This window comes from Ascaphus truei, chromosome 5, assembly GCF_040206685.1.
Source record: "Ascaphus truei isolate aAscTru1 chromosome 5, aAscTru1.hap1, whole genome shotgun sequence".
Classification (NCBI taxonomy): Eukaryota; Metazoa; Chordata; class Amphibia; order Anura; family Ascaphidae; genus Ascaphus; species Ascaphus truei.
This window is the reverse complement of record NC_134487.1, coordinates 96,586,822-96,658,910: the sequence shown is the minus strand read 5'-3', so window position 1 is coordinate 96,658,910 and position 72,089 is coordinate 96,586,822. Positions and strand designations below refer to the sequence as shown.

Below are 72,089 nucleotides of genomic sequence, written 5' to 3'. Positions count from 1 at the left end.
ACTCCAGAATCCTGGGACAGTAGATGTTTAGTCCTCCCCCCCCCCCCCATCTTTTTTCCCTTCTGCAAAACCCCATGTTAAAACTCTGCAGTGTCTCTCACTTAAAAATGGGACACTGCATGCCCCTTGCATAAGGCCTTAGATTTCAGTTGCAATCCCATTCCCTCACAATCAAACCTACATTATTACTGGTCTGTCTTAGTGAGCGTTGGGGTTAAACTTCTGTAATATCTTGTTGTGGCACCAGAAGACGTTGAATTTAGTTTGAGTTAGATTATAATTGTTTTTTTTACATTCACGTGTAGTTGAACACATCAGGTAATTTATATGCTAAGGGAAAGAAACGAATGAGTATTAGATACTCATGCATACTATGCTTTAATTACAAACTTCACCTGGGAGAAGGAGTGGCTCAGTGAGTAACGACACTGACTGATACTGAGTTTGCAGCTGGGGAGCCTGGTTCAATTCCCGGTGTTGGCTCCTTGTGAACTTGAGCAAATCACCTTATCTCCCTGTGCCTCAGGCACCAAAAACATAAATTGTAAGCTCCACGGGGCAGGGACCTGTGCCTGCAAAATGTCTCTGTAAAGCGTTACATAAAACTAGCAGTGCTATACAAGAACATGTTATTATTATTATTATTATTATTATTATTATTATTATTATTATTATCTTGTAACATCAACATAAATAATATCAAGGTTTTATTGCTGTGCCAGAAATGAAAAGATTGATAACTTTAAAGAAAGCATGATTGGTAAAAATGTAAGATAAGGTAGCGTTAACAAAAATTCGCAATACAAGTGTCACGGTTGTGCTCGCCACAAACCTGGGTCGGACCGCGTGGCTGAGGTGGGGTTGTAAAATCACCGACCTTAGACCGCGCAGGCTGATCCGGATTGCGCAGTTCGTAGTCGTACGTAGCAGGGTCGGGACTGGAAAAGGCAGCATCATCAGTGGACAAGCCATGGTCAGGACTGGAGAGATCAGGGTAAACGTTATTCAAGCAGGAGTTCGGCAACAGGTAGTCAGGAGTTCCCCGCTTCAGCTTAGGAGCGTGAGCGCGGGTTCTGCGACCATGGCCCATGGTACTGGTCTCAGGAAGGGATAGGCAGACTGGAGTAGGCACACCGCCAGGCAGCACTGGTAAACCAGTGCTTCACCGCAAGAGTCCAGAGCGGGCCTGTTCAAGGAGAGAGAGACAGAGACAGACAGACATGTACAAAGCAGGTGCATTCTTCTCCCAGCTTCCCCTATTGAAAGTACACTGGTTGAGGCCCAGACCAGGAAGGAGAGAGAGAGAGACACACACACTCAGGACTCGTAGACTGGCCTCTGCTAAGGGTAGGGCAGCAGACCACAGGAAAACAGGGAGCTGAAGTATATTCTGGAGGTGCTCTGCTTCAGCACAGGAACCTGGACACGGCCTCTACAATAGAGAGAGAAAGCAGCAGGCCCCAGAAACCGGTAGACAGGCCACTGCTATTGAAGGACAGCAGGCCTCAGGAAACAGGGAGCTGAAGTACACACTGGAGTCCTCGGCTTCAGCACAGGAGTCAGGAACAGGCCTCTGCGTGAGACTAGCAGCAGGTCTCAGGAATAGTAGATATGCCTCTGCTATGAAAGCATAGCAGGCCTCAGGAAACAGGGAGCTGAAGTCAACATGGAGAGTACTCCGCTTCAGCACAGGAGACAGGAACAGACCTCTGCATGAACTAGGAAATAGAAATTTGAGAGATTAGTACACAACATTGCCAAGCCTTAGTGCTTGTGGCAGAACACTTGTGACAACCAGGAAGGGTTATGCTCGGCAGGGAAGCATTGTGGGGGGGAAGGCAGTACTTAAAGGTCAGTGAACCAATAGCAGAAGGGGCAACAATGTATGCAATGTTTTACAGAACAGACAGTACAGAGGATTGTAATACAATATGTGCAACAAACATAAAATCAAACAATAGGAAAGAAAATTCCTGCTTCGTAGAGGTTACAATCTAAGCGATATGTTAGGAGACTTACAGAGACACCAGGTGATGGAGAAAATGCAGTAGATGGCTGTGCTTGACAACAATGGTTGGTACACTGGCGACACACTTTATTCGAGCTTGGCTAGTACCACGAATTCGGGTATACCCGGGTGTATTGAGGTTTGTGACTGTTTTCTGCCCGAGTGCATTGAGTTATTTTCCAAGCAGGGATTGAAGCATTTTATTCCCGCTGGCTGCAATACTGCACAGTATATATATATATACTGCATTACAATTCATGAATTTATGCCATCTGGTAGACACGCGAAGCATTGCAGCCTATTAAATCCTAATCATTATCATTTAACAGATCAGCCGCCCATCAGCCAGGCATGAACCCAGGCTGGGAAGGCAAACGCAACGGGGCTTGTTAGAGGTGAGGAGTGGCGCATTCCAGGTATCTGCCAGGTACATACCGGGTATTTGCTCGAATAAAGTGTGTCGGTGCAGTAATTGCGACTTTGGGACAGTAGCCGTATGTCCAGGCTACTGAAATGCTTAATTCAGATGGTGTGTTTTTAGATTTGACTTAAAGGTCGGGAGAGAATGTGCTTGGTGTATGCTGAGTGTGAAGGAGTTCTACAGGCCTCCCTGCTGAGTCAGGATGCTTGTGTACTGCACTGGTGTAATATACTGTAAGGCTTTAGTAGTCCAGAAGAAGTTTAGATTCATTATATATACACTTCAAATATGCAGTTATTCATCATACAGCACATTTAATTGCAAATTTGCTTTAGAGACATCACAAGTGTCTTTTTAGATTGACGCAACTGAGTTGGTAAGTTGCCTTACCTCCTACCCCTTAATTCCTAAGTCTTCTTACTACATCTGACGCTTTTGTTCCTTCACACAACTCCCATTGGCCAAGCTTTCCTAAGCAATGTTAAATCAGGGGAAAATAGCCAAAACAGGAATGGGCAGTATTTTCCCTGCGGTAACTCCATGTTGTTCACTAAACTAACTGCATGCAGAAATAATATTATACAATAATTGAATTCATTTGAACATGGCTACTGGGAGTCATTTTTTCATAGTACAGTATGTGTGCTCCCATAGGGTCACATACATAAATTGACGGTACAGGTTATTGCACCAGTTTCGGCATTAACTTCCATTGACTTGAATGGGAGTTAACGCTGGAACGAGTGTGATAGCCCGTACGGCATTTGGTGCATGTGCCACATAGAATGTGTACATGTAAAAGTCATGTTAACTGAGAACTATTTCCGAAAGGGTAAAGGTTTATTATCCTCCTTTGTTACTGCCTACCCTTCAATTAAGCATATTTAAATTAGTTGAAATATGGGCGTTATTTCTGCATACAATTAGCTTAGAAAATATGGAGATAATTCTTGTTTTGGTTAACCTAGTGTTAATTGAACTAATTTAATCTTTGCAGACCTAAGGGAGAAAAGTGCAACATGTTTAATGCCTGCATCTATAACCACATACAGTACTACCAATGTCCTCCCCTGTCCCTAGTCTGCACTCTGCATCACAACATTCTTTTCCTCCAGATCCTTTAACTTTGATATCCAAAAAAAAACCTGCCACACAGGATATCACCTCTGATCATAAGATGATTGCTGTGCATGAACTGTACTGATTTTCTGAAAATTCTGAATGTTCTGTTTCAAATGTACTTAAAAACAGTGACATGTCGAATTATAGTCATGGTACAATGGCTGCATTTTTCCTTTAAATGGATTATTTTTATCACATGAGAATATTTTTGTTGGATGTATAAGTTACAAGCCAATCATATTCAGAAGCAAACAATAACACATCACTGATTAAATCCACAGTCAACATGTTTCATATTTTGAGTTCATTCCCAAACACACTCATGTACTTTTGATTGTGTTTAAAAACTGATGCCATGAACATATATTTAGGAGAGTCAAAAAATATTATTTGAAAATACTTATGTGCCAGAAATAATGAAAGCAAACTGAACGTGTCTCTTCACAACATACAGTATTTTGTAGCGGAAATATTATTATCTGTTTGTTATATCCATATATTTAAGGGATTGCCCAGGATCAGGAAACCCCAGTCCTGCCTAAAATTCTTAGTGGCCCATGCTAGTAGCCTTCATAACCCACTTATTGAGACTTTTTAGCTGCTATCGGCCAAAAATGCCTGCAGCGATTCAGAAAGTCTTGATAAGTGGGCGGCGAAAGCATTAATCGTCATTTTTTGCTCTCGTCCAAAACACATCGCCAAGTGAACCGCAATAAGCCACTTAGCGGCAGCTTTTGAAACTTGTGCAATTCTAGTAGCCTCAATTAGCTTATCGAGGCTAATCGCGGCTCTAGAATGGCGATTACCTCCCAAATTCTTCTCGTCAGAAAAAGTCACATCCTTTAATACTAATGGAACATATCACATGGTACAGGAACCAATGGGATTGTCTTCAAAACCATTTGTTGTAATACCATGTGATATGAGCCATGTGGTTTTAATGATGTGAGATACCTCCCTTGGAGATGACATCACATCCTTAAAAAAAAAAAAAAAAGCCGATATGCATATAAATGCATATATCATGTATTGTATATAGCAGGGAGGCAGACTCACTGCCTGTTGTTATATTTATCAAGCTAATGCCGTCTGCATAAATAGAACCAGGAGACTTAAGGCACTACATTAAAACAGCTCCAAGTAGGAGACTGACACAACTGCGCGTCCCTGCTATATACAATACATGATATATGCACAATCTGAGCCTTTCTGCTGGGTAACTCTATGTCAATGGTACTATGAGCACCAGATCAACTATACTGAGGGGTATTGTGGATTGATTGCGCCTGTGTCAGCGTCACCTCTCAATGCATTTAATACAACCATAGGTGTTCGCTGCTATATATATCATTGCAGGATTGCTGTGTCTTTGACCAGTTAAAGGCTCACTGAGTAGGATACGGTAACCTACAGTCTGCATACAAACTCCAGAGGGGTTAATACCCTGACTTTCAGCATCCACTGTCCTGTCAAACCCAAGAAATATTGCATTTGGGTTTGTACAATCAGACATTTATTGACAGGGTTGCACGTTATTGAATATTTAATTCATTTTTATAAACACATAGTACACTACGTTTGGTAATATATGTTTTAAGTAAATTTATTAAAAGTTAGATTTTACATTATGTAAGTGTGCAGTTAGTGAATTCTTTAGGGGACTCATTCATTTTGTGTTCCCCTTCCCCCTCTTTTTGCCATATTATATGGGTTTGATTTACCACTGTGCCAATTAATGTAGGGTGGGGGTACCTGTGCCACTGTGGGTGGTTAGGCCTCCTGGGTGGGTAGTGGGTGAGGATGGGTTAACCCCTTAATTACTATAGTTGTTATTAACAGCTACTGTGATTAAGGGGTTAGGGGCCATTAGATTGCATTATGTCTTGTACTATTGCTGCCAACGGAGGACATGGACCTGGAGAATGGTGATGAGGGTGCCCTTCATGATGGCAGGGGTAAGTAGAAGTTTTATTTACTTTATTTATGCTGGCTGGCTAATGTTTGATTTTGAGTGGACAAATGAGCTATTATCCATATCTGGATAACAGTAATTTTGTCCATTACTGTACTGTATGTGTTGGGGGGGTTGTTGGAGGTAGATGAGTTGGGTAGTAGGATTGTTGTGTTTATTTTTGTTTATTGGGGTAGAGGGATTGGGTGAAAGGGGTAGTAGCACCAAGGGTGGGTGTTTAGGCCTTCCAGGGGTTGTGGGACGGATACACCCCTTCATTAGCATAGCGGTTCCAACTGCTATGGTAGTGAAGGGGTTAACTCCTCCTGTAACTTCCCTGCAGGCCTTACCACACACCCTGGGCCACTGCCCCCTTCATTCACCCTGTGTTCCCACATAATTAAAAAAAAAAGTTCTGCCCAGGATTGATACCAGAGGCCGACAGGGGTATTAGGTTGTCCTCACGGGTGTCTGGGGGCCTCCAGGTGGTCGCCTCTGGTGTCCGGGGGCCCCACGGGGGTCCTCGGGTGGTCCCTGTGGGTGTCTGGAGACCTCGGATGGGTGTCTGGGTGTCCTCAGGTGGATTCTGTGGGTGTCCGGTGGCCCCATGGGGGTCCTAGGGTGGTCCCAACGGGTGTCTGGGGGTCCTTTGGTGGTCCCCAATTGTGTCCGGGGGCCTTCAGGTGGTCCCCTCCGGTGTCCAGGGGCCTCCAGGTGGTCCCAGTGGGTGTCTAGGAGTCCTTGGGTTGTTCCTGTGGGAGTCTGGGGGCCTCCTGGTGGTCTCTGCAGGGGTCTGGGGGGCTTGGGTGGTCCCTGCAGGTGTTCGGGGGTCCTCAGGTGGTTCCCGTGGGTGTCTGGGGGCCTCCAGGTGGTCCCCATGGGTGTCTGGGTGCCCCATGGGGGTTCTAGGGTGGTCCCCGTGGGTGTCTGGGGGTCCTCGGGTGGTTCCCGTGGGTGTCTGGAGGAATCCGGATGGCACATGGGTGTCTGGGGGGCTGCAGGTGGCCCCTGCGGGTGTTCAGGTGTCCTTGGGTGGTCCCCACAGGTGTCCGAGGATCCTCATTGACCTGCGGTTTCAATCCTGTACATAAAAAAAAATGAAGGAAGGAGAAACAGGTGCGCAAATCACATCAGGACATGGAAAGAAAGTGAAAACACAAAATAGTGCAATATTGTCAACCCCAACAGATGATTTCAGTGTTGAAAGTTCTATGAAATTTGCACTCACGTGTTTAATGTGAAATGAAAGTGTTGTGGTTATTAGAAGTTACCAACTTATGTCTCCAGATAGGTACTCCAGATCCATATAGAGGGGGGGAAATCCATATACAAAAAAAGGAAAGCAAAAATAGTATAGTACTGTTTTTAATATTAAAAACACAAAGTATTCCACTTACATAAGTGCCTTTGTTTGTGAGCATTCAGACCACCCTGGGTCATTTGGTCAGACAAGGATGTTCACAGCAACAGCATCTGCTCCACGGCCGTCACAGCAAGTACTGGGCTGATTAAAGTTGTCCTCCACTCTGGATTTCATCAACAAGGGCTTCTTAGTAATCACTGATTCACCCAACGCGCATTTCCACTGCAAAGTCTTCCTCAGGGGATAATCTCTAAAAAAAAAAATGCAATACATTTAAATAAATACACCCTCCCTTCCACCCCCCCTATACATACAGTACAGTAATGGGCAAAATTACTATTACCCAGATATGGAAAATAGTGCATTTGCACATTTTATATAAAACATAAATCAGCAGTGTAAAGTAAATTAAACTGGCACTTACCCCTGCCAGGGTGAAGGCTGTCCTCATCCTCATGACCTTGTCCTCCGTGGGCATCAACAGCAACAGCACAATAAAACATACAATCTAATGGCCCCTAACCCCTTCATCAATTTAGCGGTTAGTTACCACTACAGTAATTAAGGGGTTAACCCACCCTCCACTGCTGACAACCTACCCTACCCGGGGAGACCACCCCCACTACCCATTGATTGGCACAGTGTCAAAGCATGCCCATATAATATGGGCATGCTTTAACACTATATCAATATATGGGAAAGCTAAAAAAACAGGCAAAAATAAACCACAGTATTGCAAAGAAAATATAAACCCATTAAAAATGCAAAAAAAAACAAAACAAATTGATTGGCATGGTGGCACTCCCTGTGGGCATGATCTGTCACTATGCCAGCAACATGCACCCTGCTAATCTTAAAAACAAGCCTCTAATAAAAAACACATTCAGTTAAAATCTTAAAAATGCCCCAAAAACTATTGATTGGTATGATGGCTCTCCCATGCCCTGTGGGCATGAGCTGCCACCATGCCAGGCAACATGCATCCAATCTTAAAAACCATCCTCTAATAAAAAAACACATTCAATTTAAAACACAATAAAAACAAAAAAAACATTGATTGTCAAGGTGACACTCCCATGCCCTGTGGGCATGAGCTGCCCCCATGCCAGGCAATATACGATACAACCTGCCAATCACAAAAACAACCCTAACAAATATATATTCAATTTAAAACACAAAAAGGCTTTTATTGTGTTTCAGGAAATGTACTGTAATGTGGTTTTAATTTTATGCATGTTTGTAGGTAATTTCCTGCCATAGTGGCAGCTCATTCCCACAGGGCATGGGTGTGTCACCTTGCCAATCAATTTTTGGCCTTTTTATATTTTATGCAGTGCAATGTGATTTTTATTTTATGCATGTTTTTATTTTGTACAGGCTACCCATTGGCTGGCATAATAGCAGCTCATGGCATGGGAGTGCCACCATGCCAATACAATTGTTTTGGGGGGGCATTTGTAAGATTAAACTTGAATGTGTTTTTATTAGAGGCTTATTTTTAAGATTGGCAGGGTGCATGTTGCCTGGCATAGTGGCAATTTATTTTCTATATAATACTGTGTTTTATTTTGGGCCTGTTTTTTTAGCTTTCCTATTTATTGCTATAGTGTTAAAGCATGCCCATATTTTATGGGCATGCCTTAACACTGTGCCAATCAATGGGTAGTGGGGGTGGTCTCTACTCAACTCTATATAGTTGGTATGAAAACCGTTTTACCAAGGGGTGGAATGGGTCTCATTTAAATATAGTTTGCATAACCGTTAGCATATCTCCCAGCCAGGTACCTCAGGTGTGCTCCTTTTTTAGCACAGGCATGTCTCCCTAATTTATTTGGAGGGACATTTGAAGGAATATATACTGTATACAACAGCAAATTGAATGCCTCTCTCCGCTTTCTAGGGATTGTGGGAATGGTGTTGGAGTGTTGGAGTGTTGGAGTGTTGGAGTGTTGGAGTGTTGGAGTGTTGGAGTGTTGGAGTGTTGGGGTGTTGGGGTGTTGGAGTGTTGGAGTGTTTTTTTTTAAACTTTTTCTCTTGTTGGGTTTAGTTTATAACCTTTTTTATTTGGGTTAGTATTTTTTTTATAGTTTACTTTTTGTCAGCTTGTGGCCTTGGGCCACTATGGGGACCTCCCCCCCACCCCCCATTCATTTTGGCAATTTAATCTGTAGGCATGGGCTAAAGTGTACGTTAGATGGTTATCTCTCTGTGGGGAAAATTATAGGTTTTGAGAATATTAAATCCAGCTTCCCGAATGAATAAAGCTGTAGTCATTTTTCTTAGCAGTACGGCACTTGTACATTTGGTTATTGAACATGGTATGAAAAGCGTGAATAAAGAAACACATCTGAGGATTATTGCAGAATAACAAATGAGTTTATTTCGCATACATATGCACACATAGAAGGAAGTTTCAAAATAAAACTTCCCAACGACATATTGGCCTACAAGCCATATTTATACAGAAATACTAAGCCCACGCCCCTTCTATGAGGTTGCGTGCGCGTCATTACATAAGCGTATAAGATAAACAAAATATGAATATGAACATTGAGTTAATAACATAACTGTAAGATTCATACTATTATTCAAGCCAGTGACCTTTTCTCTATATACGGGATTTCTGGGAAAGGGTGTATATGACCATGGGAACCTCCCCCTGAATGCGAGACGTGCCTGTTATCTATATTTTATTTTCATAACAGTTCTCCCATCTCCAAGGTCTTGTGGTTAGCTGAAAGGCTTATTATCACTAAAAAGTAAGAAGCAAAAAAATGAGTCCCTTTCAAACTTCCATTCTCATTCCACTTTCATGCAGACAATAAACAAAATGGATGACAATATCAGGCACCTAAAATGAATGCTGACTTAAAATGGCAGCGCAGATCCCAGTGCTGTTTATGTCAGACCTCCCCCATAATGTACTTTTTTCTCAACTTTGTCAAAGGGTTACAGATTAAAAGCTGTTTAATGTTCTGCCTTTAGCCAGTCCATAAGTTAAAGTTACTCTGTCTAATATTCCACCATTTTTTAGTAGCGAGAGGTTAATGCAGAATTTGTCTTGCTATGGTAGAATTATTTATTCTATTAAAATGATTTCTCTGCGGTGTAAAAAAGCTGAAATTAGACATTCTACGTCTTTTCGGAGACAGGTGATTATGATTTTGAATAAATCGGTAAAAAGTTTCGACCTGGTTTTGAAACATAACCTTGATTATGTGATGTATGCGAGCACTGAGTCCATGAAATGCTTTGAGTGTGGGGAAATTAGTCACTTGAAACATGCTTGCCTAATTTTGAATTCTAGAAAAGGTCAGAGTGAGAATGGTTCTGGTGACAAAAAATAATAAAACATACAGGTGAGGAGAAAGCAGAGACTACTGCTTCGGGGCAGAGGGAGGAGGACATTGTGGAAGGTGAGAAAGCAAAGGATGCTGCTTTCGGGCAGATTGAAAAGGATATTGTGGAATGTTTTCAATGTTCTTCTATCTTTTAAACCAGAGACAGTACATGAAACACAGACAGAGCTCAGTGCACATCCAGTGAAACTTATACACGGTACAGTGCCTAAATATATATGTATATCTAGCCCATACTCCCCCCCCTAATCGCAGATCAGGTCCCCTAAGGTGTTCTGGGGTTTGGCTATATGTGTCTGTGTGGTGCATATCTGCTGGCAACAGGAGGGCCTGAGTCTCCCGCGATGACATGGGGGACAACAGGAACAGGTTACTGGGGTGGATGCCTTCGTCCTTGTTCAATGGTGCAGCGCCTCCATCTATAGTAAGCCCCAGGAATGCGGGGTGGAATTCTTACCACAGAGATTCCCCACAGGGATGAGAGATTCCAGTCTCACACAAGATTCTCTTTAAAACCAGCAGACTCTTTATTCTCTGGGCAGCGGCAGCAGACAGGTACAGTGATGCACAGTCCACTAACTGTTCTCCCTTGTGATGATCCCTGCTGCCACTCTGGACCATAGGGCATCCAGAGTGGGGCTAGCTCTTCCCTCACCCCCTAAGCAGGGTGAGAGGTATTTGGTCCACCTCACTAACTATAGCTATATCAGCTCTACTCAGGAGCTGATCACTCCTCTCCTCACTAACACACTATCACTGAACTGTCAGACTGACAGAGCACACCTAAATAGGAAATGCACTGCTCTTTTATGATCTCAGCAGGCACCGTCCCTGTGTCTCTTGCTTTGACACAGGGTCAGGTAACCTACCTCCACCACTCAGGGCAAGTGCTTGAAGTGGGGGAAACCCATGATAACTCCTGGCAACCTGCCCTTACCAGGGATTATACCAGGAGGAGGATAGAACTATAACCCAATTTCTTACCAGGGCTACATATAGATATCTTTTGAAAAAAATGGTCTTTTAGTTTAACATTTTGGCCAGAGTGTTGTAAGCCCTTGAGCCACTACACGGCAGACCACATCTCAAGGGTACCTAACACTAATATAAATTCTTAATAACTTGTGCATTACCAGGAAGAATGATTTAGAATAAATCTGTCAAAATTAGTTGCATAGTTCTAAGTCTGATTGAAGCTCTTATTAACCTGTACATTACCAGGAAAAGCACTCTGTATTAGATTTGTCACAATCAAACTGCAAGCAAGCAAGTTCCCTCTCAGAATGGGAGATGCAATGGAGTGAGCTTTTTACCATTTAAATGTGGGAGGGGGTGAGCTTTAAACTAGGTAGGATGAGCCACCCTCAATCAGCTAAGACCAACTGAACAAGATATATAAAACATACAGGACACCTACAAGCTCATATTGGATCCCCAAAATAACCACAACATATAACTAAGCATATAAGTGTCACAGAGGAGTGCTACTGAGCATGGCAAAATATATTTAAAACCAGAGACAGAACATGAAACACAGACAGAGCTCAGTGCACATCCAGTGAAACTTATTCACGGTACAGTGCCTAAATATATATATATAGATATCTTTTGAATAAAATGGTCTTTTAGTTTAACATTTTGGCCAAAGTGTTGTAAGCCCTTGAGCCACTACACGGCAGACCACATCTCAAGGGTACCTAACACTAATATAAATTCTTAATAACCTGTGCATTACCAGGAAGAATGATTTATAATAAATCTGTCAAAATTAGTTGCATAGTTCTAAGTCTGAGGTTCTTCAATAGTAGTTGAGCATTGGTAATCTGTCTGTTTATATTGGGGAATGTGTACAGATTGCTGTTATTAGGTGGAGTAAGGTGGATGCTGTAGAAGGTGAGACAGTGCAGACTGCTGTTACAGGGCAGCAAGGAGAAGACATTGTTCAAATGGAGTGTGAAAAGCACAGACTGGAGTAACAAGGCAGCATGCAGATGACTGTGGGGACATGGAGTGTGAAAAAACTAACAAGAAGAGAGATTTGGAACAGGAAGAGGATGAAATAATTCTCAAGGTTACTAAAAGTACTGTTCTGAACTCTGAAGTTGTTGAGGCCACTTTTTCAGTGTGGGCCAAATTGAGAAAAAAAATGGGTAAAACAGTGGATGTTTTAACTGATAATCTGCCTAAAAATGCTTTGAGAGAGGAGGAAAACTAGCTGTCAGTGGCAACTACTGGTTTTGCTCTGAAGCCATGCATTGGTGTGGAGGAAAGATCTGAGTTGGAAGCTACTGTACACCTCTGTTTCCACAGTCCATCCCTCCAGTAAATCTGTCTGCAGTATCCAATTAATCAAATGTTCAAAAATTGTTTTTGTGGGAGCAGAAAGTGACGTATCTGAGTCTTCTGATGATGAATAATGAGTATGCTACAGCTAACACACAGTTTTCTAACCTTACCTCTAGTCAGGTTTTTAACAGCTCTTAGTATAGTCTGACTGAGATTAAGCATTTCCTTAACCAGTTTAAGGGCAGGAGGGGTGTTGAGGTGCAATATTATTTGCAGGTATTTAAAAGCATGCTGATTCATTTTATAAAGATCTTTACAGCGCTGATCCTGGGGATGATGTTGAAATTTCTGACTGATTTACCATCTTTACAGCAAGCGGGACAAGAGGAACTGGATTTACCATTAACTCCTGATGAATTGTTTATTGCTGAGTCCGGTTTGTCCAATGGGAGGCCGCTTGGCATTGATGGACTGCTGTACCTATAGAGTTCTATAAACATTTTTGGACTTGGATTGGAAATTATTTTTAAAGTTAAACTTCTTAGTGGACGGTGGCTCATTGGGAATTCTCATAGGGTAAAATGGGTTGAGTTGTAACACACTTTGAAACGGAAGTATTAATTCGAATTTACATTAGAAAAGAGGCATCTAAGAGGGGATATGATAAATATATACAAATATATTCAAGGACAAAACAAGGAGCTTCCAAAAGAAATATTCATCCCAAGGGCAGAACAAACAACACAGGACTGCTGAACGTTAGTCAGTCCGCTTCCTTCTGCTCTCTCTGCGCAGCTCTTCCAGACTGGAGGTGGCCCGGGAGGATTAACGCAGCGGGAGTCCCATTCTGAAGCAGGGCCCTCCGCTGTGTTAATCCTTAGGGGAAATCTCCCCTGCGCTACACTTGGCTGTGATCAGGTCGCACTTGGGCCGTGGTCCAGCTGCTCCAAGTGCAGGGCAGCGAGGAACCATGTTCCATCTGTATAATAGAGCCATGATCGGTACTATCGCACCGAAACGCCCATTGAAGTCAATGCCCTGTCATAGTGCCCTGATCTGCCCTATCGCTGTTTAATAATAACCCCCTATGTGTACAGTATGTCTTTCATAATTTAAGATTTGGGTTGCCTCTATCAATGCTTTGGCCAATTGTTCCTTATAAAAGCAACAGCTTAGCGAAACTATTTGATGCACCATTACTTTTAAGTAGTAGTATCGGATACAGCAACCTTCAGTGGGGCCATAATGTCTTAACAGAATTTAAGCTACAGTCTCTGCCACTATACAAATGCAAAACCTTATGTTCATGATTATTATATGCTGTAGGAACCTGAGAACTTTGTAGGGCATAGTGCATCAAATATTTCTAAATGTTTTCTGATCAGTTATGTACTCCAGACTGGTATTTAATGGTTACGCCAATGATTACATGCAGTATTTAGAAATAATGCAGGTCTGCACAATTATTTAACAAGTAAAATGGGAATGACTTGGATAGGATCATAAAGCAGTGGAAATTACAATTGTATCATACATTTTAGCATCCACCCAAACAATACCTTATCCTTAAAGCAGATGGTGAAAACCTATTGCTATCATCTTGAACATGATATGCTGATGCAGTTAATGACTTCACACCCTAAAATTAGACTGTTCTTTCCCTTCTGACTGAGCACCACTTCCGGTTATTACAGAGTATGATGGAATGAGCAACACACCAACATGTAAGACAAGAAAGCTTCATAGAAGGACTTTTATTATTTGTGACAATGTAACATAATATACGTTTTATTTTCAGAATGATTTGCACATATTTCATCAGCTTAAAAACTTTCAATAAACTGGCTGTCAAGAAGCTTAAGTCAAACTGGTAATCATATTCAAATGAACAAAAGCAACTTTTAATTTACCGTTTGGACACACCTGTACAATGGTTGGACAACTTTCTTATACAGTACAACAATGTTGTGAGAATCTTTGGATAACGTGGAAACATATTTGTGTGGTTGCAATGGGCTCCTCTATTGCTCTTGTAAAAGGTGTATCTTCTTATTTCTTTATCTGGCAGTACAAAGTCATGGAAAAACCCAGACCAAAAAGCTGGAGGGAGACATAGGCAAAAACCAATAGTTAATTGCTATTGATATCGAAAATTGAGAGAGTAAATGTATTGTCAGATTATGGGTCATATTTATTAAGTGGTGCTATTTCATAAGACCCATTTCAGCCCTGCAGGACACCATATAGCCCATCCACGTGAATGGAAAACGGAATAACACTGCTTAGTAAATGTAGGCCAATGGGGTTTATTCATTCGATTGCAATAGTAACGAATGGAGCGCTATCACATGGAAACTCTCAATCAAGTCAATCCCTTTAATAAATACCTATAATGTTTTTAATTTAGTTGTTACTAGAGCGATCAGAATGTGTCCTCTCAGAAGTGAATGAATTAATAAATGGCAATGTTTACTAAATGGTGCTAAGCCATGACACCTTATGGACCATTGAAGGAAATTTGCCATAAAATAATTTATGGATTAACACTGCATAGTTTATGGGCTTAAATCTTTTTTAATTTAAGACTGGATGTATTTGTGGAGGAGCGATGCTTCATGGTAAAATGAACTGCATTAGGCAGTGAGGCATTTAAAGTGAGCTTTTAAGTGATAAATACAGTTAGACTACAGTTTGACTAGAGGTGACTGGGGACTGGATCTACTGCACACTCTTTTACTCAAGACAACAAACGGTAAGCTATTCAGATCACACTATGATCCCAAGCTTGCTAACCTGCCTATTTCAACCCCCCACCCCTTTACAATTTATTTACTGCAGCCTCTCCCAAAACTGACTGCACAATACACTGAAACCCTGAACTGACTCTAGCATTGCAATACAGCTAAACATTTGACAAGGAACAGGCACACACCTGCTGTTAGTCTGCTCACACTCACTCTGCTCACAACAGCTCCTTGAAGCACTGCCTACCTCTGGCATCATGAACCTGCTATGTATTTTAACTTTTTCTTTCACCTGGCCTCATGGAGATGTTACTCCCTCTATCCACTACAAACTCCTCCATCCTGGCCCACACCCAACATCACCATACACCCTGGACTACTCAAAAGCCTTGCACTATCTGCTGAATGTTGGTGGTGAACTCTAAAAACCAGCACACCAACCACTGCTCACTCTAATGGCAAACACCACAAATCTACAACTTGCAAACAACTAACCAAATTTCTACTCATTTACATTTACAACTGACCTTATAGCACTCTACCAATATCACTCTCTTTAGCCGGTGATATTGAACCTAACCCAGGTCCTCCCATTTCAGCTCTGTCCCATGCCCCTGAGAATTCCACCTTTAAATTCCAAAAAGGGCTATCTGTCGCCCATATAAACATCCGGAGCCTGCTGCCCAAACTGGATGAACTAAGGGCATGGTGCCTTATGCATAAACCTAAAGCCATCGTTCTTACAGAAACATGGCTATCCCCTAAAACACCTGATGCACATATTGCCATTCAGGGATACTCCATTTTTAGGAGAGATGGGTCAAAGAGAGGAGGAGGGGTGTTATTTTATATTGCAGACACCTTACAATTTACACTGTTAAATTGCCCACCAAGCCCACCCTCTTTTGAAATTCTAGTTGGCAAAACCTGCCTCCCCTTTTCTAAGCCCATCTTGCTCGCTGGCATCTACCGCCCCCCTAAAGCCCCTCTACAATCCCTGACTGATATCACCCAATTTCTTGGCTCCATTTCCTCTCTGAATGAGAAGAGTGAGCTGCTAGTTCTAGGGGATTTCAACTTCAATTGGCTTGACCCTAAAACCCACAAAATCCAGATACAACTCAAGTCACTTAACCTATCACAACTCATTTCCCAACCCACACGGATAAACCTGAAATCGCATAACCATTCCTTGCTAGACTGGATTCTCTACTCAAACCCCAGCAGAATCCAATCCTCTGGCATCCTTCCTGACATTTTCAGTGACCGTGCAATAGTGTATTGTGTAAGGAAAATTAAACCGCCCCAATCAAGCCCTAAAGTTCTCCTCACTAGAACATTTAAAAACTTTAACACACAACAGTTTCTGGCTGACCTTACCAACTGCCCATGGCACAGATTCGATTTAATTCCCGACCCCGATTCTGCGCTCGACTATTTCCAATCCGAGTTCTTAAAACTCTGCGATACCCATGCTCCACTACGCAAAATAAGGGTACGAGGGGCCCACCTTCCATGGGTTACAACTGACCTTATAGCACTCTACCAGTTCAGGGATGCCTTGTGGAAAAGCTACAAAGGAACTGGCACTACCAAGGATCTCAATCACTACAGAAGCATGCGGAACATGTGCACAAGGCAAACAAGGCATGTAAAAGCACAATATTACTCTGACAATCTCCACCAAAATTCATCAAACCCAGCTATCTTCTGGAAGGTTATCAACAATATATTCCAGCCTCCTAACCATCAACAACCAAGTAATATCACTAAGGGGGATATTACTCTGACAAACCCCGCTGACATTTCAAATGCATTCAATGATTACTTTGTGGGGTGTGCCACTAACTTATTAGCGAAACGCAGCACAAACCCCAAACATGAATCTCATCCTGGGAGTATCCCTACAGTCCCACCCCCTCCCAACACTGCCCACAATTTTCAATTTAGCCCAGTATCTGAAGAGGAGATTACACAAGCGCTACTCAAACTTAAACTAAGCAGCCAATGTGGACCCGACTTACTACAATCTAGGTTCCTACGACTTGGTGCCCCAGCCATTGCCAAACCAATTGCGTCCATAGTCAACTCTATCCTGTCTGCAGGCCATATCCCTAAGACCTGGAAAACTGCCAGAGTTGTCCCAATCTTCAAAAGTGGGGACAAAAACACTGTCTCAAACTACAGGCCAATCTCACTTCTCCCAATTCTATCCAAAGTTATGGAAAAATGTGTCCACTCCCAATTAAGCGATTTCTACACAATTTCTACAAATTCTACAAATTTCCCTAGACAATTCCAGTCTGGGTTTCGTCCCAAACACTCCACCGTAACTACCCTACTAAAAGTTTGCAATGAAATCCAGTGTGGAATGGAACGGGGACAACTCACTGGTGCAGTATTCCTAGATTTAGCAAAGACTTTTGACACAGTTGATCATGTTATCCTGCTTAACAAACTCCAGAGCTCTGGAATAGGGAAACATGCTTTAAACTGGTTTCAGTCCTACCTATCAGGAAGATCCCAACATGTGTCCATCTCAGGCTCTAACTCCAACCCCCTGGATATCACCTGTGGTGTCCCGCAAGGCTCTGTTCTGGGGCCCCTACTCTTCTCAGTGTTCATTAATGATCTTCCCACAGCTTGTAAGGAAGCCTTAATACACATGTATGCAGATGACACAATCCTATATGCACACAGCGATAGCCTCTCTGACCTTCAACACATACTTCAGTCTGACTTTTTGAGACTCGAAAACTGGATTTCCCAAAACAAACTGTTTTTAAACACTGACAAGACTGTAACAATGGTATTTGGGACCAAGTCTAAATTTGTAAAGCTTCCAGTGACTGAGCTCCTGATTAGAACCAACGCTAACACCACCCTAACACCTGTCACTAGTTTTAAATACCTGGGCTTATGGTTTGACTCCCACTTAACATTCGGGATGCACATTGATACCCTGACAACCAAGACCTATGTCAAACTAGGGGTACTTTACAGGAACAAATCCTCCATAAGTCTCCTGGTCAGAAAGCGTATTGCACAGCAGATGCTAATGACAATTATTGACTATGGAGACATAGTATATGGCTCGGCTCCTCAAACCCACCTTAGCAAACTTGACACCCTCTACAATTCAATTTGTCGTTTTGTTCTCCAATGCAACTACAACACACATCACTGCGAAATGCTCAAAGAACTAGATTGGTCATCACTAGAGTCTAGGCGCAAAGTTCACCTTTCCTGTCTCACCCTCAAATACTTTCTGGGCAAGCTATCCAGCTACCTGAACAAGCTCCTCACCCCTACCACATGCAGCACCTATCACCTGAGATCAGACTCCAAAAGACTATTCATGGTCCCAAGGCTCAACAAAGTATCCCGACGTTCCTCCTTCTCCTTCCGTGCACCCCAAAACTGGAACAACCTACCAGAGACTCTCATATCCACCACCAGCTTAAGTTCTTTCAAATCTAAGGCTGTCTCACACTTTAATCTGGTCTGTAACTGTTTCATACGCTCATAACATATATTTTCTTTAACTGTGCACGCAATGTCTTGTATATAATGTATACCTTGTTCATTTATGTAACTGTATTTGTAACCATGTATTATTTGTTTTACTCTGTGCCCAGGACATACTTGAAAACGAGAGGTAACTCTCAATGTATTACTTCCTGGTAAAATATTTTATAAATAAATAAATAATTTGATTTAAAATAATCATTAAAATACTGTATTGTACTTATTTAAACCTCCACTACTCTACAAGGATCACCCAGAAAATACATATGTGGTCAGATTTACTGTCCTTGGAGGAGTGGGATGAAAAGCAAAATGCTGCAACTGAGGACAGTAAACACAGCAGCAGCCTGTGGGCGTCCGTTCTTCCCAGTGGGACCCAGGCAGAGAGATTTCCTGCTGTGGAGTGATGCCGCAGTCAGGATTCAATGGCTTCCCACGGCAGCGGTAACATTAAGTCTGGCTACATCTGTAGCCAAAATTATATTTATGGTCAGAATGCCTTGTCTACCTCCATCAGTAGGGAACAGTCACTTAAATGAAGCAGATATTGCTCCATAACACTAGCCACACTGTTAAACATTAGGGCAACGGCTACCATTTTGTTTGTAAATAGCTGTTAGGAAAATATATTCATTTTACCACACCAGCTACTAGTTAGAACAGTGATTCCCAACCTTTTTTGTTTGGAGGAACCCTTGAAGTATTTAGAAAAATCTTGGGGAACCCCTATCTGGCTGACACATATTAGGTTCGACAGGGGTCAGTCACAACATTTCACACCTCAGGAGCCACCTCTATTTCCCACCCTTTACCCATGAATTTCTCTCCCCCCTCCCGCCTCGCATGCATGTATCCCTTGCGTCTCACTCTTACTCCCTCTTTTCCTCACTCACTCCCTCCTGCCCCCCTCTCTTCTCTCACTCGCCCCTACCATCCGTCAATTACCCCACTCTCTCTCAATCCACCCTACAAAATACATATAAAATAAACCCACCACCGGGGGGGTCCTGTGGTCCATAGGAGGAAACCCGGAGACTGCTTCAAGGAGCCCCAGGGTTCCACGGAACCCTGGTTGGGAATCACTGAGTTAGAAGGACTAATCTGTTTATAAAATATTTACAAATAGTTAAATACCTCCTCAAAGAACAGCACATTGGTATTATTTATCATCCTTTTTAACCAAGATTTAAAAGTATGCAGTTAGCACAACTGTTCATGGTGGTGGAGTAGAAATACTGGTATATTCAGCTCCTGGGAAATATACAGTAGAAGTTCGAAAACCTTCTTTTGCTAATATTTCCACTTATTATCCACAATGACAATGGGGGGGGTGGGGTTAAGGGCACGAAAGGCACAATGGGGTAATCATAATCATTTACCCAAACAGATATTTATGTTTGTTTGGCATCTTATAAAATGAACATTGGAAATCATACATTTGGGGATTATACCGTACCTCAACAAGTGCCAGTCCAAACGCAATTCCAATAATTATTATTAGGTGGTTTTTGAAGTAGTCAACAATAGAAGTTCCACATGCCTGTGTAAGGAAATGTATATAATAAATTAGTTTCAATGGGATCCACTGCACAGACAGGAAACTGGTTGGCAATAGGATTTATTTGCAAATATTTTGGTTAATTAAAACAGCAGGAATCAATGTGTAAATGTATATATTTATCTTGATACTAAAATATGATGCCATATTTTTTGTCTTAAAACATATGATACCATATGTTACCTCGACATATTTTTGATGAGCAATACTTTTCACGTTTTCCAATTCCCATGCTAGCCTCATTTTCTACTGACTAGCTCATATGAAGCTGTAGTCCCTCACATTTGCAATAGAAATGATAGGTGATCAAGAAACAAATATTTATAATAAGTAATTCCTTGGTCAGAATGTTATCCGTTGATAACAAGGGTTAAAACTGTTGCACTACATGGTTACACAGTAGATGAGGTTGAAAAAAGACATCAGGTTCATCCTATGCCAAATGTAGACGGCAGATACTTATCCTATATTTGTATTTACAGTATGTTTGTATTTACAGTATTTTGATTCCTTTAAATTGTGAAGTCTTATTTAAAGGGTCAACCGCACATAGGATCAAAGTGCACTATTGCAGGGACATTCTGATTTAAGGGCTCTCATCTGGAAATGTATGTCTTTTTTTTAACCAAAATCTGACTATATAGAACTTTGAAATCTTTTTTTCAGTGACTTTTTAAACATGGGGAGCTGAGACTTTGGAGAGTGTTATTTCCTCTGGCTACTCCCCTTTATATGATATCACTGTGCTCAACAAGTGTTTGCACAGCCAGTGCGCCCATCTCTCTACTCTTATCTCTTGGCTCTCTGATAAGGACAGATAGGCTGAGGGTAAAGAAAACATTTAATTGATAAATACTCCCTTATGCAGATGCTCCCTGAGAAATGCATATGTACTTCATTTCCAGAGAAACAAGAAGACACGTCTTTGCTTTTAGCATGGTTAGATTAGTTTAAGGAAGTCAATTGAATTGCTAAATTTGTGTTGTTTTTTTTGTGTCCAGCTACAGTATGTGGTAGGGCACCTGATTTCAGGTCCGGGGACGCCCTGCTTCCCGAGATACAGGCCCCCTTATGGAGTGCCGTTATCTCATATGCATTGAAATGTTCCGATCACGTGACGCGAGACATTTACATGAATAGGTGATACCGGCACCCCATAACGGAGCCTGTATCTCTGGAAGCAGGGAGTCCCCGGACTTAAAATCAATGTGGTTCAGCTTCGGAGACCCCTGCTATATTACTGTAATGTTTAAAACTAAATAAAAACCCCGCGATCGCCTGTGAGAGGCGCGCAGTCAGAGTGACTGATTCAGCCCTCTTACTGCACGTCTATTACAGAGAGGCAGACCCTGGTAGGACTCACACAGCAGGGACCCCTGCTGTGTTAATCCGATGGTCCATTATAGTCTGCAGCGGCAAAACTTGTGAATATATCGCAACCTACACGTGGCACAACGCAAAATGTACCCAGGTAAATGTTCGCATAATGGCTGTTGCATCTGTATGCTAAAATGGGGAAGTTTAAGTTATACAATAGTGAAGTAAATTAAATACACTAATCGTTGACAGTATAATGGAGAAGAAAATAAATGCACTGTGATTAAGGATGCAATAATTACCTCTTTATATACAGGCCTCCCGGAAACTGTGGTACAATCATTTGGTGGTACACAGTTACAAGATTGTGGAATAATATTGCCCCAGTCACTATAACCTTTGACAAGACCACAGCATTTGTTCTACAAAAAAAAAGAGAGAGATGGATCGTACAGTATACAGTAAATCAAATCTGTTTACATTATTTAACAGATTACATTTAATTAAGTTAAGATTGTTTAACATGGAGAGGTGTTCTGCATTTTTTACGATAAACATATGTTCTGCCCGGCATACGTTCTACCTGTGGCTATTTCTTGAGCTAGAACTCAGAACGTTCTTATGGAGGTGACACACAATGCTTAACATGATGTAACTTTAACATGTAATGGCCTTTGCAATGTGATAATTAGAGATGGGTGAAACGGTCAAAATTAGGTTCCCGACATTCCACGGATTATTTAGCCAAAATCCGTTACATACATTGATTTCATATCCGGGCAGATTCATTCAAATTCGTCATTTACTGCAATCCGGATGGATTCTTTAGCATCTGCAAATGGATCCATTTGCGGATTGTTAAGAAGGCACATGCGCACGTCTATTTGCAGTTGCCCATATATTCACTCAAACATCCCTCCAAATAAATTAGGGAGACGTGCTGAAAGAGGAGCACACCTGAACGATAAGCTAATGACTATGCAAAGGATATTTAAAATGTTCTCATCCCCAACTTTCTAAAAGGATTTCCATATCAACTATAAAGAGTTCATAATAGGCCTAAGACACCAACCTAATGACTAAAATGGTGTCAGACCCAACTGGCCTAGAACCCACAATCACTGCTTTTCTAGGACAGAGCTTTAGCAGTGTGAACTAATCCAGTTGATGGCTAGCAACACTGTAACAGCTGTACTTCGCCATGTTTTTGTGTGTGTCAGAAAATGTGTTTTATTTAACTTCTATTAGCATATGAAGAGAGAGAAAAGGCCATCCTTTAGCTGTGGTGTACACCTAAATACGTCAAGAGGGTATAATACCCCTTAGAGATGTTTACTGGAACAAAGTAACTTTTAATAGATACACAATAATGTATTTTTACATTAGGGATGTGTACCCTGGAATGAAGTAACTTTTAATAGATACACAATAAAAAACCATGAGATAGGAACCACAAAGAGCTGCAAAATAGAGGATACATTAACGTGATATAATGTATCCATGATGTATTAACCTGAGTTAAAAAGTTACACATTTGTTCAGCGAAAGAATGAAGTAAATAATAAAAGAAAACAAAATGTAAAAATGTACAAGATCTGAGGTTGATCAAACCACAATGTGTTCGGTCCTAGTAGTGAGAGGGTGTGTGTGATTTGAGCTCCCACAAAAGGCTACAAAAAGCATATAAACCTGATATTTGGTGGTTTATGTTAACAAAATCAGGTTTCTAAACTTTAGGGCACTGTTTAATTTAAAAGTTTGGAGTTGTTAAGTTATGTTGGTTTATTTATTTGTATTTTTGTTTTGCCCCAGGTAAGTGTAGTTGAGTAGCCCTGCTCAGCTCACTTCCTGTGGGCTTAAAATCCCAGAGCACTCCCTTTGCCCATCCCCCCTCACTGTTTTTTTTGTGTGTGTTTGTTTTGATTAATTTGTGTTTATTTTTACACAGTTATTTCTTTTGGTGTGGGGACGATTTAGACTTGGTTTATATTGTTCTATAACCTGGGAGAGAGCGAGGAAGAGAGAGAGAAAGCAGGAGAGGGGAGAAAAAGAAATAAAAAAGTGACTGCTGCAATAACAGCACACAGGAGGGAAAGGCTTCTAACGCTCTCACTGCCAAAGCTCTTTCAGAGAACCCCTCTGCACAGCTCTCTCTCACAGGAGTCTCTTCTCCTTCAACTTTTATTTTGTTATTATTATTTATAATGAAGGGGAAGGGTGCTAAGATGCCACAGGGACAAAAATTGGCCCCTGAAAAAATAAGTCGCAGCCCTGCAGTACCTAAGCCAGGGGATCTCAGCATCAAGCACCCCACCTTCTCCCGCTAGTAGCACCCACACACCTGTGGCCACTTCCACCTCATGAGCACAGGTAGTGTCTAGTAGAAGTACTAAAAGCCCCAGCACTGCCAGCGCTGGGGCACAACAGAGCAGGAAGCATGGGTTGCGGTGCAATATGTCAGGGTCCATGGCATAGGGGAGTATGTAAGTTCTTGGAAAACCCTGGCATCATGAAGGATAAAACATACTGCTGATGGTTGGGTAGGTACTGATGTCCTTACCATCAGGCAAATTGCTAAATCTGTTTTATTGGGAATGTGAAGAAGAAAGAGGGGTGGAATAAAAAAGTACATTTTATAAGCTCCCAATAGAAGTTAATTGTTTTATTAAAGTCTCCAAACAAGTACAATCTTTGATAAAACCTTTGCTGTTTTTGCACAAATTTTGCAGAACTTTTGCAGCCAAAGCTATTGATAACAATATCCCTTTTTGACGTGTTTACTGAATACAGTGGGGGTCATTTCTTAAAACTGTACTAACAAATGCCTGTCTGTTTCTAATCATGTGAATTGTTTTTTCCATATAACGAAACTTCATGTGCCAAATCTGCATAAGACACACCTCTTGTGTTCAGTTACATTGATTTGCTTGCAATTGAAACACTGTTGGCACAAAGATACAGACCCAAAAATGTGGTGTAAAAGATGATGGGAAAACCTTTAAGTAAATCACACTGTGAAAACACTAGCAGAATTTAAAGTAATTGTTGGAATTTGGCATTCACACCACTTTTTAGGATTTGTACATGATCCCTTCTGGGTACAGCATACATGTGTTCCTCATAGGAGTGGCTCAGTGAGTAACCACACTGAGTCTGGCACTGAGCTTGAAGTAGGGACACATGGTTCAATTCTCGCTGTTGGCTCCTTATGACCTCGGGCAAGTCATGTTATTTCATGTGCCTCAAGCACCAAAAAATATATTGTAAGCTCCATGGGGCAGGGACCTGTGCATGCAAAATGTCTCTGTAAAGCGCTACATAAAACTAGCAGCGCTATACAAGAAACAAAGAACAAAAAAGCCCAATGCCACTTCTAGAAATGCTCAAATACACAGTAAAATACACAGTAAAATACTTATATACTGTATTCTCTTGAAAAGGGTAATTTAGTTTAACCCTTTGCCAAAGCATCATAAGCCTGTGAGCCACATCAAGGCAGACCCAGTTCACAGGTCCTAACACTACCAGATAAAATACTAATATGCCTCTATTAGGATTAAAATTCTCATTTACCTCTATTAGGAGGGAGAAAGACCAACATTGGATCCATATCCAGTAAAATGAAAGTGTATTAGTATTTTATCTGGTAGTGTTAGGACCTGTGAGTAGGGTCTGCCTTGATGTAGCTCACTGGCTTACGACGCTTTGGCCAAAGGGTTAAACTAAATAACCTTTTTTCAAGAGAGTATTTTACTGTGTATTTTTGACATATTGGAAGTGGCATTGGGCTTTTTTGTTCTTTGTTTTATGCATCCGCCATGCTCAGTAGCACTCCTCTTTGACACTTAAATACAAATATATTTTTGTGGGGGCTCAGGGGTTCCCAAAATGGGCTTCTTGGGGTTCTGTGCGCTATACAAGAACATGTTATTATTATTACTTAACATAATTGTTCACATATTTCTGTTATAAAATGCAGTAATAATAAACCTACGTGATACATTTTGCAATTTGGCAGTCAACATTCAAGCAAATTTGCAATCATTTAGGACATATCGCTTACCAACACTTATTGGCAGGTCTTCTACTGCTAGATTTCTGAGGACAACTCACAAAATTGCTAGGTCTAAACAATTGGCTTCAGCATATCAGATCTTATTAAATAGTTACAGTAGTGATGAATATAAATTACCTCTTGCTGCAAAATGTATAAGCTTTCTTTAAATGGTTCAGGTTGTGTAGACAATGGTAGGAGCTCATGGAAAGTGATGTTAAGTTGCTGTTCGATCTGAAAATAAAATATAAACAATAAAGGTCAATTTACAATTATATTTATGTCGCTTGGAATAAGCAATCAACATTTAGTTAACTCATATGTGACTTACCTTTGGTTTATAAACAACTCCAAGAACTCCTGCTGTTATTTGTAGTACCAGAATCAGGAATAATCCAATAAAGAACTAGAGTTGGAACAGGAGAAAGACATACCATTTAGCAGTGGTAGGTGAAGTATGCAATGATTATTTTTCCAAATAGAATTTCCCAGAAAAAGCTCAAGTTCCTAAGGCTAGGTCCCCAGTGCAGCCGGCTGCGTGCGGCTGTGAGCGCTCCTCTCACCAGCCCCTTACCTCCTCCCTAGCTGTCCCCAGTGCCCCCTCGCTTCCTGGCTCACTGCACACTGTGACGCGTCAGCCAGCAGGGTCTGCAACAGGATTGTGTTCCCGTGCGGCGACGCGTCATGTGGTGTGCCAGGGAGCCAATCAGAGAGGTGGTTTGCTCCTGCCCTGCCCCTCCCCTCACCATCCTCTTTGAATCTTCCTCTTCAGCTTCTTGAGCCCGGTGATCTCTTTGATGCAGTGGATTTTCCACGGCCCCTCGTGCAGCATGTTCAGGTTTTTCATTTCGGAGAGGGGGAGGGGGGGGAGCGAGCGGTGGGGGACTTTATTTACTCATTTTTATCATAAAAGCCATCTTGGCCGTGCCCACCCGTCCCATTTTTCCACGCCCCCCGCACCTGAGAACTCAGCCTGCAGACCGCAGATCGCGGTCTAGCGCTGTGCACGCACCGCCAGGCGCGCGTGCAGCAGCCTCCAGCGGGACCTTAGCATTAAGCTGACACTGTCACAGGGGTCTGCAATGCATTGGAGGAAACACGCTACTCACTTCACAATTTAATCATTGCTTTTCTTGGTACCACTTTTGGTACCTTTTGCTGTTGTTTGTAGCAATTACCCTTTTTACACTCTCTCATTGAGATATAGTGGTGTAATAATTACCTGTCAAGGAAGTTAAAATGGCTGCTACCATGTATGTATGTATATCTTAATTTATATAGTGCCATCCATCTCCATAGAGCTTTACAGCAGTAACACGTGACATAATAGGAATAAACACTTCATACATAAAAGTAACATGAGGAAAAAGAGTCCCTGCCCTGAAGAACTTACAACCAAAGTGGTAAGTAGGAAGAACTTAAGGGAGACAGTATGAGAATGTTATGGCAAGTGTGTCTGCAAAGGGTCATGGTAAATGCATATGCGAAGTATAGTATCAGCTAATCGAAGCTACCCAAATGCTTAAATAAAGAGGTATGTTTTAAGATGGGCCCTAAAGATGGAGAGAGAGGGTGCTAGGATATTGAGTGGAAGGGCATTCCAGAGGTGCGGGGCAGGGAGGGAGACAGGTTTCAGATGGTAGAGGCTTTAAATACAAAAGGAGTAGACAGAAGACATCCTTGAGCACAACACAAAAGTCAGACAGGTGTATAGCGAGAAATTAGGGCTGAGATGTAAGGAGGGGCAGAAGAGTATATTGTCTTAAAAGGGAGAATTTTGAAAGTAATACAGGATATAACCAGAACCAGAAGAGGGATTTCAAAAGGAGAAACGCTGAGAAAAATTTAGGAAAGAGTAAAGTGATTCTAGCAGCAGCATTTAGGATAGATTGTAACGGAGACAGGTTAGAGGCAGGAAGGCGGGACAGTAGAGCGCTGCAATAGTCAAGAAGGGAGAGAATCAAGGCCTGCATTAGATTTTTAGCAGTAGAGCGATAGAGGAAAGGGCATATCTTTGCGAAGGTACAGAGGAAAAATCAACAGGTTTTAGCTACATTGTTAATGTGAGGAAGAACTTAAATGTGATACATATCCAGTGTGATTGTGATACTGGGTATATGATAGTTCTGCCAACAGTAATGAAGAAGGAGGCAGTAGGGCCAGGCTTGGAAGGAATTATGAGGAGCTTCATTTTTGACATGTTAAGTTTGAATTGGTGGAGTGCCATCAAGGATGATGTAACAGAAAGACACTACATTCAATCACATTACATCAACAGAGCATGCAATGGTAATAGATGATGAATAGATAAATAAGATTTGATCTTGCTTTAAATGGGGTATGGATGGAAGGGAAGTAAGCAGAATTATGCCACTGTATAAAGCATATGCAGTTTTGGGCGCCACTGCATAAAAAAGGACATTATGGAACTAATGAGAATGAGGAACTAAAATGTGAAGAGAGGAACCAACAAATTAATAAAGGGAATTGAAAATCTGACTTCTAAGGAGAGGCTAGCTACATTAGACTTGTTTAAATTAGAAAAGAGGTCACTTAGAGGGGATATGATAACTACAGTATATGCAAATATATTCAGGGTCAATACAAAAATCTTTCAAAAGAACTATTCATCCCACGGGCAGTAAAAAAGGACTTCGGTCATCCGTTAAGGTTGGAGGAAAGGAGATTTCACCAGCAACAAAGGAAAGGGTTATTTACAGTAAGGGCAGTTACAATGTGGAATTCATTACCCATGGAGACTGTGATGGCAGATACAATAGATACAGTATCTTCAAAAAAGGTTGGACATCTTTTAGATGGGAAAGGTATACAGTGATATACCAAATAAGTATACATGGGAAGAATGTTGATTCAGAGAGTAATCTGATTGTCATTATTAGAACCAGAAAATCATTTATAGTGCTTCTGCAGTTGCATTGTGGGGAGGTCCATACTTCAGGATCTGACCCCCCGCAGCGATAATCTTCCGGCACTGGGGGCAGTAGTGTTTCTGTTACATCTGTATATACTGTACATATATAAAAAGGATGTGTCGACATTGGTACTATGACCAACCTCTTGTACTGTAAGAATTTTACATATATGTTTACATTGTAAGCAAAGATCTAGATTGTGTGGATTAAAAAAACACATGCGCCAAAACTTCAACCAATTATTATAACCTCAGTCTAAAACCAAGTATGATAAACGTCATATAATTCAATGGTAATAAATGCAAACACTAACCAGAAGCAGCAAACACCCACTTTCCTTTATGGCACCGCAGCATCCCAAGAATCCAAGGACCATGATTATTGCACCCACTGCAATCATTAGGTCAACTGCTGAAAGAAACCCACCATCTTGTAGACCCAACTCCTGAAATGATGTAAAGCAAACCAAATAAGAACTATCATACTGTGTTCTAAATATTATCTTGCAAACAGTTAAATGTTTCCCAGGTGTAGGACAAAAAAAGAAGAATTAAAATGTTCATGTGGTCTACCTCAACAACATCATACAGGGTCATTTTGAGTTGAGTATATAGTAATAATAGTATCCATTATATGTTGTGTTATTTATGTCCATCCGGTGTGAGCAGGTGGTGATAACGTTTCTGCTTAAGATATAGGCATCATATGTAAGAAACTCAAATTACAGATTTCATACAGTTATCCTGAAAGCTAATAATATGCAAAAACAACACCCAAACTAGATCTCATTTACATCAACCTAAAAATTGTAGCCGAAACATTGCTTTCTCTTCCAATAAAATTACGTTATGCCAGTATTGGGTGACGCCTAACAGCCCAATTTCAGTGTTTGGATAGGAGTAACAGCAAGTTTAGGTTTAACTTAAGTTCCGTAGCATTAATTTCCCGCAATAAACTTATCAGACTTTAGTGGCTAGGAGATGTTATGATAACTCCTCCTTTAAATATAATTTGCATGTAACGTCTAATGCAGTTAACACTATGCTCTTTATGGGAAAAACATGGCTTAACCTCATGTCAGTGTCCTTTGAAGATACACCATTAGTCTAGTCTTATTGTGATGTTAAGTTAGGTTAACAACATGATACATGAAGTTTCCATTAATAACAGCTCCTCTCAAAGAATCTAACTAAGGGCCTCATGCAGTAAGCCCCGATACAAAATTTTCGGCACGAATTGCGAAAATGTATTTTTTGGGCGATTTGCCCTCGCAGTATTCAGTAAGGGCCGAATCCTTCCGATCCCTGCTGAAGCACTGCGAAAGCAAAGCTGCCGATGAGCTGTGGCGATACAGCCTGGCTCCCGATAAGGCTCCCGATAAGCCTTTGGTGCCGATAGATGTTTGCAGCTGAGAGAGACAAGCCGCTCTCTCAGCGCAAACTTCGGCACCAAAAAAAGTATTTAAAAACAACTTTTATTTATACTCTACATGTGCAGGGGGTCTTCGGAGCTGAACCGCATTGGTTTGAGGTCCGGGGACCCCCTGCCCCCCGAGATACAGGCCCCTTTATGAGGTGCCGGTATCCCTCAGCGTTTAAAGGTCCCGATCACGTGACCGCGGCCTGTAAACAAACCAGAGGGATACCGGCACCCCATAAAGGGGCCTGTATCTCGGGGGGCAGGGGGTCCCCGGACCTCAAACCAACGCTGTTCTGCTCCGGAGACCCTCTGCACATGTATAGTATAAATAAAACACACACACATCAATAAAGACTCGTTCCTTACCTTGGCGGCTATGTGCAACGGTAATGAAGCAGCATGAATGTCTTTTTAATTATACTGTACAGTGAGCAGGGGGTCCCCTGAGCTGAACCGCATTGCTTTGTGGACCAGGGACCCCCTGCTTCCCGAGTTACAGGCCCCGGTATGTGTCATCGGGTGGCAGTGTCGCCGCCATGTTTATAGCGTCCCCGCAATAAACATGGCGTCCACACTGTAACCGATGGCCCAAACCGGGGCCTGTAACTCGGGAGGCAGGGGGTCTCTGAGCCACAAATAAATGCGCTTCAGCTCAGGGGGCCTCCTGCTTCCGCACAATATTATTAAAATACATTAATGCTGCTTCATTACCATAGCGGATAGCCGCTAAGGCAATGAAGGGGTTAACGCATAGTAGCATGTTTATTGGGGACAAATGCCCCCAATAAACATAGCAGCAATACACAACATACAGTATAGTAATGGGCAGAATGACTATTATCCACAAATGGATAATAGTGCACTTGTCCATTTACAATACTTACACAACAATAAAGACTTTAAATACATATAGCACTCACCCATGTCCCACTGCCACGATGAAGGCCATCCTCATCTTCATCCTGCCCATGCCCCATCCGCTTCTGCAAAACAAACACAAGAATTACAACATCCAAATTAATGTCCCCTAACCCCTTAATCACCATAGCGGTTATTAACCGCTACAGTTATTAAGGGGTTAAGCCACCATCACCCACATACCCTCCCCCACAAAGCCCCCCAACCACCCTCACCCAATACCCACAGGGGAGTCCTACCAAATACCCTTGGGCCTAATACCCCCTCCCCCAGCACATACAGTACAATAATGTGCCAAATAACTATTATCCACATAGGGATAATACATTATTTGGCCATTATTAAACACATTCAATAACGTTAAAATGTAAATAAAATTGTACTAACCTCATCAATAAGAAGTCTCCGTCGCCAGCATCATCCTTGGGGTCCGTTGCCAACATTAGAAATAGCCACAACATTTCAATATCATTAACATAACACTGAACCCCTTAATCACCTTATTGGGTACTAACCTGAAAGGTAATTAAGGGGTGAAGCCATCCTGCAATGCCTACAACAGTTATGCATAACATCTTCAGTGAAATAAAAACCAATTGCCTAACCAAATTCCATTTAATCATTCAATCTGTAGGCTCACATGCCTCATAAAACATTGCATTTACAGTGTATACATGTAGCATAACATGTAAACTGCATGTACACGCTGCAAATCAATGTTAACAATACAATAATGCCACTCAAATCGCCATACATCACAAGAAGTATATTATTTAATACAATAAACTCACCATCAATGAATTACCACACATCAATTACATCCCTAAACAATTAAAATACCATCCATACCAATTACACAATGAACTAAAGCTATCCTAACAGAGAACCACTTCAAAACATAGAAAAAAGTACACCAACAAATACAATATACTAAAGCAAGGCTTTCCATATCCTATTGTACGGCCTGGAAGCCCAAAACTTACATCTGTCTAAAAATAAAATACATTTAGCACACATCAATGCATAGCCACAATGATTAACAATACAGAATTAGAAGCTTTAACAACACTATCATTTCTTACCCTGTATATATATCTGTACACATACATACAGACATACATACAGTGGGAAGAAATGATATGCATTATAAAAAATGAAAACATGAAAAAGCAACACAAAAAACAGTTACATTAAGTACATTTCTTTATTTAACTTACCATTACTTGCCCCCACCGACTCCCGTTGATCAGCTTACTCACGAACCAATCCACGACACCATCCACGACACCATCCAGGAACAAATCCACGACACAATCCAGGAACAAATCCACGAACCAAACCAGGAACCAATCCAAGAACAAGTGCAGGAACCAATCCAGGAAGCAAGCCACGAAGAAATCCAAGAAACAATCCACGACACGATCCAGGAACAGGAACCCATAAAAGAAAAGAAAAAAACAAATTAAACATTAAAATAATAAAACATGACAATCAAGGGTTGTACTAGTTTTATTCTTAGTGAATCTGTATTACAATACCTTGTTCCGGGGTCTTCTTGACATCCGGTGCCACGCCCTGGTCTTCAATCTTCAGGAGGTGGTCCGTCCTCCTCGGCATCTGCCTTCAAAATGAGACGACATAGGCTTTTATAGGCCTATGACGTCACATTTGTCGTCATATGGTTCCCACGGCCCTGATTGGGCCGTGAAAACCATGTGTTTTGGCCGATGTAAAAAAATTGATGACGTCACTTAAAGGCAATGCCAGCACAGCCAATCAGAATGGCTTTGCTGCTATTGCCTTTAAGAAAACGTCATGAAATGACACATGGCCGGACTCACATGGTAAGCCAGCCAATCAGAGCGTGGGAACTCCATCCCTACTCTGATTGGTTCAAGTACCATGTGAGTCCGGCCATGTGTCATTTCATGACGTTTTCTTAAAGGCAATAGCAGCAAAGCCATTCTGATTGGCTGTGCTGGCATTGCCTTTAAGTGACGTCATCAATTTTTTTACATCGGCCAAAACACATGGTTTTCACGGCCCAATCAGGGCCGTGGGAACCATATGACGACAAATGTGACGTCATAGGCCTATAAAAGCCTATGTCGTCTCATTTTGAAGGCAGATGCCGAGGAGGACGGACCTCCTCCTGAAGATTGAAGACCAGGGCGTGGCACCGGATGTCAAGAAGACCCCGGAACAAGGTATTGTAATACAGATTCACTAAGAATAAAACTAGTACAACCCTTGATTGTCATGTTTTATTATTTTAATGTTTAATTTGTTTTTTTCTTTTCTTTTATGGGTTCCTGTTCCTGGATCGTGTCGTGGATTGTTTCTTGGATTTCTTCGTGGCTTGCTTCCTGGATTGGTTCCTGCACTTGTTCTTGGATTGGTTCCTGGTTTGGTTCGTGGATTTGTTCCTGGATTGTGTCGTGGATTTGTTCCTGGATGGTGTCGTGGATGGTGTCGTGGATTGGTTCGTGAGTAAGCTGATCAACGGGAGTTGGTGGGGGCAAGTAATGGTAAGTTAAATAAAGAAATGTACTTAATGTAACTGTTTTTTGTGTTGCTTTTTCATGTTTTCATTTTTTATAATGCATATCATTTCTTCCCACTGTATGTATGTCTGTATGTATGTGTACAGATATATATACAGGGTAAGAAATGATAGTGTTGTTAAAGCTTCTAATTCTGTATTGTTAATCATTGTGGCTATGCATTGATGTGTGCTAAATGTATTTTATTTTTAGACAGATGTAAGTTTTGGGCTTCCAGGCCGTACAATAGGATATGGAAAGCCTTGCTTTAGTATATTGTATTTGTTGGTGTACTTTTTTCTATGTTTTGAAGTGGTTCTCTGTTAGGATAGCTTTAGTTCATTGTGTAATTGGTATGGATGGTATTTTAATTGTTTAGGGATGTAATTGATGTGTGGTAATTCATTGATGGTGAGTTTATTGTATTAAATAATATACTTCTTGTGATGTATGGCGATTTGAGTGGCATTATTGTATTGTTAACATTGATTTGCAGCGTGTACATGCAGTTTACATGTTATGCTACATGTATACACTGTAAATGCAATGTTTTATGAGGCATGTGAGCCTACAGATTGAATGATTAAATGGAATTTGGTTAGGCAATTGGTTTTTATTTCACTGAAGATGTTATGCATAACTGTTGTAGGCATTGCAGGATGGCTTCACCCCTTAATTACCTTTCAGGTTAGTACCCGATAAGGTGATTAAGGGGTTCAGTGTTATGTTAATGATATTGAAATGTTGTGGCTATTTCTAATGTTGGCAACGGACCCCAAGGATGATGCTGGCGACGGAGACTTCTTATTGATGAGGTTAGTACAATTTTATTTACATTTTAACGTTATTGAATGTGTTTAATAATGGCCAAATAATGTATTATCCCTATGTGGATAATAGTTATTTGGCACATTATTGTACTGTATGTGCTGGGGGAGGGGGTATTAGGCCCAAGGGTATTTGGTAGGACTCCCCTGTGGGTATTGGGTGAGGGTGGTTGGGGGGCTTTGTGGGGGAGGGTATGTGGGTGATGGTGGCTTAACCCCTTAATAACTGTAGCGGTTAATAACCGCTATGGTGATTAAGGGGTTAGGGGACATTAATTTGGATGTTGTAATTCTTGTGTTTGTTTTGCAGAAGCGGATGGGGCATGGGCAGGATGAAGATGAGGATGGCCTTCATCGTGGCAGTGGGACATGGGTGAGTGCTATATGTATTTAAAGTCTTTATTGTTGTGTAAGTATTGTAAATGGACAACTGCACTATTATCCATTTGTGGATAATAGTCATTCTGCCCATTACTATACTGTATGTTAGGGGGGTATAGGTGTTGTTGGGTATATATATATATATATATATATATATATATATATATATATATATATATATATATATAATTATTTAATTATTTATTTAATTCGTTATTGTGGTGCTGGGGTGTTTTTTTTTTATTATTGTGGGTAGTGGGGGTGTGTGAAGGGGGCATTAGCCCCAACGGTGGTTGTTTAGGGCTTGCGGGTGGGTAGCGGGAGGCCTTAACCCCTTCAGGACCGTTGCGGTATTAACCGCTACGGTCGTGAAGGGGTTAAGTGCCCCCGCATCCCCCCCACAAGTCCTAAACTCACACCCAGGGCCAAATACCCCCCTCACCCATCCCCGCTACCCACAATAACGCTGGCACGGTGGGTTAACCCCTTCATTGCCTTAGCGGTTAGCCGCTAAGGTAATGAAGTGGCTTTTAAATGCCTTTTTCCTGCCTCGGATGCATGCCGGGGGGCTCCGGTGCGGGTATCAGCTCCGGAGACCCCCGGCATCAATCACAGGCAGGAAAAAGGGCTGATTTTTCCTAAGTGTCGCCCTTGCCGATGCTTCTCCTTCAGCAAGTTGCCAACTTTAGTTGGCGGGCTGGATTGGCCATAAAATCTCCAATCTGGCCTGCCGATCAGCACCAAAAAGCTGATCGGGGCTTACTGAATTCAGGCGGGAAAAAAAAGTCCCGATAAGTGGCTTATCGGCAGCCGGGTGGCGAAAAAATTTTTTTCGCAAGAAAAGTTGCCGATAATTCCCACTTATCGGGGCTTACTGAATCAGGGGGGCAAAAAACGGCTATAAAATGCCGAAAAAGCCTTATCGGGGCTTACTGCATGAGGCCCTAAGTCTTTGAGCTTAAGACGTAAGGACATAAACAAGAGGGAAATGATCTTGTATCAGGAGTAAATTCTGTATTTTCTCTATTACATAAATACACTTTAGGTATTACTGAAATGAAAAACACTGTAATCCAGTCACTGGGTACAGTAATACATTGAAGAGCTACAGAGTACCAAATTTACAGTAGATGAAATCAGTTTTCAATTTGCCATGGGGGTGGTTTCATGGGAATGTATGTATATCTTTATTAAAATAGCGCCATCCAGGCACATAGTGCTTTACAATACACGGGACATAATATTATAACACATATTGGGAATAAGTGCTTCAGACAAAACAATAGGAAAGTAGAAAGAAAGAGACAGTGGAGGGGGGGGGGGCAGAGGGTTCTGGTAAGTGCGTCTGCAAGGGGCAAAAGTCAGTACATATACGTGTAATATGTATAGTGTCAGCCAGCGGAGCTACCCCTACTGTATGCTTCATTAAAGATGTATGTTTTAAGAAAGGTCCTAAAGGTCGAGAGAGAGAGTGCCAGTCAGAAATTAGGGATGGGCATTCCAGAGCTGTTCGGCATTGAGTGAGAAGGGTTTTAGGTGGGAGAGGACTTTAGATACAAAAGGGGTAGACAGAAGACATCCTTGGGCAGAACGCAAGAGTCAAGCAGGTGTATAGCAAGAAATTAGGGCTGAGATGTAAGGAGGAGCAGAAGAGCATATAGCTTTAAAGAGAGGAGGAGAATTTTGTTAGTAATACAGGATTTAATGGGAAACCAGGAGAGGGATTTCAGCAGAGATGCTGAGACAGATTTAGGAGAGAGTAAAGTGATTCTAGCAGAAGCAAATAGGATAGATTGTAGGGTTGACAGGTGAGAGGCAGGAAGGCCAGACAGCAGAAGGTTAGAACTGTCGAGACGGGAGAGAATAAGGGCCTGCGTTGAAATGTTAGCAGTAGGGCAATAGAGGAAATGGTGTATCTTTGCAATGGAAAAAATGACAGTTTTTTTAGCCTACATTGTGAATGTGAGAGGAGAATGTCAGGGAGGAGTCAAATGTGACCCCTAAGCAGCGGGATTGTGATACTGGGTGTATGATAGTACTGTCAACAGTAATGTAGATGGGGGCACTGGGAGGAAGGCTTGGGAGGAAGTATGAGGAGCTATGTCTTTGACATGTTAAGTTTGAGTCACCGAAGGGCCATCCAGGATGATATAGCGGAGAGACATTCAGAGACTTTGGTCTGTACAGCAGGTGTAAGGTCAGAAGTTGAAATGTAAATGTGAGTGTCATCAGTATAGAGGTTATATTTGAACCCAAGAGATGTGATAAGTCACCTAGAGAGAGTGTGTAAAGAGAAAAGAGAAGCGGTCCCATGGCAGACCCCTGGAAGACCCCTGGGGTACGCCGACAGAAAGATCGACAGAGGAGGAGAATGTGTTAACCCATAAAATGTAATGTCATTCAATGACCCAAAACAACAGAATTCCAATAGATGCAAAATAAAGAAAAGCAAATTAATAAAGTGTTCTTATTTTAAAATATATATTTACCTTTTGAGCATCTTTACTGACACGTAGCCATATGGAGACACCCAAAATAATGCAACCACACACCTAGAAAATAAAAATGAAATATTATTGCTACAAAAAGAACAAATACTCCTAAAAAGATCACTTCAGGGTTAATTCATGAACATACAGAGCTGTATGATGACATCATTCTTTGTACAGCTTCCCAATAGTATAAATATTTTTAGTTATTTCCACTTTACCAAAACTTCTTTATATTATGAGGGGCAGGTACTTGAACCACAAATTCTATTTTTCAAGCAGCAGTCCAGTGGTCGCCATTATAATAGTTACACAGTTACATAGTAGATGAGGTTGAAAAAAGACATATGTCCATCAAGTTCAACCTACAGTATGCTAAATTTAGATGACAGATACATTATTCCATATTTATATTTATAGTATATTGATCCAAAGTAAGGCAACCAAAACCCCTATCTAATGATATCTCATAAGGGAAAAATACATTCCTTCCTAACTCCAAATTTTGGCAATCAGACCTGATCAACATCCCTCCCATGTTTACTTATTTGGTATAGTATATCCCTGTATACTTTTTCTTTCTCAAAAGATTTCCAACCTTTTCTGAAGATATCTATTGTATCTGCCATTACAGTCTCCATTGGCAATGAATTCCACATTTTAACTGCCCTTATTGTCAAGTACCATTTCTTTTATTGCTGGTGAAATCCCCATTTCCCCCAACTTTAAGCTATGATCCTGTATCCTTTATACTGCCAGTGCCGTCAACAGGGTGGGTCTGCCGGGCCCTAACCCACACTCCCCAGCTCATCCCCCTACCGTCCCCAGGCCCCTACCGGCACCCCCTCGGCTCCCCCAACCAGGCCCTACCACCCGGCATCCTTCCCCACGCTTCAGTCCCAGACCCAACGGATCTTTTCCCCTCCCCCTTTCCCCTCCTACCGGCATCCTCCAGGCTCCGCCTGCAGTAGTGGCCTGGGCGGCCGGGTCCTAATCCACATTCTCCCTGAGTCCCAAGCCACGCTCCCCAGGCTCCCCCCCACTGTCCACATGCCCCCACAGACCATCCAAAGGCTCAACCCCCCACCATCCTCAGGCCCCCTACTGGCATCCCATTGCCTCCTCCAGCCAGGCCCTACGCCCAGCATTCTTCCCCACCCCTCAGTCCCTCTTAGGATCCTTTCCCTTCCTCTTCCCCTCACCCCCCTACAGGCATCTACCATCCTCCATGGCCCGGGTCTGCACCCAGCGCCCTCCCCAGCCAGACGGCTCCTCAGACCATTCACCGGCTGCTGGACCCCGCAGCAACCGGTCCCGACCATCCCCAATATATGTCTTCTTTTTTATGAGTATTGGGGGGAGTGGGGGTCTTTTTATATGTATTGGGGGTGTGATGGTCTTTTCATATGTATTGGGGGGTGGGAGTCTTTTATATGTATTGGGGGAGTGGGGGGGTCTTGTTATATATATTGGGGGTGGGGGTCTTTTTATATGTATTGGGGGGGGTCTTTTATATGTATTGGGGGAGTGGAGGTCTTTTTATATGTATTGGGGGGGTCTTTTATATGTATTGGGAGGGAGTGAGGGCTTCTTTATAAGTCTTGGGACTTTTTTATATGCATTGGGGTTTTTTCATATATACATTGGGTTTTATTTTTTTATATGTATTGGATTTTTTTTAAATATGTATAGGCGGTCTTTTTTTTATATGTATTGGGGAAGTGTTTTTTTATGTATTTGGGGGGTTTGTATATATTTGGGGAGGTGGGGGTTGTATATATTTGGGGAGGTGGGGGGTTGTGTATATTTGTTTCCGAAATGCATAATAACCTTACATTTATATGTATTAAACCTCATCTGTCATTTACCTGTCCAAGTTTCCAGTCTATCCAAGTCCTTCAAGACAGAAACTACATCCTGCTCTGGCAGCAAAGATGGAGACTGTGCTCTCTATGCCAACCTCAAGGTCATTAATAAACATGTTAACAATCAGGGGTCCCAGTACCAATCCTCGCGGTATTACAATCACAACTTTAGCCCAACCTGAAAACGTTCCATTTACGACAAATCTATGTTTATCCATCAACCAGTTTTCAATTCAGGGGTAATTATTTTTACTGAGCCCATTTTGCTTTATTTTGTTGTAACAAGGATCCCCCTTCTTACCTCCTGGGGGGAGAACAACTCCGTAGTGCAGGAGAAGCTGCAGCATTGCGTCGGCCATGTTATGGTTGGCATGGCCCTCTAGACACTGTAATGTGTAATGCGGCGGCAATCTTGGGGTTGGTGCGACCGGAAGGAACGGGCTAAGAGAGACAGGGTTTCCTCCGCGGTACAGGGGTGACCTTGTCAGAGTATCCGGAGCCAGGGAAGACAAAGGTAGTGTTCTGGGGAGCCTGCCAAGCTCCCAGACTGGGCCCAAGCCTGCCCCTAGGCACCAGATATTTTTCCTTCACCGCAGAGAAGTGTGCAGGGCTTGCCCTATGAATAGGTAGCTCCTGTTATGGACAGAGCATAGCAGAGCAGATTGGTGTGAAGAGGGAGGCTTCCCCCAGCAGCCTGTGGATCAGCCATCACCCGGACCTTAAGGTGTGAGGGGTTTGTTGTTGGAGACCCTGCATTGTGGGACCCTGATGCTATTCTTGCCCTTGCTGGGAAGTGTGGCCTGGCTGGAACTTAAGCCAGGAAGGTATTGTGCATCAACACAAAGAGAGAGTGTAGTGCTGCCCTCACACACACTAGGAGGGGTTGCTTGCTGGACACTGGGTTACAGGTGCCTGAGCACTTAGGTACAATTGTGGCTAACTACCCCAGGACTATATTACTCTTATTATTGTTATTACTGTGCCTTATGTTATGAGTATTATTCTATGCCTTCTGTGGGACCACAGTAAAGGAGTTATATTATACCGGATTGTGAGTGTGTTATTCGGGTATACTGTAAGGCAGAGGTGTGCAAACTGGGGGCACGAGATTTTCCTGGGGGGGCACGGGGGAATCGCGTGAGGCCTCTGCAACTCTCAACTTATTGGGAATCAGAAGCGTGGTGACACGTCACCATGGCAACGCGGCATCAAATGACACCGTGGGGTCACAGAGTGACATCACATGTCCCCACGGCATCATTTGAAGCTGGAAAACAAGGCAGCGGGGCGCAAGCACCGGGGGGAGCAGACAGGGGGGTACAGCGCCAATAGTTTAAACCGTAAGGAAAATACCCTCATATAACCTTCTTCCCGGAGGAAGAAGAAGCTGTCAGGTGAAACAGCTATCGGGCAAAAATTCTATGAGGGTCAGAAGCAGCAGACGTGTTTTTCACACAGCGCGAGTGCACGCCAATAGACTCTGCTGCACGGCATACAGTAGCTATGTATTTTTCTTAGTGTTCAATCATTCTCCTACTATTGCTCTACAGACTCAACATGAGTGATAATTTTTAGGAGCCATTAGCAAAAGGGGCAATCAGAATCACTTGCCATGTACTGCATCCTGTACAGGTATCTGTATTCATACCCTTATTCTCCTTGCTACTTGTGTTAAGATCTGTGGTTTGCAGGTCAACAGTTACTGGTAACATTGTATCCGGATACCTTCTATGCTGTTATACTTATACTACAACAACTAACAGCCTTTGAACAGAGTTGTCCAACGGTCAATCAGAATCACCTACCTGTATTAACTATATACAGACTGTCTGATTCATACCCCATTCTGGACTTTGTGTTTAAGATCATCACTAAAAACTAAGGCTTATTACTCCCTCGACGTATTTGGTTAAGATGTCAACTTAAGGTTTCCCCTCTCAGTTATGGGTTGTTTAACATAGCCCTGTACTACAGTATATAAGAGATATCAATGAAGCTTTGTTTGATACCTTTCAAGGCTACTCAGGGGTTTCCTCATAACCCTTGCAAGACCTGCCAGTCTGCATCTAGCTGCATACTGTATGAAGCTATTCAGATTACCCTATTAGAATGCAGTTGTCTCTCTGAGTTTTCCACCTACATGCTAGAGATTATTACTTTTTGGCCATACATATCTGTGTTGGCATCTTTAGCTGTGTTAGGTTTTTGATTGAGAACCAGCCTCAAAGGCTTATTTACTGCATATATATATATATATATATATATATATATATATATATATATATATATATATATATATATATATATATATATATATAGCGGAATACAAGAGACTCCACATACACTATCAGCAGTGTGTGAGCTAGCCGCAAAGTTTAATTAATTAAGCACCCTCTCTTTTTAATTGTTTTTATCAATTTAAGTGTATTTATTTAGAACAAGGTGTATTAAAGTATTAATGTTTGTTTTTAACTTACCTGGACGCTCCACCAAACACTCTATACATCAAAGTGTTTGTTATTCACTATTCAAACCACTGTCATTCTGTGATCTCTGGCAAAAGGTTTTGTTGTAGAATGAGTTATACCAACTGGTACTATTAGTACAAGTATTTCACTTGATACCGGTATATTTGGGGTTAACTAGGTGTGCACCCTACAAAAGAATACTTCATCATGCCCTTCTCCCCTGTCCCTTGTTATTGTGTACTCTTGGATATATACTATCTGGGCCAGGTGCTTTATTTACTTTAATTTTATCAAGCCACCTATGAACTTCTTCTTCAGTTAACCAATGGTTTGTTAATATAAAGGTTGTGTATTCCTCCTGCCACACTAGTATTACAATTGAATCTTCCCTGTTAAACACAGAGGCAAAGAATTTGTTTAATACCTCTGCTTTTCCGTATCTCAAAAAATTTCCCTACCCGTCTCACACTGGAAGAGTTCTATATTTTCTTTCCATTTTTTTTGTGTTAGTAAGGTACTTAAAGAACTTAGGCTTGATCTTACTTTCTATTGCAATCCTTTTTTCATTTGACATTTTTACTAATTTGATTGCCCTTTTGCAACTTTTGTTACATTCCTTATAATTCTGATACAATGCCTCAGTCCATTCTGACTAAAATCTAAACGCCTTCCTCTTCATTTCCATTTCCTCCCCTAGCTGTTTATTTATCCACGTTGCTTTAGACTTGTTTCTTTTATACTTATTACCCACTGATAAGTGTGCTTTTCTAACAATGTTTTAAAGACTGCCCATTTATCTTCTACATTTTCCCTGCAAAAACATCATCCCAGTTTATTTCTTGTAGATTATTCATCAGTTTATTCAAATCTGCCTTTCTAAAGTTTAAGGTCTTTAATGAACCCATGTCATATGGTTTCTGATCATTTATTTTAAATGAGACCATGTTATGATCTTTTCCCAAATGTTCCCGGACTTGAATATTTGTTATTACCTCTACATTGTTTGATATTACCAAATCCAGTATTTCCCCTCCCCTGGTTGGCTCCTCATTAATTTGGGTCATGTAATTGTCTTTAAGCACCCCTAAAAACTAGTTTCCTTTTGTTGTAATGCTAATCTCATTGCCCATCTATATCTGGATAATTACAATCACTCATTAGTTTTATAGCTTCTCCATTTGCAAAAGTATTTTGTCTTCCTCTATCTCACAGGTGGTTTGTAGCATACAGTATCCCTACAAACATTTTCTTTGTACTTTTACCTCCACTGCTAATTTCTATCCACAAGGTCTCTAGATTTTCATAATTCCCTTCATAAACATCTTGCCATAATAGGTTTTAGATCCGGGTTTACATATAAACATACTCCACCTCCTCTTCTATTTGCTCCTTCCTTACAAAAAAGGGAATAACCCAGTAAATTAACTGCCCAGTCATGAGTTTCATCCCACCATGTGTCAGTAATGCCTATGAGATCATACTGCTCCCTTGTAGCTATAAATTCAAGCTCCCCCATTTTATCTGTCAGGCTTCCTGCATTAGTAAGCGTGCATTGAAGTTTTTTTTCTAGTCTGCGCTATTGTCTTACCTGCTCCTGCCTATCTACTCCAATTGGGTTTAGTCTTTAGAAGTGTTCTAGTATTATCTGTATTTAATATGGGTGTCTCCCTTTTTGCCGAACTCCCACTTGCTCTAATTCTACTTCCATGACCCCTAGCTATTTCCCAATCCCTATCAATTTTATTTAGTTTGTTATTTGTTTCTTGTCCCTCCCCTCTCAATCCTAATTTAAAATATACTTGTCACAGGAGACCAGAACTTTTAACACTAAAACCACTGGGACCACTATCACCAGACAGGACACAATAATTGAATAAATGAAAGTTTATTCTGGCAAGCCAGCAAACACACAAAATACACAGTCACAATGAAATGCTCACCAACTGGGGATCTTTGGGGCAAGAAACTAGCCTTAACTATGTGCAGGGGCCTGCTTCAGTAGGCTTGCCCTGAACGTATTCTTCCCCGGCTTCTCAGTGCTAATCGAGAAATAGCACTTTTGAAAATCCAACCAGCCGTGTCTCCGATCGACTCCCAAACTGTTCTGGTTCTCTGATCGGCCGCACTCCTTACATAGCCCCCGGTCTGCTATACTTTTTATGGAGCAGGAGCCGCAAGCCAATCGGAGCACGGATTGTGATGCTGTAGCCAAATGGAGAATGAGGGCTCGTCCGGCTGCACCAATCAGAGGAGGTGGCTGGCTTAGGCGCTCAGGACCATCCCTCAAAGAAGGAGCTGTCAGGAAGCAGGACATTTGAACTGGCCAACGGGAATCGCGCCTACGGGACTCAGACACAGCAGCGGTTTCCTCAGTTAGCCCCATACCTCCTGCTGGGTAGGCGCCTCAGTGTTTCAAGGGGAACAAAGGCTCTGCCCCACTGAGAGCCAGTCCCTGGACCAGAATCCCAGCCCTTCCCCGCTCACCATTGTCCCAGCACTTAGCCACCCCCAGGATCTGTCACGACACGGTATTTCTCTGCCTGCAGCCCAGCTTAGTGAATTACTGGGTCTGCACGTAGAGAAATGCTGACAACTCAAATCCCATCAGTGGCTTGCTAACTGATTGGGGAACATACTAACAGAGGGAATAAAAGTGCTTTTTTTATGTTACAGTTCCCGTTCCCCAATTCATACAGTTTTCCAGACATCACACAGTGATTAGCTCTTTGCTGGAAAGTGTTACACAAAACATTACATCCAGGTCAAATGAGCCTCACAGAGGTGGCCATTACACATGGTATTGGGGTAGCCAGTAGGGCTTCACCTTTATTATGTGAGGCTGGCTACCCCTACCGTCACAATCCTCCAACCATTTTAACATTCTCCCCCCTAGCACAGAAGATCCCTCTTCATTGAGGTACAATCCATACCTACCATAAATATAGCACCTCTCATAAAAGGAATCCCAATGCTCTAAAAATCCAAAACCCAATAATGAAGCTCTCCCAAGAGTTCATTTTAGTTCAGGGGACAACCCAAGATATCCCAAGATAGTTTTTGGTGCAATTAATGGTGTCCCTGTTCCCTCCAGGTAAAACAAAATGATTGCCCCATTTCGCAGGTCCCGTAGACAAATAGGAAGCAGCAATATCATCCATTGCTGTTTCCTATTGGATGGCCATTTGAATCTCGTTAAGGAAACAGGATGTAACACCAGTAACTTTACCAGTTAGTTTCTCTGGAACCAGAGCTGAAAATAAGAGCAGTTTAGCACCGGAGGACACTTCATTTCCTAAAATAGTTAGGCAAAATTCTTGCTTTAACTACTTTATATCACTGAGTGAAATGCTAATTTTTAAGATTTGTTTGATCCTCAGTTACTGTCTTTTGTCTCCAGTTCCCTGTTTCAATTGTGTGAATTTTCTCTGAAGGAATATGTATTGGGAGCCACTTCAAAAACATTAGCAACCATATATTGTACCTGCATGAAATATGAGACCACGGACACATTGTCTGTGACCTTTATTTTTGCACGTCTCCACAATATGGACAGCAAAATGCTGGGCACGATTTTCAAAACATGTCTACCATCTTCTCTATGAAACACACAATGCTTATCGCTCTTCTAATTATTCTAATTAAAATATTCTTCTCTCATGGTGCATAGGGTAAGGTTAGCATGGACACAAAAATCCAAGTGGGGTAGAGACCCTCAATTGGACAAGAAACCCAAAATTGAGTGCAATTTTGGGTTTCTTGTCCAATGGAGGGTCTCTACCCCACTTGGATTTTTGTTCCTACCATCTTCTCTTCAAGAAACATTGCTACTCAACCTATATTATAATGTATTAGGGCTGGGACCCGCTGCGCCCGGCGGCACGGGCGGCCGCGCCAGTGTTACCCACCAGTCGGGGAATCCTTGTGAGCCAGTCCCAGTCCCCCCTCACTGCACGGCTCACTACGCACTGTGACGCGTCAGCCGCCAGTGGATGCAAGAAAATTGTGATCCCGAGCTGTGACGCGTCACGTGGTGCGCTGATGAGCCAATCAGCGGCAGGGGTGGGAGCGGGAGCTGTCAGACAGCTTCCTACACAAGGTAGGGGGTGGTGTGTGTGTGTGTCTCTCAGTGTCAGCGTCAGCGTGTGTGAGGAGGGCATTTGTGGGGGAAGGGGGAGGGAGCTGCTTACCTTCCAGCAGCCTGCAGCAGCTCCCTCCTGTCCTACAGACCGAGCCCGAGCCCGTGGAGGGAGGGGGGGGGAGTAGCGGTTCCCTCCACTCAAACCACGCCTCCCTCCCGTTCCCGCCCCCCTCCCGCTCCGGCTCCCGCTCCCTACAGACCGCTTATCGCGGTCTGTGTCTGTCAGCGCCCCGCCTGTCTGCAGTGCGGGCGCGCTGACTGAGGGAGCGGGGCCTTAGCCTAAGATTGGGTTCTGGCACAGCTGCCATGTTGCAAAATATGTTTACAGTGTTTCTGCAGAAGTGCTTTAGGTCACGTTTTACAGTGCTGTATTGATGGACTTTAAAATGTTTGTACATTCACCAAATACCATCTTTATGGCCATGGCAATGTCTGACAAATCGGTACTAAGCACTGTCTTAAAAGTTTTAAGAAATGAGTAGATGCTCAACCAGAATCATTGAGGGAAGCTTACATTTTGTCGCTATTTTTAAAGAATTTCTATTTTTAGTGTACATAGTGAATGTGCAGAATTGTAAACTAAAAGGTAAAAGTACTCCGTACCTTTCTGTACCATCATGCTTTAATCAATGCTTATCCGTAGATCTCAATCACGTAGGCAACATGCTTCGAAGTTGCATGGTTACTTGTGCTTCAGCTATATAAATTATCGTAACAGTCTCCACATTCCAGTCTCCAATTAAGTTCATCTCCTTTGCTGTAAATGCTCTGAATGAATTGGGATTTGTTGTATATCATCCCACATTATAAACATGTTGTCAAGTTCATTTTCTTTACCTGGTTACTAATCTGTTAATCTAGTGCAAATGTTCAATACCACCTCTTTCATGTATTGAAATCAGTGATGACACAGAAATGTCTTTCAATTATCTTTCTCTATTTATATATTTCTTTACTTACAGTATTTCAAATGAGTATTCTGTAAAACCTCCACTGCACTATTTCGTCCACTTAGTGTTGCCAGTTACCTCTGGCACTGAATAACGACATGATTATGTGTAGATTGTAAAACTTATTTACAGTATTTGAAGGGCTCGCTGGTAGTATTGCAGGGCCTTGTGCATTGTGTGTGTCCAGGGCTGTGATGACATTACGTGATGTGCAAGGCCTCATTGTCACATGACTTCGGGGGTAGCAGGAGATGCCGGTACTTACAGAGTTCTCCCCCGGCTCAACTCCGGTAATCACAGTTTAAAGGACCTATGTAGTAAGCGTTCATAAGCCACTTATCGAGCACTTATCGCCCAAAATGCCTACTGCTATTCAGTAAGCGGTGATAAGTGGGTGATAAAAGACTGAATCTTCCCCAAAAATTTACTCATAAAAAAAATCACAGAGGCAGCGGTGATAAGCCACTTATAGACGCTTGTTGGCATGTTCATAAACTCACGCAATTCTAGTAGCAGTGATTGGGCTATGAACGCCTATTGCCGCTCTAGAATGGTGATTTTATCACAAAATACTCACGCCAGACAAAGTTGGTGTGAAGGAGTTGCAAACCTGCAGAGAAGCGGCGAGATGGGATTTAGAAAAAAAATGCATTTTTCCTGCATAGGATTGGTGCCCGGAATCTCTGGAGCTGATATCCATTAATATTAGCACCAGAGACCGCTGGCATGAATCCTATCCATTAAAAATACATTTACAGTAAACTCCATTACCATAGCGGATAACCTCAGGGACTCCACACTTCCCGAGATACAGGCCCCGCTATGGGGTGCCGGTATTTCCTATGCATTTAAATGTCCGCGTCACGTGACCGTGGGAATAAAATGCATAGGAGATACCGACAACCCATTACGGGGCCTGTACCTCGGGAAGTAGGGGGTCCCCAAGGCTGAAACCAATGCAGTTCAGCTTAGGAGACCCCCTGCTCATCTAAACTACAGTACTGTATTAACAAAATTAAAATTTATACACTTACATTTCAGGCGAGATTTGCACAGGGAGAGACGGCTCTCTCAGAGCAGCTATCTCTGCAGCAGATACAACTCGCCGGGTAAGGCCTTTTCAGAGGGTCGTTCAACAGATCACCGGCTAATCACCCGTTTTGTGAATTTTGCTATGACAGGTAATCAAGGCTTTCTGATTACCGTGATAGCAACGCTCATAAAAACGGGGATTTAAATGGCCCAGTGATTATTTTTTATGAACCTTTAGTGTATAGGCCCCTTAATGTTTAATTTAAGCACAACAACATTTAAGGGCCTATGCAGTAAGCGTTCATAAGCCACTTATCGAGCACTTATTGCCCAAAATGCCTACTGCTATTCAGTAAATGTGATAAGTGGGTGATAATAGACTGAATCGCCCCAAAAAATTGCTCTTAAAAAAAATCACAGAGGCAGCGGTGATAAGCCACTTATAGCTGCTGTTTGGCATGTTCATAAACTCGCCCAATTCTAGTATTCTTTCTGAATACCGTGATAGCAACGCTCATAAAAACGGCGATTTAAATGGCCCAGCGATTTTTTTTTATGAACCTTTAGTGCATAGGCCCCTTAAAGTGTGATTTCCGAAGTTGGGCGAGGAAGAGCGTGGGGCATCTGTAATCATGGGGCCAGGTGTATTTGCACCAATGGAACTACCATCAAGTCAGCCCTGAGTATTTCCCCCTTGTTTGAATGAATTGTAGTACTGAAGAATTGTGCCAATGGCATATGTCCTTATTTATCTGTTGGATTTATTTATTTTCCTATTGGTTGATTTGCTTATCATTCATCAACTAACAGTGCAGTATCTTACAGCAAAATATAATGAGAACCCAATAAGAAAGATTTATTAGAAGCGATAAAAAAAAACCATACTTTATCTGGTGAATGATTATCTTATTGGCCTGATGAATTGAACACATGAAAGGATTCATAGTTATTTATTTCATGAACATAACTGTAAAACTTGATTAGACAGTAATGTAATGAAAGTAGGAGAAGACAAGTCAATTTCTGCAAGATGCTTATTTTGTTTAAATGTTATTTGCTTTTTGGCTATGTTAATTGCTGAATATTGATAATAACCACATACATTCTGTAAGTCTTCCCATTCAATAAGCTGTAAAGCTGTCTTTTAATTGCTATTTATAGATACTTATTTGTACAAGAGGGATAAAACTGTCCAAATCCATTTCCCGGATAATTTAGGCCAAATTCGTCCACCCACCAAACACTGCCCAAAGATTTGGCACTAAAAAATTATTAAAAATCCAGACTCTGATTTCAAAATCCTATAAAAAAAAAAAAAAAATAGGTTTGAAGCAGGGGGTCCCTGGAGCTGAACCACATTAATTTCAGCTCCCCAAACCCCCTGCTTCCCAATATACTTACCTCAGTAGGGGTACTGGTATGTGCTGTTTAAATGTCCCCACAACGCAGGCCAATAGAATGCCGTGACTGGGACATTTAAACTGCAGAGAGATACAGGCAGCACCTAAAGAGATAAGAATCTCGGAAGCTGGGTGTCCCGGGAGCTGAAATTGATGGAGTTCAGCTCCGTAGCGCTCCTGTTTCAATGCTTTTTTTTTTTTAAAACACCAAATATTGTGTGACCTAGGCCAGACTGGCATTAGCCTTGTCTATACTATGTATATAATGGCCAATATACTTGCCATTATATACACAGACATGATAAGCTAAACCAACCTGAAATGATGATAAAATAGTAATTAAAATGCATTACAATAGATATTAACCCCTTAGTCGCCCTCGGGTCAACTAGTTTCCATAACTAGCTCACCAGAAAGGGCTACAAAGTGGTTAATATAAACATAAAATTACACTACCTACCCCCTTGGTCACCTTAGCGGGTAGTAAAGCATTGCCATGCAATGCTTTACTAACCGCTAAGGTAACCAAGGGTTATCCCGTCCCGCCACCCCTTGGGAGGCTTAACCACCCTCCTCAGGACAACTACCCCCATCTCCCATCTCCCACCCCTCTACCCCCAACAAAAAAAAACCCCAGCAGAAATAGGAAATAAACCTATTAGCCAAATGTGGCTAATAGAGATATTGTCCATAGAAAAGCATTACAAAAAACAGGTCACAAAATATACAGTGAAGTAAAGAAGTGTTACCCTATAGGCCCTTAGATTAAATATTTTTTTAGCATAAGAATAATATCCCGTGATATTTTGTGATTATAGTGTAAATCAAATTAGTGCAGATAATATGCAAATATAAGTGATATACAATCAAATTAAGAAATGTTTTTCGCAGCTCAAACCGTTTCTGGATTGTTTTTCTCAATCCAACGTATGCAAATATCCGGATGTTTGGGGAGCGTATGAAAATAGAAAAAACATACAAAATGTAGTGCAATACAGTAAGTTTAAACAAAATGTGTTCTTTTGGTCTTGAAATCTTGTGCAGTGTGTACTCTCAAATTTCCCAATCTTTAAAAGCGTGTCCAAAACAGTAGCAATGCTCTGTCTTAATGATATCTGTCTCAAATGTTTCTTTAGTCAATAGGGTCTGGTTACTTGATAAATAAGGTGAAGAAGGGGTCTATGCAGTAAGCAGCGATAAGCCAATTATAGTCAGCTTATCGCAAAAAAAGCCTACTGCTACTCAGTTAGCCCTGATAAGTCAGCGATACGAGAGCTTTTCGGCAAAGTTTTTGCCGAAACAAAAAATAGCCAAACACGCAGCGAGAAGTCACTTAACACCGATTTTCGCCAGCTTGTCAAACTCGTGCTATTCTAGTAGCCCCGATTAGCTTATCAAGGCTAATCGCCGCTCTAGAATTGCGTTTTCCTCTCCAAATCGTCTCGCCAGGAAAAGTTGGCAAGAAGGTGGTGAGAAGCTGCCGATAAGCAGTGAGACAGCACTTACAAAACAAAAAGGCATTTTTCCTGCATCGGATTGATGCCGGTAGACTCCGGAGCTGATATCCATTAATATCAGCACCGGAGACACCCAGCATCAATCCGATGCAATAAAAATGCATCTAAAGGCAATTTCATTCCTTAGCGGCTTACCGTTAATGCAATGAAGGGGTTAAGAGACAACTGCAGATTTATTGGGGGCAGAGGGGGTGAGTGAAGGGGGTACTTGGCCTTTCACTCACCCCCTATGCCCCTAATAAACATTACAATATGTGTTATGCACCAATACATAACCCACCCCCTCAGGGCCGTCACCAGAAATCGTGAGGCCCAGGACAAACATTTTGAGCAGGGCCCCCCCGTGTGTCGGCGGTATTGCCCGCTGCCCCCCTATTTCACACCTCATGAGCCCCTTCTCTTCCCCCCCTCTTCCTATGTATTTCTCTCCCTTCCGTCTCACGCCTCACATGTATTTCTCTCCCCTGCGTCTCACTCACCTCTTTTTCTCACTCAGCCCCTCTCTCCCTCCGTAAAGAGAATTACCCCACGCTCACTCATTCCCTCCCCCCTCACACAATTCCCCCACAAGATATACCAAAAAACTTCCCACCCCGAATGCAAAAAACTTCCAACCCCCAAATACATACTAAAAAACCCACCTACCCAATACATATTAAAAAAAACAATACATATAACGCCCCATACATACATATATAAATACACCTACATATATAAATACACACACATATATAAATACACATACATATATAAATACACATACATATATAAATACACACAATACACATTAAAAAAAACAATAGATATAAAACCCACCCAAATACATATAAAAAAAATCCCAATGCATCGGGCCCAGGACAAATGAAAGGAGCAGGGCCTCCCCCCGGCCCCCATAGCGCACCCCCCCCCACCGAACCCATAGCGCACCTATCACGAAAAAATTTTTTAGCGCGCAACTTTTACTTAACTGTTTTCTTATTGTGATACAGAAAAAAACATTACAATGCAACCTGTTTATTTTTATATTTTCAAAAAAAGATGGGTGACTGCGTGAGTGACTGGGTGAGTAACTGAGTGGGTGACTGAGTGGGTGGGTGACTGAGTGGGTGGGTGGGTGACTGAGTGGGTGAGTGAGTGGGTGGGTGAGTGAGTGAGTGGGTGGGTGAGTGAGTGACTGGGTGGGTGAGTGACTGGGTGGGTGAGTGAGTGAGTGAGTGACTGGGTGGGTGAGTGAGTGGGTGAGTGGGTTGACTGGGTGGGTGAGTGAGTGAGTGAGTGAGTGAGTGGGTGAGTGAGTGGGTGGGTGAGTGGGTGAGTGACTGGGTGGGTGAGTGACTGGGTGGGTGAGTGACTGGATGGGTGAGTGACTGGATGGGTGAGTGACTGGATGGGTGAGTGAGTGACTGGGTGGGTGAGTGAGTGACTGGGTGGGTGAGTGAGTGACTGGGTGGGTGCGTGAGTGAGTGACTGGGTGAGTGAGTGACTGGGTGGGTGAGTGAGTGAGTGACTGGGTGGGTGAGTGAGTTAGTGAGTGGGTGAGTTGTGTGGGTGAGTGACTGGATGGGTGAGTGAGTGACTGGGTGAGTGACCGGGTGGGTGAGTGAGTGACTGGGTGAGTGACCAGGTGGGTGAGTGACCAGGTGGGTGACTGGGTGGGTGAGTGACTGGCTGGGTGAGTCACTGGCTGGGTGAGTGAGTGACTGGGTGAGTGAGTGACTGGGTGACAATATTGGTTACTTACCTTTACCGGTGGGTGCTGCTTTCTTGCAGCCAGACGCTTCCCCCACCTGCCCCGATATCCCCAGCAGCTGCCACGGGCGGGAGGGGGGCTCGGGGTAGTGGGGCACAGATGGTGGACAGCAGGGGGGGGGCGAGAAGGGCTGGGGCAGGAGGCGCGTGTGGGGGAAGTTGGGATGGCGCTTCCCCCTCCATATCAAGTTGGGAGCGGGTGAGGGGGGGCTGGGTTGCGCTCGGGGCGGATTTTGGCGCTTCCCCCGCCGTCCCACGTGGGGAGCGGGGGGGGGGGGGCTAGGTTGCTGGGCCGGGTTGCTGGTGGGAGGGGCAGCGGGCCCACAGGCAGCCTGCTTGCCCAGTGCATGCGCGCTGGGACCACGGGACTCAACGCCATTTTTTTCAACTTTTTTTTTAATATAATTATCTTGCGCTCGGCCGAGCAGGCGAGCCCCCCTGACTCACAGGGCCCAGGACGCCAGTACCCTTTATGCCCCCCTATTGGCAGCCCTGCACCCCCTCCATGTACCCCCATATAAAACTATTTTTATTTATTTTAACACAGGATTGATAACATAGGCCGGCGGGTGTTCCCAGGTGGTCCCCACGGGTGTCCAGGGGTCCTCAGGTGGTCCCCACGGGTGTCCAGGGGTCCTCAGGTGGTCCCCGCGGGTGGCTGTGGGACCTCGTGTGGTCCCCTGGGGGATTATTCTTGGAGGGGGTTGTTTTGTTGAGGGTAGGGGCTGGGATATGGGAGTAGCCCGGGGATGGTGGTTAGGCCTACCAGGAATGATGGGGTGGGGGGAGGAGTGGATAACCCTTGGTTATCTTAGCTGTTAGTAAAGCATTGAAAGGCAATGATATTATTAGCCACTTAGGTGGCCAATTGGGGTAAGTAATGTATTTTAATATTGTAAATGTATATATTTTTAAATGATAGTTTACCATTTATTGCCAATTATGGCTATCTAAGCCCTCATTGAGAGGGCTTAGATAGCCACAGTGACAATCAGTAGTTTTATGGTGAATATTTATTTTTAAAGTATTTTTTGTGTATTTGTGTGTTTTTTAAAACTATTTTTCTCTCTCAAATTCCAAAATGCACTAGTAGCCACATCTGGCTTATCAGGATATTGGACATTAGTCTAGAGGGGGATGGGTTTGTTTGGGAAGGTGGGGGTAGGGGGCATAGGAGAAGGAGGTAGTTTCCCCATGCAGGGTGGTTCGGTATTCCAGGTGGGTGACGGGAGGGGTTAACCCCTTGGTTACCTTAGCAGTTAGTAAAGCATGGTAATAATTTAATATCCACAAAGGTGGCCAAGGGGGATAGATTGTGCAGTTTTATGTTTATAATAATCACTTTGTAGCCCTTTCTGGTCAGCTACTGCAGAAATGGAACCCTTGTGACTATTTGACTGTGGGCTACTAAGGGTTAATATGTACTGTAATGTATTTTAATTACTATTTTATCATCTATTTCAGGTAGGTTCAGCCATTATATACATAGGAAAGGCAGGGCTAACGCCAGCCTTGAGTAGGTGATAAAAAATGTGCGTTTTTTATAATAGGGTTGAAGCAGGGGTGTCCGGAACTGAACCCCATTAATTTCAGCTATGGGGACCCCCTGCTTCCGGAGATACACACCTCCGTAGGTGCTGCCTTTATCTCTCTGCAGTTTAAATGTCCTGGTCACAGCTTCCTATTGGCACACATGCAGGTTAATCAGAGCAACTCCGTTCAAACCGCTGCCTGCCAAAATCTATCAAATCCGACTGAACTGGGGGCTCCCCAGACCAGCCTGACCCTTACTACATCAAATTTAACAGGATTATTTGTTGGAGTACTTTCCACACGTAATCCAAAAATATCCAGGAAGTTCTTAGAAACAGTTGAAACTGATACAGATGTAGCAAGGGTTATTGCTCCCGCTGGCGCCTTATGGTGGGATATCCTGTGACATTCTGTGTTACCACTGTTATTGGATCCTATGGCACTTCTGTGATGTTCTGCATTATCAATGGGAACAAGGTATTTTGCCCTTATCTTAAGTACAGTACATGTAGATATGTTTAATCTAGAGATGGATGATTTTATTTGATGGCCCATATTTACTAAGCAGTTCAGCCATTAGATTTACAGCAGATGGGACATCTTGGGACATGGACTCCTTTTTCTAGAGCTGCTCCCCTTTGCACAGAACTAGTGTGCCAAGGGTTAACAGCTGGGATTGCCTGCTGCCATGTGTTTCTTCAGCCCCATCCACTGCAGTGTTTATGATTCTGGACAAAGGAATTGCAAAGCCTAGCTGAATTCATTCAGAACCCCTTCAGCCTACATCTGCGTCGCCCCAAAGGTGGATGTCTGAAAGGGTTCTCAAAGAGCTACTCCCCTCTGCACTGAACCAGCATGCTAAGGGTTAACATATTGGCTTGCTTGCTGCTATGTGTTTTGTCAGCCCCACCCCCTGCAGCGTTTATGACCCATGACAAAGGAATTTCAAAGCCCTGCTGAATTCATCCAAACCCCTCCAGCCTACCTTTGCCTCGCCCAAAGGCAGCAGCCAAAGTGTGTCAGCCGTTTCCTGCTGTTTGCTGCTCGGTTACTGGGTTGGGTACTGTCTTCTAACACAGCACATTGCAGGCCTATCCTACCTCTTCTAACATCATTTTAACCCTGTCTGTAACTGTTACATACACCCATAATTGTATTGTATTGTATGTCTTTATTTATATAGCGCCATTAATGTACATAGCGCTTCACAGTAGTAATACATGTGGTAATCGAATAAATAACAGATAATATAAATAACAGATCATGGGAATAAGTGCTTTAGACAAACATAACATTAAGGAAGAGGAGTCCCTGCCCCGAGGAGCTTACAATCTAATTATAATATCTAATCTAATAATCATATATTATCTCTGTGTCCATGAAATGTCTGTACATTTAATTTATTACCACTGTTCATTAAATACAACCATGTATTGTGATCATAACTCTGTGCCCAGGAAATACTTGAGAATTAGAGGTACCTCTCAATGTCCTCTCTCTTCCTGGTAAAACATTTTATAAATAAATAATGTTTACTATTAGGTTGAAACTGCTTTTCCCATTATGTCTCATTAGTTATGGGTCTATCACTTCCGTGAAGCACTACGTACATGGATTGCACTATATATATCTAAATAAATATATATATATATATATATATATAGGCTATACGATACCGTGTAAGCAGATATCAGAGGCAGCACTCCAGTAGATAGTCAAAAAAAAGGTGTTTAATGTGACATATAAACCAACGTTTCGGTCCTCCACACGGGACCTTTCTCAAGGTCCCGTGTGGAGGACCGAAACGTTGGTTTATATGTCACATTAAACACCTTTTTTTGACTATCTACTGGAGTGCTGCCTCTGATATCTGCTTACACGGTATCGTATAGCCTATTTGATTTATATAGGATTAGCACCCACCTATATCTACCTGACGGAGTGCCTTGTTCTCATCTATTCACTATATATATATATATATATATATATATATATATATATATATATATATATATACTGTATATATATATATACTGTATATATACTGTATATATATATATACAGTATATATATATATATATATATATATATATATATATATATATATATATAAAATCTCTATCGCCGGAAGAAGAGATCAGTGTATCTCGAAAGCTCGCACAAATAAAAGCATTTCGTTAGCCACAGAACGGTATCATCTACTTATTTTTTGATTATATATATATATATATATATATATATATATATACATGTAGAGGTATCAGTACCGTGTTAGCCGAGCTTCAATAATCAAAAAATAAATAGATGATACCGTTCTGTGGCTAACGAAATGCTTTTATTTGTGCGAGCTTTCGAGATACACTGATCTCTTCTTCCGGCGATGTTTGTAACATCGCCGGAAGAAGAGATCAGTGTATCTCGAAAGCTCGCACAAATAAAAGCATTTCGTTAGCCACAGAACGGTATCATCTATTTATTTTTTGATTTTATATATATATATATATATATATATATATATATATATATATATATATATATATATACCTAAACACTTTCCAGCTTGATAATACACCTTATAGCCCATTCACTTGACTTAGCAGAGGATTACTTTGTAAATATGGCGCCAGATTTCCAGAAAGACCTAAATAAACAGTTAAATAGTAGATTGGGCAAAAAAGAGCTACTAAAATGATGCATGATCTACATCATAAAACTTAAGCAGAATGCGTGAAGAACCTCGACACATACAGCTTAGAGGAGGGAATGTAGACGTGATACAGTGTGTGATTGCAATCAATGGCATGACTAGGTGTTTCTGCGCCCGGGGCAATTTACTCCAACTGCCCCATTATCAGCTGCCCTGTTCGTCCTCACCTGAATTCCGCCTCTAATTGCAATGTTCAAATAATTCAGGGGTTTCAACAAGCTACAGGAGGAAGGCATATTTAAGAGAAACATGAATGCAAATACTAGAGGTTATGTGCTGAAGCTGGCAGGCTCAAGGGAAATGTGAGGCCATACTTCTTCATGGAAAGGGTGGTGTATTAGTGGAATAGCCTACCAGCACAGATGGTAGAGGCTAATACAGTAAGGGGGTTAAAAAATGGGTATCAAATAGGTTATGAGGTTATAAGGTTTTGCAGCAGATAGGGAAATGGGCAGACTAGGTGGTCCAAGTGATTCTTCTATGCTAGACCAATGTACCGCATGATCTGTGCTTGGGGCTTCCTTATTATATGAAATAATACAATATGAAATAAAATTATTATATGCAGATTGTGTGGTCTTCCCCAGAATAGTAAATAAAGATAATTAACATTTTATAACAACTTGCCCTGCATTGTTGCCAGGTATAATAATAGCATTGTATTTAGCACTGACAGTGTACATAGGACTATAGAATATAATTTGCAATTAATCCAGCCCCTAAGGGTCTGCCATCTATTTTTTTGTGCCTGAGGCACTAGAAGATTAATGGCCCACGGTCACATGGAGACTAGACGAGGTGACACTGGGATTCAAACTACAGTAGGTTCACCTGCTTCATAGGCATTGTCCTTCTCACCAATTTACCCCTCTATTCCAGGTATGAGCTGGTAGTTAACACAAGGAAAACTGTTTAAATTCACAATTACTATCAGTATGGTTAAAACAAACTTGGAGATTTTATAGCACGTTATACAAAAAACTACGAATTTAAAGACTATGGCAGCAAATGATTCTATTGTCTTTCATATCACTGTTTGTAATATACTGTACAGATATAAGTAAATAAAGAGGATCGTCCCCACTCTGCTTATGTACAGATATATACATAAAATACTTGATTTCTACTGTACAAATTAGCCCCAAAAATAAAATCACAAGGATTATTCTTTTAGGTAACAAACAGCAATCAGTTAGCACTAGTTTAGATCGTTATACCTAGTTTCAATTGTTTGCTATATTGATAACAATAAAAAAAGATAATAGAACTGTTTACTTACCCAAAACAAAAAGTTGAAGATAAACATAGAATATTTTAGGCATTTGTTAACTCCTGCCATTTTTTTTCAATGTACTGTAGGTTCCGGAATTGTATTGAAGCTTTGTCGTACTGTAGTAGCCGTGCTGCAGGTCTGAGACAGTAACCACAGATGTAGATGACAAGCAAATCCTGGAGAAAAAAAAATGGCTGTTATGCATATACTGTGCTAAATATTAACTATGATATTCAAATTATGCCAATTGGTACTGTCTCTGACTGTTTAAACCGACTTCTTGACCAGTAAAAGATTACAACTTAAGCTTGTTTATCAGTTTCGTTGATAGCATAGACATATGCTGATTGAGTACAAGAAAAAAGATCTCACACGCCTACTGCATTACAAGAGTAGGACAGATTTAGAATATCATAACATCTGCCAAATGTGACTCCCTTATAATTTTAGTATTCTGCTACTTTAAGTGGTTCACATGCCAGTACAGAAATAAAAAGAGGATCAATTTGCCAGGCCTGTCAGAGGGAATATTTCATTGTAAGAATTATATTTACCTTTGATTTTTATTTAATTTAGCTGGGTTTTAAATTTGTTTTTGCTTTTTTTAATCAAACTTTTGTGTATGTGGCAAGTTTACACAGTAAATGCATTAGAACAGATACATTGTCTCAAGTTTGATTGTTAGTTTTACACATTCACCCCAGTTTGATAGTAAACCTAAAACTGTACATATTAAAGATTTCTGTCCACTGCAAAGTTTGAAGATACAAGCTTGCATAGAGCCAATGTGAAGTTATTGCATTACTCGATTTAATAGATTTAAACTAGGTGATTGTTACCTTTGTAATGAAAAATCAGGTATCCCATTTTTTTCAAATAATTTTGGATTTGTAAACATTATAATCTGAAGTTTTGAATTGGTTTCACAGGTCTTAATATTTAACACCTGCAAAAATGTTCAAACTTTTACAAATAATTTACAAATGTTTATGCTGGTTTTAATTTTTTTAATTTTACAATAAAGAAACTCCTAGTTTTTTCGTATTAAACCCATCACTGCCATTAGTTCACTCTGGCACTGAGTAGGACGAGGGGCTTATTCTATATCAGTTGAAGCTGCCGATTGGGCTGTTTGTGGCTGAAATTCCCTATTGCCTTCAATGGGGAATTTCGGCCACAAATGGTTCAATCAGCTGCTTTGGCTTATATAGAATAAGCCTGTAAGTAGCATCTTTAAGGCAGATACTCCTAACATGGTCTTTGAAAGTACTGTACATGACTGTATGCTATGATGAGGTGGATAGAAACCACGAAGGTTTACTATTGCAAAATGATATCTGAAGATAAGTAGTCTTATCTGTTACTCATTGCTGTGTTTTGTGGGTGAAGGAAAGAGAAATTCCTGGCTGGACTGGAATAGGGAGTGCTCTGTAGGGAGTGCTATGTGTAATGCTACCTGAATTTATTGACATAAGAAAGTTAAACAAAATCATAAAACGGTTGGGGTTCCAAGTCCAAAATGCTTCCAATAAGCGGCTTAACTCAACAGTAATGGCATTGTTGTCTTTTGAGAGCTGAGTTAGTCATTGAGAGATAGCAACGGACAAACAATTGGTTGTAAAAATTTCTTCGCAATCAAAACCAGCCTGTTTACTTTTTGATAACAGTTCTCAGTCTCTACCCTTTGGAGCTGTTATTGTGTTTCAACTAGATGATTTTATTTCTACGGTTTTATAAGGTTTTCAATGTGCGTTATGATTAAAAAAAAAATTGCTTTCATCAACTCAAATGTGTCCGTATGATATTTTTTTAACAGATTCTTTCAATTGAAAATGTCCATATATATTAAAACAAAGCATTTAAAGAACAATATTAACAGCAACATAATATTACAAATGGAAAGAAACAGTAAAAACAGGAGAAGTAAATTAACCGATAAAAATAAATGTACATTTATATTATTAAACAATATATATTTAAAAGGAGATTGCACACACTACTGCATATACAATATACATATATAAAAACAAGATAATATAGGATTACCAATCTAGTTTGATCATTTGTTCCATTACACTAGCAGGTAAATACCACATTTAAGCGGGGAAAAACCTTTGTTTGTCAGAGGTCTGCCATTCCATTACAAATTTCTACAAATTTACCAGAGCAGCCTGTGAATATATGTCAACATTTGGCAAGTAGAGATTTGATAATAGACCTCTAACTAAAATGTTTAATCTGGAAGTACTTTCCATCTCAAAGATATACACTTTATGGTATGAAATCAGTAAGCCCAATTTCATGATGTAGGCTAAAGTCAAGGTCTTCAACTAGACACAGGATACAGACCTTAGGATCAGGTATTTCTGGAAGATAAAGCAGTTTTCAAAACACACTTTTCATATGATGTATTGGGTCTACAACCCATTTGAAATAAAATTTTGGTTTTATAGTAAATTCTGTCTAGATGATACAGTTTTATATGCCCATAGGCTTATAGGCTTATAGGCTATAGGCTTATAAGGCCATAGGCGTACTAATTAAAACTTAGGAAGTAGCAAAATGTCCCCTCACTGTTCATCATCTAATAATCCTACATCTGCTTCTCACTTATTTCTACAATTCTGAATAACTTGACTAGTTTGAATTAGGAGACAGGAGCATGTTATCAAAATGACCATGACTTACTGGTTCCATCTAAATAAACTTTTCAATTGGGACACTGCAATTTGGGTGAGGGGCAGTCGTCGACTGTTATGGAATTGACATTACAAGACATGTTTTATTTACAGATATCAATTGTCTAGGCAGGGAAGAATCTTACGAGAGTAGGTCAAAGGACTTCAAAGCATTGTCCTGATACAGAGCACCCAATTTAGTTATTCCGTTATCAAGCCACACACAATGGTCGGGAAACATCATAACCCAAAAGTAGAGTGTTAGGCTGCCGCACTCTAGTCTTTTCTGTTAAATTATGATCTTTCTTCCACAGGTTAGGTAGGAGATTGATTAGTGTTGTTCCATGTAAACCTTTTAGCCTATACATGAACAAAAGCCCAGTCGTCATTGACAGAGCCAAAGACTCTACCCTGCAATACTGTATATTTGACAATTTAGCCTCTCTGCAATTGAGATGCTAGATAATATCAGTAGAAATTTGGCACGGCCAGGCCTCCTATATCAGTGGGAAATCCCTGTAAATTTATTGTAGTGGATTTATTTGGCATAAAGCCAAATTGGTCATGATGGATGACACTTGAAATATCCTGACTGAGATGACAAGCCAATATCTTGGCCAGGATTTTCATATTTTCATACATTAAGTAAAGATATGAGATGATAAGAGTCACAAGTGGTTAAATCTGTTCCCTCTTTAGGAAGGACCACATTTGATGTTGGCAAAGTATTATGAATAAAATATGTTTTATATATATCCCACAGTTTTGGCGCTAGTTCCCTTTACCATTCAATGGGAAAACCATCCAACACAGGACACTTCCTATTAGGAAAAGAGGAAATTGCTGACATCATTTCATGAAGAGAAATATAATTATCCAACATTGTCCTATATTCTAATGAGAGCTTTTTAAATTGGATTATGGACAGGAAATCGTCAATTTCTGTAATAGACTCTATAATAGATGAGGCACAAGTTCCCTAAACAAATTCAGCAAAATGCTCATTAACCTACCGCTGATGCATCAGAAATCTACCTAATTTGTCCTTAATTTCTGAAAAAAAAACAATAGAAGATGAATAATCCTTAACAAAATAATCTCTCTGCGTTTTCACCATGCTCACACAGTAAATATTTTTTTTCTCAACAAGTAATAGAGAGTAAACCTTTATTAAGCCACTCCACATTATTCTGAGGGGTTTGAGAATTTATATTTTCATCAAGTTTTTGGAATTTATTTTAATGCAAAATTGTCTCATATTCCAGTTAAAAGCACTAATTTGAGAAATGATGATGCCACTAGCCAAACGCTTTAAATGCATGTTCCATTTTTTCTCAATGGTTTGACCTGCCCATATAAAAGTCAGTAGGGAGGAGTGATCTAATATACCCCATGGCAAATATTTAGTTCCCACCACCTTGTACAACAGTTGCTTAGATAGGGAATGCAGAATGACAAGAAAAAGCTTTTTGAGTGGGATGATTATCCTTTAATATCCTCCACTAATTCTTAAGCAATGCACCTTTTAGAGGCATATTGGAACAATTTTTATGCCAATTGAAATTGTTGTCCATGATATTATTAAAATCCCCTATAATTAAATGAATGTGGGGACTTATGGGAACTTTGAAGTATACATAATTAGTTCATGCAAAACTGTTATTGAAAGGGATGGGATACTGTGTGTGTGTGTGTATGTATATATATATATATATATATATATACACAGTTTTGTGAAAAAGAAAGTACACCATCTTTGAATTCTATGGTTTTACTTTTCAGGACATTATAACAATCATCTGTTCCTTAGCAGGTCTTAAAATTAGGTAAATAAAACCTCAGATGAACAACAACACAAAATGTATTATGATTTCTTTAACAAAAATAAAGTCAAAATGGAGAAGCTATGTTTGAAATAAACACATTTTATTTTTTCTGCTCAGGATTGATACCAGAGGCCGTCAAGGGTCCTTGGGTGGTTCCCACTGGTGTCAGGGGGCCCCATGGGGGTCCTCAGGTGTCCCCGTGGGTTTCTGGGGGTCCTCGGGTGTTTACTTGGGTGTTCAGGGCCTCTAGTTGGTCCCTTTGGCTGTCTGGGAGCAATGGGGGTCCTCGGGTGGTCCTCGCGGTTGTCTGGGGGTCTTTGGGTGTTTCCCGTGGGTGTCTGGGGGTCCTCAGGTGGTTCCCGGGGTGTCCAGGGGCATCCAGATGGTCCCCATGGGTGTCTGGGGGCCCCGCAAGGGTCCTTGGTTGTCCCTGTGGGTGTCTGGGGGTCCTTGGGTGATTCCTGTGTTTGGGGCCCCCGCAGGCTTATTGTATCAATCCTATGCATTAAACAAAATGCAATACATTCAAAGAAATACACCCCCCTCTACCCCCCAAATACATACTGTACAGTAATGGGCAAAATTACTATTATCCAGATTTGGACTCACCCCCTCTGCCCCCAATAAACATCACAATATGTACTACCCATCAATACACAACCCACCCCCACATAAAAACATTTTTTATTTTTTCTGCCCAGGATTGATACTAGAGGTTGGAGGGGTTCCTCGGGTGGTCCCCACGGGTATCTGGGGGTCCACAGGTGGTCCCGCGGGTGTCTGGGGGCTTTCAGGTTTCCCTGTGAGATCCAGGGTCTCCATGGGGGTCATTGGGTTGTGCCCGCAGGTGTCTGGGGTCCTCGGTTAGTTCCCATGGGTGTCTCAGGGCATCCAGGTGGTCCCTGCGGGTGTCTGGGGGTCCTCGGGTGATCCCAGCGGGTGTCCTGCATTATCCTGCGTTATCAATCCTGTGCATTAAAAAAAATTGCATTACATTCAAATAAATACACCCCCCCCCCCATACATAAAGTACAGTAATGGGCAAAATTACTATTATCCAGATATGGATACTAGTGCATTTGCCCATTTAAAATAAAACATAGATCAGCAGCATAAAGTAAATTAAACTGGCACTTACCCCTGCCAGGATGAAGGCTGTCCTCATCCTCATCACCATCCTTGTCCTCTGTGGGCATCAACAATACAATAAAAAAATACAAACTAATGGCCAATAACCCCTTAATCACCTTAGCGGTTAGTTACCGCTATATTAATTAAGGGGTTAACCTACCCTCTCCCGCTGCCCACCCACACTACCCGGGGACACCACTCCCACTACCCATTGATTGGCACAGTGTTAAAGCATGCCCATATAATATGAGCATGCTTTAATACTTTAGCAATAAATGGGAAAGCTAAAAAAAACAAAAACAGCCCAAAAGAAAACACAGTATTACATAGAAAATAAAAACCCATTACAAATGCCAAAATAAATATTGATTGGCACGGTGGCAATATACAACCTGCCAATCACCAAAACAAGCCTCAAATTAAAAACTCATTCAATTTTAATCTTAAAAATGCCCCAAAAACAATTGATTGGCAAGATGACACACCCATGCCCTGTGGGCATTTTTATTCATTCAAATGTACAGTAATGTCTTTTTTATTTGATGCATGTATTTATTTTTTTGAAGGTTGCCAATTGATCGACAGAGTGACAGACCATGCCCACAGGGTATCAGTATGGTACTGTGCCAATCAATTGGTTTATTGGCTTTTTGGTGTTATGGCTTCCAATGCAATGTGGTTTTTATTTGATGTATGTACTGTACTGTATTTATTTTTTTGCAGGTTGTATATTGCCTGGCATATATTGTCTGTTGCCCATTGCCCGCATAGTAGCAGCTAAACACATCAGGGCATGGATGTGCCACCGTGCCAATCAATAGATTTTTTTGGCTTTTTTGTTTTATGGCAATGCAATGTGGTTTTTATTTGATGCAATTGTAGCCATGTGTAAAAATGGTGTACATATCTTTCTCATGTTGGCAGTAATCCTGGTAAGTAGGCAGGGTTGCCAGTAACAAACATGGAGGTTTGCCCTCAAACCCTGGTGAAGTGTCATATGTAACAAAGGAAGTGATAACATGCTTTGAGTCCACTGTTAATGACACAAATGTGGGTCTGTTTCTGGAGTCAATATAAGACACAGAACTGCCTAAAGTTAGTGTTGTGTTATGTTCCTAAGTGAAGTGTCTGCAGCAGTTCAAGTCTGTCTGTCAGAGTGCAAGCTGATTACACACTGTGTCCAGGGACCTGGCACAGATGGTGATATCCCTTAAGGGGAGAGGTGGAGAAAAACTCAATTAAGAGAGAGGGAACCTTCTGCATGGAGTACCTCAACGAAATGAGTGGCTAAGTGTCGGCCGTGATGAGGGGCAGTCTGCCAGAGGAGATGACATTAAAGATGCCCTGGTTCAAAAGATCCCTCCTGTGTGAGTGTGGAGTTGTTCCCCAGGAGGATGCACCAAGAAGGAGTTCCCCATCAGATACTTCCCCCTGCTGCCATAGGGATCCTGATGGGGTGGAGCGCTGCATCAAATGTGAGTAGAACTCAGAACACTACCTCAGACGCCTGTCATTCCCCAATACCAACCCAGTGGGAGACTCAGGAGTCCTGTTACCAGCAGGTGCACCACATCACACAGACATGTAATGGGGGCCGATTAGACCACAGGGGCCAATCTGAGATTGGGTGGGGGCCCTAGAACCGTTACATTTTTGGAGGCGCTGCTGAGATACTGTATCAACAGGACAGGCTTTTGCTAGGCACACTAGGAAACAGGGAGAGTGTATGCTGCCAGTCAGTGCTGTGTATGGGACGGGACATAGGGGTAGTCAGGAAGGTCGTGGCGACATCGCAAAGCACACCCTAGGGCCCTGAGAGGAGTAAAGTGGGTCTGGAGACAGCCAGTAGCCAGAACACTTACCACAGAGCACATACTGGAGGAAGGTAGACACAGCATATACAGAGAGAGTGAGCCTAGCCTGAGGTAGTACACATGAGTCAAACATACATTAGATACATGTAGGTGGTGCACTGGCATTCTTTATTGCATCGAAATGGCAGCTGCCCCGCAGAGAGGAGCACCATGTGAGATCGCAATTACCAAGTAAAGATGGCGACCGCGAGTAGTGAAGTTCCACGAGGTGCGGAGAATCAAAGATGGCGACCAGTGCCTGATGGAGAGAGCGCACGTGGTGTGTATACCACAGGAGAACAGACTACCGAAGTGACTTTGGCCAGTTTGTTATGGAGTGGCGCCAAGGCCGTGGCCGCGCCGTTTTTTTCCTGCCTAGGATCCCGGGGTACTACCCTGTAGGACAGTGTTGAGGACATTGTTGTTATGTGCGGAGTGGATGGAGAACCTGATTGCCAGACGGTGATCCCTAGACAAGTATCTACCTCAGTTGCTATAGTGAATGGCCGTGCAAACCAAGATGGCGGTTCCCGCTTCCCTGGGAGACGCATGGGCCGAGTGAAGAGAATTCTGCAAATGCAAAGATTGCAAGAAGTTGGCCGGGATTGGCGCCAAATAAAGAACCCCACCCTGCTGGGGGCAGTGGCGCGAAAGCTGTGGCTGCGCCCTCCTGGACTGTGACAGGCTCAGCGCCAAGCATGAGTCATCAAGTGAACCTGTGGGACCCTCCCTTAATATCCACCAGGGGAAGGGGTCCCTGCATCTGCCAATTATGAACCGAGTGGGCTGAGTGCGTTTCCTGCCCTTCAGTTGCGAGGAGCTGGTGAACAGGCAAGACCACTATGCAAAGTGTCCCCTGTACCCAGTACAATAAAGACTGAGGTGGACATTTCAGCACACCCCTACTCATTGCCAGGAGGCTTCCTGGTAATAAAGGCGGGGGATACCGAAACCTTGCAATGCCTGTGCCTGGCGGAGAAGCCAGTACCACGGCGAGATGCCCCCAATATGGCATATATTATCTGTGGGCTGTGCAGCCCTTCATGCCTGGGCAGACCGTGGAGGCGGGAGGAGAGACAGCCAAGCTGACGGCTGGAGCCTCACCCAAGATCAAAACAGAGAAAGCTAATCCTGGAGAATGGGGATCGTTACTGATGATTGCTACGGAGCAGAAAGAGATTGGGGCCTGCAACCGCAGCGAGAACCTGGAACCTCGCTGTCGGTCCCCAACGGAAGTACCACTAACCGTGTCGGAGTCCGCTTCATCGGATGAGGAGCAAGCAAGCCCGACATCGGTGGTGATGCGCCTACCTGCGGACCACTACAGCAGTGCTGAAAAAGAACCAGCATTTACCTGCGAAGTGGCGGAGCAGAATCCTGAGAATCCGCGAGCACCTGCGCTGATGCGACCGGAGCGGATGAGTCCTACGGCCGCAGTGACTCTCAGCGTGGAAGGAGAAAAAGACCCCATCATGAGCCGACGGAGCGGTGAGACACCTCCTTACCCTCCACAGGCCCCAATGGTGGTGACGGCGAAGGAAGGCCCAGCCAAGGCCCGAGCGGAGCGGCAAGAAGAACCATCACTTCCGGCGGCGGATGTCGTTGTGGAGGAAGAGGTTCCGGTGGGAAGCCCAACCCAAGTTGGTGGTGCCTCATCCCGTGAGATAGATGACATCACTTCCGGCGGACACAGCGGAACCGGTTGGAAGATGGCCGCGCCCTCGCGACCGCGTGCTGTACCTGAACGGCTGGTGCAGCGAAGAGCAAGAGCTAGCAGGCCCTGCGGAAGCCTGGGAATCAGGAGACGGTGGAGAAGGAACTGGAAACTGCTGGTACCGGTTGAGGTATTGTGAAGTTGCGGATTGTAATGCCACTTCGGCAGCACGAGTCCCCTTTTGATCTGCCCTCGCCCATGGCCCAAACCCCTGCCCCTGTCACCTCCTCATCCAGGTCCCTTTCGAGCCAAGGGTTGTCTGGGGAGTCCCGGGATACTTCCGAGGAACGGACTGGGTCAAATCTGGACTGGGGGGGGGTGTTTTACCTCCGATGAGGGATCAGGGAGGGAAATGATCGCTGCTAATGTATCTTCAAGAACGAGTGCTGTGGATTGTAATGCTAATATAAAATGTAGGCCTAAACACCTTGGGTCCAATTCTAGGTCCACAGGGACATCGGGAGTGTCTTCTGGGGGAGAACTAGAGGAGGGTGAGATGCCAGTTACAGTGAAAGAACAGATAGTGGAGAAAGAGACCAGATGGTGGGCTCCCATGTTTGAGGGGTATGAGGCCTGGTTGGACCGTACGCAGTTCATATTAATAAGAAGTGACATAGTGGACCACTGGTGGGATGAGGGTGAATACTCAGATGAGGAGCGCCTAGAAGAGCTAAGGAAAAGGTAGTATGATATACAGAAGGGCTTAGTTACTCCCCGAGGGTCGTCCATACTCTATGATGTGGTTGCGTCTGAGGAACCATTATCGTGGGTGCTGCCAGACAGGGCAGGTAACAAGAAACTCATCCGTATAAGCAGGACTGAGAGAGCAATAGTTGCTAGGTATAAGAGAACTCATGGATTGGAGTACCCGTATGTGCCTGAGCCCCTCATGCAAGATGTTGAGGATAACAGGGATACGAGGTTAAGAGAGACAGTGGAGGATTATATTATGTCCAAATCAGGGGGGCATGCTCCATTCAAGACTGAAGAAAGAATATCTTATCTAATGAGGGTATGGAGTGTTGGGTGCAACATCTTCATGCATAAGATGGAGTATAGGCCAGAGGATGGGCCGCCCAGATCATACAGTGTTACAGTAAAGGATGCCAATGGGAGTGAGGTGCAGAAACCAGACCGTAGGCACTACTATTAACCTAGATTCTCCTTAGGAGCAGTGAAGTCTTGCAGGTCAGGATGTAGCTGTTATGCGATTATGTTTCTGATAAACCATGCGTGTGTTGTAATAATGTATTTTGATGCTAATATATTGTTATGTTGTTATGTGTTGCAGTGCTACCTGAAGGAAGGTTCCACAAATTTAGATCCCAGCCGGGGACGTTGGGTTCCACCAGGGAGAGATTGTAGCCATGTGTAAAAATGGTGTACATATCTTTCTCACGCTGGCAGTAATCCTGGTAAGTAGGCAGGGTTGCCAGTAACAATCATGGAGGTTTGCCCTCTGGTGAAGTGTCATATGTAACAAATGAAGTGACAACATGCTTTGTGTCCACTGTTAGTGACACAAAGGTGGGTCTGTTTCTGGAGTCTGTATAAGACACAGAACTGCCTAAAGTTAGTGTTGTGTTATGTTCCTAAGTGAAGTGTCTGCAGCAGTTCAAGTCTGTCTGTCAGAGTGCAAGCTGATTACACACTGTGTCCAGGGACCTGGCACAGATGGTGATCTCCCTTAAGGGGAGAGGTGGAGAACAACTCAATTAAGAGAGAGGGAACCTTCTGCATGGAGTACCTCAACGAAATGAGCGGCTAAGTGTCGGCCGCGATGAGGGGCAGTCTGCCAGACGAGATGACATTAAAGATGCCTTGGTTCAAAAGATCCCTCCTGTGTGTGGAGTTATTCCCCAGGAGGATGCACCAAGAAGGAGTTCCGCATCAGATACTTCCCCCTGCTGCGTAGGAATCCTGATGGGGTGGAGGCGCTGCATCGAATGTGAGTAGGACTCAAACACTACCTCAGACGCCTGTCATGGTGATATTCCCCAATACCAACCCAGCGGGAGACTCAGGAGTCCTGTTACCAGCAGGTGCACCACATCACACAGACATGTAATGGGGGCCGATTAGACTACAGGGGCCAATCTGAGTTTGGGTGGGGGCCCTAGAACCGTTACACATATACTGTATTTTTTTTTGCAAGTAGCCCCTTCACTCACCACCTCTGCCCCAATAAACCTCTTATTATCTCTTAACCCCTTCATTGCCATAGCGGTTGCCGCTAAGATAATGAAGCTGCTTACATTTTATTTTTATTCATAGTGTGTGTGAGCAGGGGTCTCCTGAGCTGAACCGCATTGATTTCAGCCTCAGGGACCCCTGCTTCCTGAGAAACAGGCCTCGTTATGGGTGCCGGAATCCCCGCCATGTTATAATCCTCCACGTCATGTGACCGGAGGCCTTTAACATTGTGGGGATACCGCCACCCCATACACGGGGCCTGTATCTCGGGAAGCATGGGGTCCCGAGGCTGAAATCAACTTTGTTCAGCCCAGGAGACCCCCTGCTCACGTACACTATGAATAAAAATAAAATTTAAGCAGCTTCATTATCTTAGCAGCTATCCACTAAGGTAATGAATTTTTCTTTGGGGGTGGGGGGGGGGGTGTTTGATACTAGTGTGTGGGAGCAGGGGGTCTTTTCAGCTGAACAAAGTTGATTTCAGCCTTGGGACACCCTACTTCCCGAGATACAGGCCCCGTTATGGGATGCCAGCATCTCCTGCAAAGTTACAATCCCACGGTCACGTGACCCAAAGGATTTTAACATGGCGGGTATACCAGCACCCCATAAAGGGCCTGTATCTCGGGAAGTAGGGGGGTCTCCGGGCCTGAAATTAATTATGTTTATCTCCGGAGACCCCCTGCTACAATACTGTAGTGTTAAAATGTAAATAAAACCCCCATGATCGCCTGTTAGAGGCGCGCAGGTAGAGGGACTGATTCAGCCTATCTCTTACTGCGCGTCTCTTACAGACATGCAGACCCTGGTAGGATTAACACAGCAGGGACACCTTTACATTTACATTTTTAATTAAATTCGGAAGATAGGAAAGTGATTGCCTGGTGAACAGAGATTGGTTAGAGGTGAGAAGTAAAATGGGTACTGTGAAGTCCCAAAAACTGAATGACAGCTGAAAGTGTGTACAGTAATGCCTAAGGGAACTCATGAAGCGTGATTTGGGTGGAGGAAGGTGGAGCACTGATATCAGAAGGTGAGAAAAGGATGTCTTGAAAAGAATTGGGTCAGATAACATGCCAGATATAACCCACACAAGCAAAGGAATAGTCAGTTAAAGAATACATTAAATAAAAATAGCATACTAACAGAGAAGGTGGTTAACAGTTGAATAAGACACGTTTAAGGAGTCTCATCTGGGTAATTGAAACCTTCTTTTACCCAAATAGGACAACTACAAGAATTTAATTTGTTTAAGGTAATTGTGGCAGGAGGTTGATTTTATCTGGCTACTTCTTTTGTGTGATGTCACTGTGTGTTCAGCAAGTGCATGTACAGATCCCTCTATCCAGTGGTGGGATTAAGCCGGTTCGCACTGGTTCGTGCGAAGCTGTTACTAAAATTTCACAAGTTCTCCGAATCGGTACTTAATTCTCCTACCTGTGGCGGTGGGCGGCAAGCGGCGTGTTACAGCATCAGTTCCCTGCCTATCTCTTCTCAATATGGCCGCGTGGCGTCAAATGGTGCCACGTTGCCATGTCAATGGGAATGCCACGTGACATAACCGCATCACGTGACGTCCGTTGCTATGGCAACGAGACACTACGTGACATCACGACATTACGCGGCGTCGTGTTGTCAAGGCAACGTGGTGCCATGTGATGCCGCACAGCCATTTTGAGAAGAGATATGCAGGGAAAAGATGCTGGTAGATGCTGGTAGGCGCCGCCCACCGCTGTGAAGGTAAGAACCGGTTATTAAACCCTTAACTTGATTGGTTTACTGGGCAAGGTGGGATAAGGGAAAGAAAAACACTTTCCATTCAGTGGCCCCTAAGAAATTCAGCCAGCCAACTATGTGCTTGCACCTTTAACTAACTTCTAGCTAAGCTAAACACGAATAATAACCTGATTGACATGGACATTGAAAATGTGACTAAAATCAGATCTCAGGAATAAAACAATTATACATCTGTATTTTGAGAAAGCAGTTGTAATAGATTGCAGATATGAACCCGTGTTTAAAGGCTAGTGGTAACCCTCTCCCCCACCTGTGATGAATTAAGAAACTTTGCAAGATATTGCCATATATTACCACATTGGACGCTGCTGTACAAAATACATGTCATGGGCCTGGGTGTGGTAATATTCAGACCTTCATAGAGATTGGAGGCCCATGATGAAATGTATTTGGATTATTCAAAGATTAGTATTGGATGACTGCTCTTTAAATTATTTTTATGATTTTTTTAAATATGGGAATACACTTATTATAATACATGCCGGTAAAAGAACATGTATTATGGCGTAAACGGCCCCAGTAATAGAGACCATCATGTATGCTTACAGTATGTCATTAAAACTATAGCAACTTCATTGCAATGAAGGACTTTGATCAATTAAGAGCAGATAAAGTTTAATATTAATAAATGTATGCTGTACTTACGCATTTAAATAGTGATAATATTTGTGATCATACCAAGCTGTTAACTTTCAACCGACTAATCACCTCCAACCTCTTTCTGCCACAATATGAAGTGACACAGAACCTGTGAGAATTCACGCCTATGCCAACTGTTGTTTTTTTCACACAATCGTGAAAATAATTTGTCACATTTGTTATAAAACGTAATCACACACTAAGTGATTTTTAAACTAAAAGCAGCTGTAGCTGCTACCATACAGCACCAAATAAAATATTTTATTCTGGTTGAAAAATACATATGTTCCAAGTATTACGATGGGTGTACTCAGGGGCACAGGTGCAAAAGGGATGAATAAGAAAGAACTAGATTACTGCTAATAATATTTTCCAGTGGAACATGTATTCTGTCATTACAGTAGT

At 42.3% G+C, this 72,089-nt stretch overlaps 1 protein-coding gene across 2 annotated transcripts; it reads right to left on the bottom strand.

The window, feature by feature from the left end:
• Positions 1 to 14,249: 14,249 nt before the first annotated feature.
• On the bottom strand, positions 14,250 to 58,221 carry TSPAN8 (tetraspanin 8). Of its 2 annotated transcripts, XM_075600240.1 has the most exons (9): positions 58,118 to 58,221; positions 57,860 to 58,029; positions 37,222 to 37,284; positions 28,958 to 29,089; positions 26,043 to 26,117; positions 25,850 to 25,945; positions 21,960 to 22,079; positions 20,239 to 20,322; positions 14,250 to 14,610 (listed from the first exon to the last, which is right to left on the bottom strand). In XM_075600240.1, exons 2-9 carry the CDS (start codon positions 57,917 to 57,919, stop codon positions 14,560 to 14,562), a joined length of 681 nt encoding a protein of 226 aa, XP_075456355.1. In that variant the 5' UTR covers positions 57,920 to 58,029; positions 58,118 to 58,221; the 3' UTR covers positions 14,250 to 14,559. The 2 variants fall into 2 exon arrangements, with proteins under 2 accessions (XP_075456355.1, XP_075456354.1); XM_075600239.1 differs by having other exon boundaries at positions 57,860 to 58,204.
• Positions 58,222 to 72,089: the final 13,868 nt, after the last annotated feature.

Excerpts from the sequence above, each read along its gene's own strand:
- TSPAN8 (XM_075600240.1), bottom strand. The coding sequence starts at position 57,919 with ATGGCAGGAGTTAACAAATGCCTAAAATATTCTATGTTTATCTTCAAC. Across the intron at positions 37,285-57,859 it reads TCTTCAACTTTTTGTTTTGG|GTGTGTGGTTGCATTATTTT; the intron begins GTAAGTAAACAG and ends TTTATTTTCTAG. Across the intron at positions 20,323-21,959 it reads GGAGGCCTGTATATAAAGAG|GCATGTGGAACTTCTATTGT; the intron begins GTAATTATTGCA and ends TTCCTTACACAG.